The sequence below is a fragment of the Vigna unguiculata genome, chromosome 4, assembly GCF_037176805.1.
Source record: "Vigna unguiculata cultivar grain cowpea cultivar isolate G323 ecotype 2 chromosome 4, ASM3717680v1, whole genome shotgun sequence".
Classification (NCBI taxonomy): Eukaryota; Viridiplantae; Streptophyta; class Magnoliopsida; order Fabales; family Fabaceae; genus Vigna; species Vigna unguiculata.
Genome location: NC_140795.1, coordinates 5887583 through 5959671, shown reverse-complemented (window position 1 = coordinate 5959671; position 72089 = coordinate 5887583). Strand labels below are relative to the sequence as shown.

Genomic DNA, 72089 nt, shown 5'->3' with positions numbered 1-72089 from the left:
AATGGAATAGAAACAATGGTTATGTTGGTCCTTTTCGGTGAATAGTAATGAAGGAAAAAACCCAAGGACGTTCCTCGCTTTGGACCTTGAGAAGTATTACTTCGGCAGTTTCTTTAGTCTTCAAGCTTCTTAATTTTTATATATGTTGAGATGTGATACGGCTTCTACTTTAATGTCTTTAATTTTTAATGTGTTTTTAGCTGATAAGTGGTAATTTCCATACTCCGACAATAAGAAAACATGAAAAATAACACTGGAAAATTCACTTATATTGATTGATAGTTACATTTAATTGCCATTATGGATTACCTTCATTTATCATCCTGTATTTAGCTGCTTCCTTGAATAAAGGACTACAGTATTGCACTGTAACTAATCTCTCCTCCTTTGTCATTCTGAACTACAACAAGCTCTGTTTGTGTTTGGTAAGATAGTCTTGCTTCCATTTTGTCAAACTGCATTGGTTACTAGGAGGTGGCTTCCTTCTTCCTCCCTTCCTTCCTGCTAGTGCATTATAGACATCCATTCATACGTCCTGATTTTTTTTTTTTGTTTTTGCAACTTCGAGCATTCTTAATCCAAGAAAATGGCGGAAGAGTGAAGTGGTAGCACTCTAATCCCTATTTATATAAATAAGGGTGATATACAAATTCAGTACATGAGACTTACATTGAAATTCAATTGGGATTTGTGCCTTGGAGTTGAAACATAGAAGGATATACTTAGTGTAATGTTTAATGAAGAGATATCAAAGGAAAAAAAAGAGATATACACCTGGTCTTCTTTGATTTGGAAAAGGCATCTGATTGAGTGCCAGGAGAGATTTTTTGGAAGTCTTAGACAAGAAAGGAGTTTGTATTGAGTATTAATGAGCAATCAAGGTCATTTATGATGTTGGGGGGTCACTACTAGGCTGATAGGACTAGTGGATTTTCCTATAGACATAGGCTACATCAATTGTAAATTTGATCTCTTTATCATATTCTAGAACTTCCATAATTTTTACATCCTAGTGCCAATGCCTAGATGTGTGCTTTTTGACTGTAGACAATATATGTTGGTTAGAGAATCAGTGAAGAAAATAAATGGGAAGTTAAAGGTGTGAACTGAAGCTTTGGAAGATCATGGATTTTGCTTAAGTGGAAGTAAGATAGAGTATATAAAATGTATGTTTGGTTAGAGACAAAACAACCAGGGGCCACAATGTATATGTTAGCACAAGTCACATGATTAAAGTATCTGGGTTTCATTATGAAGGATGATGGAGACTTAAATGGAAACCTAAATCATAGGAGATTTTAGTGGGTTTAGAAAAGGGGGAGGAGTGCATGTTTTTTGTAATAAAAAAGTAGCACTCAAGTTTTTAGAAAACTTTACCACATTGCCATAAGTGTTGTGATGCTATACGGAACTGAATTTTGGACATTATAAAGCCAACACAAGAATAATCTTAATTGAGTTGAAATGAGAGTGTTGCATAGTGAGTCAGCTTAATAGACAATATGTGAATAGGGATGAATGCCTTTCGCAAAATGTTGAGATAGGACTTATTATATATAGAAAGGGCAGTATTGTCTTGCCATACATGGTTTGGGTTTGGTTGGAGCAGAAATACAGAAGCCTAAGTAAGAAGAGTTAGATTAAGTGGTGGGTAGTACTGTTGTCAGAGACAAGAAGGAGAATATAGGTAAAAGAATTACAATCTAGATCAAGAATTTATATTTTGACGTAATTTATGACTAATCATCATGGCACCGTTTGATTCATGTTGCCAGTTTCACTTGATGGGAAAAGGCTCTGTTGTTTATATGCAACCCTATATTCTTGTTCCACTTCGTGCTTACTGTTTCCCTATTAAAGTCTGTATGTTTACTGCATGAACCCAAGTTCCGAGACTTATTTGAATGGGATACTTAATTCTTTATTATTTAATCAATCTCCTCCCTTTTTAACAATTTTTTTCCCTTTGAAATCCAGGCAGCAGTGTTTTTCTGATGCATCAACTAGGCGACCAGCTGATTTGTTATCTTCATTTTCCACTATCAAAACTGTCATGAACAACTTATATGATGGGCTAGCTGAAGTTATGCTCATCCTTCTTAAAAGTACAGATACTCGTGAAAGAGTACTTGAGTATCTTGCGGAGGTCATCAATATAAATGCATCCAGGGCTCATATACAGGTAACTTTCTTTCTTATCGGCAAGATAGATTGTGTTCAATTGGTTGGTTCTTATTTTGTTTCATTTTTTGTCTGCATTCCTTGTCATTATATTCATGCTAAAGTTTACAATTTTTTAACTTGTACCTGCTCTTTTGTTGCAAGTCCATTTTTTTTCACAATATATGACCGTAATTTAATATTTTTCTTATGGAAAACAGGTTGACCCTATTACTTGTGCAAGTTCAGGCACCTTTGTAAATCTCAGTGCTGTCATGCTTCGTCTATGTGAGCCATTTCTAGATGCAAATTTAACAAAAAGGGATAAAATTGATGCAAAATATGTACATTACTCAAATCGCTTGAAGATAAGGTGAGGGCTTGTCTTGTGGATATTAAAATTCTCACGGAAGTTTTATGTATCAACCTATTGGTAACTTTTGGTCATGGTTCTATTTTAGTGGGTTGACTGCTCTTCATGCATCATCAGAAGAAGTTGCTGAATGGCTTAATAGTAAAAACCCAGCTAAGACTGGGGCAACCAATCAATATAATGATGATCAGAAACGCTTACAACAATCCCAAGAGGCCAGTAGTTCTGGTAGTAATAATGCCGGTGAGCTCTCAAATGAAAATTCTGCACGAGCTGAAAAGACGAAATATTCATTTATTTGCGAATGCTTCTTTATGACCGCAAGAGTGCTCAACTTAGGCCTTTTAAAAGCATTTTCTGACTTCAAACATTTAGTTCAGGTAATCACATGTATGTCTAGTAAAGTTGGAAGGTGTTGGTATTATTTTATGGGGTCTCACTGTTATTGCTACCTTACTGTTCATTTGGTTTGAATGATTTTTTCTAAAGTTATATAGGTATAAACGCCGTAGTCATATTGTATACAGGATATATCTAGGTGTGAAGATGCTCTATCCACACTTAAAGCAATGCAGGAGCGGGCACCTACTCCTCAGGCAGAATTGGATATAAATCGACTTGAGAAAGAAATGGAGTTGTATTCACAGGAAAAATTATGTTATGAAGCTCAGATTTTGAGGGTTGGTCCTTTTTCTTATTGCTTTGAAATTTCTTTCTTGTTATCTATTGTAGCACATGTCCATATATGAAAACAAAATATGTTGCTTCTGTGTTTGTATTGTGGGTCTTTTGGGGGAGGGGGTGTGTATGGGGTTGAGAAAATTAATTACCTTGCTTAGCTTTATTGTTTCTGTAGCAGTAGTAGTTGTAAATCTATTATTATATATAGTATATACAGATCTTAATCTGCTACCAAAGTAATCTTTTTCAATTTTACTATATCTTGTATTGTCTCCACGTGCATAGATCTGTGCTACAGTATAAATAAGACTAAATGTGTACAGTGCTGTTCACTTAAACCTTCGTTTTAAAAGGTTTCTTTAAGATCCTTCTCTCTCCATGTGCTAGTGAGTATCTTTCTAAATGCGAAACACCAATTTTCTCCTTTTCAGTCCTGTCCTTTTTCCTGTAGTTGTTTGGCTATGACTTTTCTTTTCCAGCAGTCTTGTAAAACAGTCGCTTGAATTACTTTCTAGCATATGTATTTACTGAACTCTGTCAGGGACTCTAGGGTTTTCAAATTAGTTACATCTATAACAAGCTGCACATGTTTTTTATGCTCTTTAAGGGAGAGTTTGTAGTATTCTAGAGATCTACTCTTCTGCTAAACGTTGTACTACTGGATGTACTTAGACCTATGCAATTTATATATTTGTATGGTATTGTTTATCTGTTGCTTATCACAAATGAGCTTCTTTTTCTACTTTTTTCTTACAGAAGCGTTTCTTAATTTTCTTTCGTGAAATTTGGAGAGTGGTGGAACTTATGCCCTTTTTATTCCCTAGCTTAGAAACACCTACTTCAACATGGATACAATATGACACATACACAGGGATATAGAAAATTATAAAAGTTATAAGACACAACATAGGTGTGATTTTTTATTTTTTTTTATATATAAAGGCTATCTATTTGAAAACATCTCTATGAATTATGAGATCCCAACTAGGTCGGTGCCCTAAAGCTCAACAGTCACTTGCTGTCAAGAGGGTATAACATAGGTGTAAATACAATATATAACGTTAACATAAATTACAAATTGTAAATCAGAAGATAAAATTCATGTTTTAAAATGATCATGAATCTTATAAACACATTACAATTCTAAAATTTATCCAGTTATTATTGTTTTCCTATCAGTATTAGTTAAAAAAAGAAAAAAATTATAAAGATGCAACCAAAGTTTTTGGAAGTGTCCATTTAGTGACCGACATTTGATACGCTTAACTTGATGATTACATTCTACAGATTATGTTATTCTAAATTTTAAATGTTCACTTGTATTTGATACTTGATTTGTCAAACATAAGCTGTAGACAAGTTCTTGTTACTTTTAAGTGTTCTTTCTGACTTGCAAGTTGGAATTTAAATATTCCGATTTTTAATTATTTGCTTCACATTTTTTCTTAGGATAACACACTTATTCAAAATGCACTGTCCTTCTACCGCTTGATGATTGTTTGGTTGGTTGGCTTGGTGGGTGGTTTCAAGATGCCTCTACCACCAACTTGCCCTATGGAATTTGCTACCATGCCTGAACATTTTGTGGAAGATGCCATGGAACTTCTAATATTTGCTTCCCGGATTCCAAAGGCCTTAGATGGAGTTGTGCTGGTAGACTTCACCTCACAAGTGATTTTCTTGGATTAATTCTTTCTCCCAAATTCTTCTTATGCAAGATAATGAGAATATTTATTGTTCTGCAGGATGAATTTATGAATTTTATAATTATGTTCATGGCCAGCCCTGAATTTATTAAAAACCCTTACCTGAGAGCAAAGATGGTTGAAGTTCTGAACTGCTGGATGCCTCGTAGGAGGTAACTAGTGTCTTTCTTTTTGTGTAAAACTGGAAAATTTGCTTATCATCATCATTATATTGTGAAAATTTGTTTAGTCTTTAAGCTATAATTGAGTACATTTGTTCTTCCTGTGCTATTCCCTTTCTATCCCCTTTCTACAGTGGCTCATCTGCAACAGCCACTCTATTTGAAGGCCATCAACTCTCTCTTGAGTATCTTGTGAGGAATCTTCTTAAACTTTATGTTGACATTGAGTTCACTGGTTCTCACACACAGGTTAGTCTGCATTTTAAGACTGTTGGTCGCATGGCCAACCTATTTTTCCCCCTAATGCTTTCAATTTCTAGATTAAGTTAAAGAGAATAAAGTCAAGTTGTTTGGAAATCTCACCTCTCTTCTTGATTGTGTTGAAACTCAAGCTTGATTGTAAAAATGGGGACTATGTTAGTGTTTCTGTTTTTACTTTGTGATGACTTAAGATTGATAAATAATTATATTTCATTGAAATCCTATGCATGTGATTGATTAGCCAGTGAGAGAAACTTCTGAGTTGTATTTCAAACTGCACCAATTTTTCATATGATTAATATTATGTCCCTGCTAATATTTTCTATATTATTGATATATTGATATCTAATATGTGTTAAATATCATGGATTTCAGTATTTAATCATTATCCTTTTGGGGTTGTTTAATGCAAGTTCGTGCTGATTATTATAATTGTCACTTGTCCATTACAGTTCTATGACAAGTTTAACATCCGCCACAATATTGCGGAACTCCTCGAATACCTGTGGCAAGTCCCTAGTCATCGAAATGCTTGGAGACAGGTAATGAATGAAAGATACTTGAATATTTTTATGTCTCACACCATGCTCAACTTATCTAGTTTGTTCTGTATCTAATATTCTTCCAGATTGCTAAGGAGGAGGAAAAGGGTGTCTATCTGAATTTCTTGAACTTTCTGGTCAATGATAGTATTTATCTTCTTGATGAAAGTTTGAAAAAAATTCTTGAGCTAAAAGAATTGGAGGCTGAGATGTCAAATACGGTTGAGTGGGAGCAAAGACCAGTTCAAGAGAGGCAGGAGAGGACCCGGTTATTCCATTCTCAAGAAAATGTCTGTTGACTTTTTGTTTAAATATATAAATTTTGTATTCCTTATTTATCTAACCATTTTAATGCTGGATACTTTTATAGATTATTCGAATAGATATGAAGTTGGCAAACGAAGATGTCAGCATGCTTGCATTTACTTCAGAACAGATTACTGCTCCGTTCCTACTTCCTGAGATGGTATTTTTTCTCTTTTTCAAACCATGGCTGGTTATGAGTCTCATCATGTCATAAAATAGTTTGTGGCCTAACTGTGATGTCCCTTTAAAATTTCTACTTGCAAATTTAATCTTATTTTCCCACCTTTTTGAAGGTTGAAAGAGTAGCTAGCATGCTCAATTACTTCCTGCTGCAATTGGTTGGTCCGCAAAGAAAATCACTCAGTCTGAAGGATCCTGAGAAATATGAATTTCGTCCAAAGCATTTACTAAAACAGGTTGGCATCAATTATATTTCAAAATCATTTGAATGAGTTTTTTAGTGGTGAGTAATTATGACAGGAAGGATGCTATGCTATCCTTTGTAATCTGTAAGACTTACTCTAGCATTCTTTCAGTAGGATGGATTCTAAAAGTGTTATATTTACATCTTCATTACACTGAGAAATTTGAAGAACTTCAATTTTGGACCACCAATGATACAGTTTTGACTTTTGTGCTGGTGATGTGAAAAGCCCGCTTAAAATGACTTGGAGATATAAAATCATTCTCTTCCCTTATCCACAGCTTAAGTTTTTGTGGAGATTTGGTTCTTCGTACTGTAATTTCAATATTCCAGTGGTTAGTAGTTCTCTTAAGATGCATAGCAGCTTAAGCTTGGCGTCCAATAGTCCCATTCTTCATAACTCAACAATCATTTTGGTTCTCTAAGGATGGAAGTGTTATTCTTTGGTCCTTCAACAATTAATACATTAAATTAATTCTTCATTGTCAATTTTGAAAGCAAATTGCTCTTTAAACTTTATTTGATGTCAAATAATGGACATTTGACAGTGACAAATATATTGGTACTAAACTTGATTTTTCAAAGCAAACTACTAACTCCAGTGTATATTTATTTGCAGATTGTGCACATATACGTTCATCTGGCTAGAGGCGACACGAATTCCATCTTCCCATCTGTCATCTCAAGGGATGGTCGATCATACAATGATCAGGCAAGTTTGTGGGACTTTTGATATATTGCATATTTTATCAAGATTTTCTTTTTTTGTCTGTGTATTCCCATTCCCATAAGCTAATTTAAACGGACTGGTATTTCGCTGCAGTTGTTTAGTGCTGCAGCCGATGTCCTGCACAGAATAGGTGAGGACGGAAGAATAATACAGGAATTTATTCAACTTGGTGCTAAAGCTAAAGTTGCTGCTTCGGAGGCCATGGATGCTGAAGCTACTCTAGGAGAAATACCGGAGGAATTCCTTGATCCAATTCAAGTGGGTTTTCAACTTCTTTCTGTCTGTTAAACATGTTTTTTTTTCCTTTTTTTTTCTGACACATCATACATGTTGTGCATTGCAGTACACTTTGATGAAGGATCCAGTAATTTTGCCTTCTTCAAGGACCACGGTTGATCGTCCTGTCATTCAGAGGCATCTTCTTAGTGACAGTGTAAGTGTTTGTTGATGTTGAGATAGAGAAAGTGGTTCCTCCATTGGTTTATGGTTTTCCGTTTGATTGTTTTTGCAGACTGACCCATTCAATCGATCTCATCTTACTGCGGATATGTTGATTCCCAATGTTGAGCTAAAAGCAAGAATTGAGGAGTTTGTGAGGTCTCAAGAAATGAAAAAACATGAAGGGCTAAGCCTACAGCGTAACAAGGACACAATTCAGACTACAAATGGGGAAATGTTGATTGATTAGGAAAATATCTCCAATCAATATGGATTTGTGCCTTGCACAATAAAGTTAACTGTTGAACTTTAATTTCATCGTATTCAATCTTTTTTGGAAAATATGAAGCTGCTATTAGAATTTGAAGCTGTAAAGATATTTGGAAGGGTTAATGTAAAGTAGTCATCCAATTGAATACCACTATATATATCTATAGCTTATTCTATACTTACACGGAGGTAGAAAGTAAGATATTCTCAAACCTTCCAAAATTTTTAGTTTTATTAAATTTAGTCTCAAACTATAAAAGTGTTATTTTAAGAGAAAATCAAGTTGCTGTCATTTCAATTCTTAATGTTACAAATTGACATTCATTCATTGTGGAAATCATAATTATAAAGACTACTCAAAACACAAACGGTATCGCAGGTTCACATTTTTTAAATATTTATTATGACATGAATACGTTTATTTAAAAAATAAAATTATTAAATAATATTTAATAGAAAATAATTTTCTTAAACTAATTATTTGTGACATCCAAATTTAATAAAATAATTCTAATAAATAAAACATTACATAATTCTAATATAAAATAGAGCCATATAATAAAGTATATAGGAATTAATTTGTTACCGTTATTCAAATACCAAAGAAAAAACAAATATTGAAAGGAAAATCAAAGGTATAACACAATGTGTAACTAAACATCTAAACTAGACAGCAACATCACCATCATCTGAGTAATATATCATAAAATTACGTCTAGCTCATACCATATACATGTTCTCACACCAGATCTAGATGTTATCTCAAAGCATTATCATCTCATGTCATTCATGTGAAATATTGTCCTACATACCACATTACTCATGAACCTCATCATACATTATTCATGCAACCAAATCATGTGAAATATTGTCCTTCATACATATAAACAACCAAATCAGAGAAGAGAGCAAACAACAAAACATATTCATGCATCTCATCTGTCTCGCTTGAGCGACAAAAGCCTCTCGCTTAAGCTAGACATTCATTCTCGCTTAGGCGAGAGCTCGATCAGTGGCTCAGTGAGCTTTCTGCAAATTCTCGCTTAAACGGAACCTTATCTCCTGAGCAAGAATGTTCTTCGCTCAAAATTGAAGCTCCTCGCCTGAGTGATAACTCGAGCAAAGGCATAAGTGAGTTTCTGCTACTCTCGCTTAGGCGAGAGCTGCTCGTTTGGGTGAGATTGACAAGTTTCTCATTGCTCACACATGCAACCCAGAAATTTTAGTTCAAACAAACATGCAATCAATTCCATATCACACAAACACCAATCCAGTACATTCCAACACACAATCTCAAGAAAAAAATAGAAAATCATTTTAAAAGTCTGAGTTCTAGCTTCCCTTACCTTAGACAGAGATTAACTCAGCAAAACAAGCTTCAACAGTATAGCACCACAACACCACTACCATTTAAGGAGGTTTCTCACTGTTCACACATGCAACCAGAAATTTTAGTTCAAACAAACATGCAATCAATTCCTTATCACACAAACACCAATCTAGTACATTCCAACACACAATCTCAAGAAAAAACCAAGAAAATCATTTTAAAAGTCTTTGAGTTCTAGCTTCCCTTACCTTAGACAGAGATTAACTCAGCAAAACAAGCTTCAACAGTATAGCACCACAACACCACTACCATTTAAGGAGGTTTCTCACTGCTCACACATGCAACCCAGAAATTTTAGTTCAAACAAACATGCAATCAATTCCATATCACATAAACACTGATCCAATACATTCCAACACACAATCTCAAGCAAAAACCAAGAAAATCATTTTAAAAGTTTGAGTTCTAGCTTCCCTTACCTTAGAGAGAGATTAACTCAGCAATAAAAGCTTCAACAGTAGAATAACACAACACCACTACCATTTAAGGAGGTTTCTCACTGCTCACACATGCAACCCAGAAATTTTAGTTCAAACAAACATGCAATCAATTCCATATCACATAAACACCAATCCAATACATTCCAACACACAATCTCAAGCAAAAATCAAGAAAATCATTTTAAAAGTCTGAGTTCTAGCTTCCCTTACCTTAGACAGAGATTAACTCAGCAAAAAAGCTTCAACAGTAGAACAACACAACACCACTACCATTTAAGGAGCTGACAACCAAGAACAAGAAAGAAACTGTTAGGCCATGACCACAAACAAAATCAGATCAAAACTTCAGAACACAAACGAAACAGAAAAGAGATGGAGGTTTTGTTTAGCTTACATGGAGGAAGAGAACGTAGTTCAAGTCCTAACAGAACTTCTGTTTCAAAAAAGGGGAGAAAAAAGTGTGAACTATTTTGACCTCAGGAGATAAGATGAAAGGCAGAAAGGTTTTCTAAGGAAACTAGTGACTAGCCTTGGGTCCTTTTTGTCATCTGACCCAAAAGTTTAAAACATAAGAAAATGGGCTTTACATTATTAACATTATTAAGTGTAGAGAGAAAAATTGATGAAACTGCGTTCTCTATTTAGAAGCCTCGAGGAAGTTGAGTAAAATATATTACTCTAATTTCTATGATTCTTTCTTTTTTCCCGAGAACCTTAATTTATTTGTATGGATCGAATGATAACTTTAATATATATATATATATATATATATATATATATATATATATATATATATATATATATATATATATATATATATATAAAAGGTACTCCGAAAAAAGTCGTTATTTCAACTTTGATTATTTCACTCTCTTTTTTTTGTTATATTGTTCGTTATTTAGAAAACGAAAAATGTTAGCCTAATTTTCAACTTTGATTCTTTCACTATCTTTTTTTAATTTTTTTTTATATTGTTCGTCATTTGGAAAACGAAAAATGTTCAAACTTCATAAAGTAAATTAAACTGGTCAGATCCGGAGAAAACAAAAAACACATACCAGGTTTTAATTAATTTAGAATTGTAAGAAAAGAAATTGAGTTTATAATATTCCTGTGCATGTGTTCAATATTACTATGATCTTTGATTATTAGTTTTTAATTAATAACTATAAGTATAAATATCTTTGATTCCCTGTACCAAACACAGCTTGAAGCAAAATACCAAGAAAACCCTGCATGAACTGCGAAGTGCAAAAAATAACACAGAAACACCATCACAATTTTCAACCTTGACGTGATCACGGTCACAGATGAAAAATTCTAGCTCACTGGAAACAATTTTCGCAATGTACATATAGGTTTAATTTCTTTCGCAGCCAAATTTCGTCTCTGTGAGCAACAACAGATAACAATTTCTTTCAGTCTTAATTTGATCGGTTTTTGAAAAATTGAAGAAATTTGACCTGGTAGTAAGCGCTCAATCCAACAAACTCTTCATTTCTAAGTAAATTAACCCCCAAAATATAACTGTAGTATGCTACAAAATATATAGACAAATAAAAAAAAGAAGGTTCTCTAATTTCTTTATCATAAGTTGTGCATTGAGAGCAATGAAAGATGAAGTGCAGAGTGTCATGTAGAAAGGGAAGTTTTTGATACGACATGAAAAGAGATTCCATTTTGTTGAAGCCTTTCTTGGAGATCAGTTGCACCAAATACAATCCCAGGAGTGTAAACTCCTCCCTTTGGTAGATTCTTTCTTTGGGTGTGAAGAATAAGAGCACACTGAACCAGAATTATAGGAGTGGTCACATAACCCATTTCAGGTCCCATTACTCTTGTAATAATTTCCATGTCAGCTTTCTTCTGTCCCTCTCCCTCATTGCTGAAACCATGTCCTACAAACCACATCTTAAATGAAGCACTAGCAATCTCCTCTTCAGAAGGTCCATTCTTGCTGAACCCTCCAAAGGTGAAGATTGAAGGATATTTCAACAGAAGCCATCTTCCTAAAGAGAATCTTCCCAAAACACCAATGAATATTCCAATCATAATGAATCCGAACATGTGCAACAAAGATTTTGAGCCCAGTTTCACACCGAAATGAGCTGGCTTCACCGATGACCAGAAGGTTTTCCTTTTCTCAACCATCTCTTCACTCTCATCCAACCCAGGAAGTCCATCAGGGGATTCAGTTAGAGTTGAAAGAGTTCTTCCAACAAGAGTTGCATCTGCTGAAGGTAGTGTTACACCCCACAGGCCAATTTTCTTCTGGTGTTCTATTATTTCTCCCTTAGGAGGTGGCCCAGGAATCTGCAACCATGCATCATGGGTAAGAAAAGTTGGCAAATTACAGACGATAATGTTAGCATAGACCCATGTTTTAGGTTCATTTACTTGTGACTTTTAGGGTTAACTTTGTATGTGTATATATCACATTTCTTGTAACATTTTATACAGAATCAATAATACACAATTCCTTTTTTTTATATATTTATTTGTTTTCTAGATGGTATAGAGTCTGGTTTTAAGATTGGGCAGCTAGTTTTAAGATTATAAACGCGATTTGAAGGGTATATATCCTAGAAGATATACTCTAGGATTAGTGTTCTATGTCAAAAACAATACAAAGTTCCATAAACATGATTACATTAAGTTAATCACACTTTAGATGATGATAGATAATTGATTTTTTAAAAGAAATTAATATATTTTAACAATCAACAACCAGCACAAGTAATTCAATGATGATAATAACATGATGCCCAGTGAAAGAGATTGTGTGAGGAATGAAGACCAGATATCTCAAACATCTCGAGGGTTCCCAAAACTGTTGTATATTGCTGGTTGCAGGTAAACATTGTTGTTTGAGTTCTGCGAACTCTGATTAGTGTCTTTTTAGCTCTATGAAGTGTAGAAATTAAAAAAACAAAAAAAACTTTCCAATCATATCAAAATTCGTGATTAGGTGATATGAATTAGTGAGTTCAATAATTGTCAGTGTAAGAGTTTACACCGTCAAGCAAGGGTAACTCTTATTCCATGAGCTTTGATTAATGGTTTATTTTTAGACAAGTTTCTCCATAAGCTAAAATTAAATTACACAAGTTAAAAGTACGAAAATAGAAACTTCTACAAGAGATCTTTTACATTAAGCATAACCCAATTTAACTTGTGGAGAAACTCATTTTACTTTCTCTCTCCTATAAGGTGCTTATGAAAAAATTTGTCCAAACAGACAAAAATTCTAGAACTCAACAAACATGTATGATTGTTAGTGACAGAGATCACACTGGTACATGAGTTATTCATTTTTTTTTATTTTCAACAGGTAAAACTAATCTAACACTATATTCCTACTCCAAAACCCAACAAACAAGAATGAAAAACACAAAATCGAATTAAATTCAAGTGAACCTCAACTCTCTCTTCAAGATTGGGTCATCAGGTATCATCATAACACTGAAGAACTCAACTTCTAAGACTCAAAAAATCTTGTCACATAATACATACGAAAACTTGTGATTGGAAGACAGTGTAAAAGGGAAATCTCTACATGAATTATTTATTCTCTGTAATCTAGTTCAATCCTCCTCTTCCTCTTCCACCATGGAATTCAATTCTTCTGCAGGTATGATTTTCACTGAACAAATCTCAGATGCTAAAACTAATCTAATGGTCTATTGCTACTCAGAATCCCATCAAACAAGAAAAAAAGAATGCACATGAAATTGAATAAAGTTCAAGTGAAACAAACCTCTCCAATCAAAATTTGTGCTCACAATTCTATCACTTTATATCATATCATACCTTAGGTTTTACTCTGTTGACTCTACTTTGTTCAATCTCATTCAAATCCTTAACAGCCATAACCGCAGACTCAAACGTTCCAAAATTCCCAACGATCCTCCTCTCCGACTCCAAGCTCAGGTACGCCTCCACCCTGTTGGGCCGGGCCGGGCCCACCCACTGCCTAGAATGGAACAAAAACCCCATCTCCGCCGGCACCGAGTCAAACCCACAAGCCGAAACCACCAAAGCTCCGTTCTTTACAGCCTGCGCGTGGTGTTCACGCTCCATTCGCTCCATGAACTCGGTCTCGCCGGTGATGTCGAGGTAGTCGCAGCCGGCGGCTACACACGCGGCGACGACGGGCGCCCCGTGGCGGCGGAAGGGGCCGACGCAGTTGAGGAGGATGCGCGCGCGGTCGCAAAGCGCCCGGAGGGAGGCGGCGTCGGCGGTGTCGGCGGCGAGGATGGGGATGGGAGGTGGCGGATTGGGCCTGGCGGCCCAGTTGAGAGTTTGGGCCAATTTGGAGGTGTCGCGGCCTGCTATGGCGATGGAGTTGAAATTGGTGAGGAATTTTAGGGCTTCTTTGAGAACATGCTTGCCGGTGAAACCAGAGGCTCCGAGGATTACGATGTCGAACTCTGAGGTTGGTGTTGTCACTGCCATGTCTTTTTCTTTCTCACTTTTCACTTCTTCACTTCTTCACATTAACACATGAACAACAAACACACACTTCATGCATGTAATTTCCGAAGATTCATAATTGAAGTGATTTTTTTGGGAATGAATTAAAGTATTCTTTTTAAGATTGGGTTTTGTTTCTTTAATTCACCTGTTTCGTACAATTGAATATGAAAATGATTAATTATCATATCTAAATATGTGATTTTCATTCAACCGTCAGTTTCCAAGACTCGAATCTTTCACCGACTTTCTTTCTCTTTTTAAGATGTACGGTTAATAATCTTAATTTTTTAAAAATCAATAAGATAATTTTGTTTAATGTTTAGTACATTTAATCTGATTCTAAGAGACACATGTAAAGTAATCAATTGATCATAAGAACTAAGACTGCAGTATCACTTATTACTAATTACATTATTACTAGTCATTTACTAAACATCTTAAAAACATACATACATATATATATATATATATATATATATATATATATATATATATATATATATATATATATATATTTATACTTTTCCAGAAATAAATTTTTCAAAATAAAAATTTTCATCTCTTAAAGAAAAATTACTCTTCGATCTATCATATAATTAAGTTTCTAACAGAAGTATTATCTACTCATGCATAATAAAATATCATTATCCTTAAGATTATTACAATTAAAAATAATAAAAAACGATAAGTTAATATATCTTTTACAAGTAAAAAAATACATTTTCAAAGTCAAATACTCATAATTACACATTTTCACATTACATTCATCAGTTAATTAATATAATTCAATCAAAACATTAATCATAATTAGCATTAACTCTATTTCTAAAATACTAATACTTTCAATTAGACTCACATCTTTTATATATATATATATATATATATATATATATATATATATATATATATATATATATATATATATATATATATATTCACAAAGAATTGCATTATAAAAATTAAATTATCTTTATATGATATGATATATTATTTACAATATAATATAATTCTTTTTCATACCACATTTTAGATCATAAAAGATCTTATATATTCACTCACAAAGAGTTGCATTCCAAAAATTAAGTTATCTTTATATGATATAATATATTATTTACAATATAATACAATTATTTTTCATACCACACTTTAGATTATAGAGATCTTATATATCCACTCACAAAGAGTTGCATTCAAAAAATTAAGTTATATTTATATGATATGATATATTATTTACAATATAATACAATTCTTTTTCATACCACACTTTAGATCGTAGAGATCTTCACAGAGTGTAAGTCCAATATAGTCAAAATAATTTTATAAAGAATTTTTATTCAATACACATCCTATCCATACATAATTGAACAAGCTAAATACATTTGTGCCAGGATGTTAGGACATACCCGTACCTTATCCGCTGCATAAATATTTGTCACGCACACATTTTTTATATCTGTGCAGATATTCGTTATGTGGGTACCTACATATTTTTTTAATATAAATTAAACTATATGTACTAAAATTGTCATCATAAAAAATATAAATTATTGTTATCATAAAGTACCATTACAAGAAAATTCTTAAATAATACTAATTTTAGTTATCAAAAATATGTTAGAGACCAATTTTCTAATTGAAGAACAATATAGAGACCAATTAGTTTGGTAGCCAAAACCTGGTTGCTAATGTTAGTGATCAATTTAGAAACCACTTATTTTGGTAGCCAAAATCTTGGTAGTTAATGTTAATGACCAATTTATAAACCAATTCATAATAAAAACTATTCTAATTATCAATTTAGAAACCAATTATAATTTTTTGAAATTATTTTAGTTGTTAATAATTTTTAGTTTTTAAATTAGTATCTAAATTGGTCATTATATACTGACCAATTTTTTTTTGTTACTAAAATTGGTCATTATTAAAAAAATTTCTTATAGTGTATTACGACTTTATAAATTAAACATTTCATTGATAAGTATCGATGAAGTATCTTAACGTATCGGATACGGATACAAATACGTGTCAAACACAGATACATGACCTAAGTTGAAGTGTCGGTGCATCATAGGTTACGATACTTTTTAATTAAATGAAAAATAAATATTTTATTTTAAATTATTGACATTATTTTATTTTATTTTTTTACTTTGAATATATTTACACTAAAAGGATATATTTTATAGTAAAATAACCCTAGAGATAAAAAATACAAACCACCTCTTAAAACACCTTATCAAAAGATTTAAGAAAGATAATAAAAAGCACTCAATCACCTTCATTAACACACCACAAATTGGTTAGAGCCGTCAAAGTGGGTCAGAACCTGTGGGCCAACCCGACTCACCATGGGTTTGGGCCGAGTTGGGTTAAATTTTTTTACAAATGTCAGTACGGTCAATTTTTGACTTGGCCCACCAAGAACTCAGTCACCCGGGTTGAGGTGCCTACCTAGAAAAAAAAAGGGTTGAAGACACATCTATTAAGGAAAAGAATGGAGCATAACACAACATGCCAACTCATGAATATTGTTATCGTAACAGAATATTGTTACGTCCAGCTAAATTGTTCACTGAGGGAGTGTAATCTCACTAATATAAATTACCACACAACATTGACTTCCTTTAGTAGTAGTTAGACACGTTGACACAATGATCCCTCCTAGCCCTAACCCTTTCTATTTTTCTTCCCCATACTCAAATAGGATCCCACTGCAATCACTTTTGAAGCTTTATTATCCCATGGTGAACCTAGAAACACCGACGACCCCTCGAAAAAATAAGGGTTGAAGTGTCTCTGCGAAAAAAAAAATGAGGGTTAAGGTGCCTCCCCGCAAAAAGTATTAGGGTTGAAGTGTCTTTCCGAAAAAAACAAAAATTAAATTTGAGGTGTCTTAAAAAAAGGTTTAGGTGTTTCCCCGCAAAAAAGGTAGGGGTTGAGTTGTCTTTTCTAACAAGAATAATGGTTGAGATGTCTCCCAACAAAAAAGTAAGGCTTAAGATGTCTTCCTGCAAAAAAATAAAGATTAAGATGTCTCCCTTCAAAAAATTAAGGGTCGAGGTGTCTCCTCGATGTTGAGGTATCTCCTCGAAAAAAAAAAAAACTAAGGGTTAAGGTGTTTCCCCGTAAAAAAGATAAGGGTTGAGGTGTCTCCCCTAAAAAAATAAGGGTTGAGATGTATCGTCACATAAAAAATAAGGGTTGAGGTGTCTCCCAAAAAAAAAAGGTTAAGGTGTCTCCCTGCCGAAAGATAGGGGTTGAGATGTCTCCCCCCAACAAATAAGTATTGAGGTATCTCCCAGGAAAAAAAATAAAGGTTAAGTTGTCTCTCCTAACAAAAATAGCAGTTAAGGCGTCTCCCTTAAAAAAAATAAGGGTTGAAATGTATCCCCTAAAAAAATTAATAAGGGTTGAGGTGTGGTCTCCCTATTAGGTTTGGTAACTAGGGGAGTTCATGCATTCTCACAACAATCCAAATTAAGTTGTTGATTCAGGTAGCTTTAGACTTCCCTATGATTTCGCTATTTGAATCGAGCTTATGTTTTCGACAAAAGTGACATATATGCAATAAGTATCTTTTGTTGACGAGAGAAGATCAAAAATAGATTTTTCCAAGGGAAGCGCGGATAGCTTAAAGCTTTCCATAAATATGCTATTATAAGGAAGACATATGACCATTCATACAAAAAAGGAGAGGAGCCAAATATGATAGCGTCTTCATGTCAAAGTCTATCAAACAAGTGAAACACCCACACATCTTCACGTTGATTACTGGTTACAAGATCCTACGAGTTAAAATTGGTAAAATAGTTTCATAATTGGAGTCACCAGAATTGTGGTTGGCTGAATTCAATTGAAGTGTCTCTAAAATATATAAGCATAAGGTAGAAAAGGGGGTGATTAAGGTAATACCCATGTAAGTCTTTAAGTCAAGTGGTTGAAACTCATAGTCAATGAGGTCAGAGGTATTGATGACTGTGCCTAATAGCAATAAATGGTCACAAAACTTTTGTTCTTCTTTGTCTAGTTCGATTAGGGCACAAGCTTACTGAGCATGGGGAGACTAGGTCCAATATAAAGGAAAACTCTCCAAAAGGTCAGGGTTTGTGGTGGAGGCGTGGATTTTCATAAATTTACTTTTAAAATGCTTATAAGAATAGGCAAAAAGGCCAATAAGGGGACGACCAGTGGCACTAGTTAAGAAATCCTAGGACGATCTCGTGGACAACTTAAACTCAAAAAAGTAGAAAAACAAGTTTGAAGTAGCCACGATGCCCAAGTGGGTGCATAAAATGTATAAAGACCTGACAAAGGTCCAATTATTTGAGTGCAGTTTGGCAGGAGAAACATTCATCAAAGTGAGTATTTCCTTTTTCAAAGTTGTCTAAGAGGAAAGCGTAGGCCTAATTTTGATACGACAATATTATAGATGAAGTAAAAAGGAGATTATTGTTCTTGTTATTTATAAGGTAGGCTCTTCTGAATCACAAGGATCTACAATTACTTCTTTTTCTTTTCCAAATTTTTTAAAGGCTTGAGTCTGGCGTAGAGCACGAATGTGGGCACAGGTGGTATATACAGAGGTCTCTCTTAGAACATGTAGCCTAGCCCAATGGTACATAGCACGGTAGTCCATGGGTAACAAGGGCAAATAGACAGAACAAAGCGGAAATCAAAGTAGGAATAACAAGTGAAAGGAAAGGAAAAGAGAAAACGATACATGGGTTCGTGGAGTGAAAAGGGGAAAGCAGTAGGAAGGCAAGGGTAAGCCTTTGAAGTGGAAGAGGGAAAGTTCAAAGGGAAGCAAAAAAAGACACTTCTTTAAATGGCATTAAATGTTGTTGAACACTTATGAAGTTGAAGGGACGTAGGGACATACAAGAGTAGGCAGGAAATGTTGCGATTGTATGTTAGTCTTCTTGTTCAAAGGTTAAGGCCTTTTTTGAAAGCAATGCTTGAGGGGTAGGAAGGAAGAAAAAAGTTAAAGGAAGTTTCAAGTGTTAAATATCTGACCCATTTAACATCATCATGGGCTCAAATGAAGCCATTACGACCCAATGTGAGAAGTAGGAGCTGGATTAAACAAGACTCACGCTTCTTAAAGCTAAGGCTTGGGGGTTGTGTGGTGATAGGTCCAATATTCGACCACTGATAAGATAGTGGGGCGATCTAATCATGAATGAGACCTGGGCTAAATTAGCAAGCCTCACACTTCTTGAAGTTAAGGCTTAGGGGGCTGTGTGGTGGTAGGTCCAGTAACCAATCTGATTAGAGATAGGTCCAATAGTCTACCACTGATAGGAAGGATAGGACAGTTGGGGTGACTTTAAGGCTATTTATGGCTAGTAATGATATGTATAAATTTAGACTTTTCAAAATAATAAATGATATTATTCTGAAACATGATTGGAAATATTTTTAAAGGATTAAAATATTTATTTTTACCATCCATAATTATATTATTTGTTCCTAAATTTTTTTAATAATTGACCAATTAATTTTATCAACTATTTTTATTTTTCTAATTATGAATGGATTGTTATTAATGCCATAAGTTTTGAAATCTTTTAAATATATACAATTATAATTAATAATTATATGATTAATTTCAATTTTTTTTGCAAATAAGTTGATTTTATTAATTATTTTAAATTTTTTTAATTATGAATGGAATTTTTATTGGTAATTGATAATACTATTATAATTTTTATTATTATTTGAATAAATAAATATCTTTATTTTAAATCATTCATTAAATTAATTATTAGTCAACAAATTTTGAATTAATATTTATTGAAAGTATTTTATATTTTATTATGTTAAAGTAATAATTATTTTATTTTAAAACATAATTAAAATATTTTTAAAGGATTAAGACATTTATTTTTTATGATTCATAATTATATGATTTGTTTCTAATTTGTTTTAATAACTGATTAATTAATTTTATTAATTTTTTTATTTTTTAATTATGAATGGATTTTTTTTATTCCATACATTTGGAAACATTTTAGATTTATATGTTGCAACTAATAATTATATGATTAATTTTTAAATATTTTTTATAAGTTAATTAATTTCATTAATTATTTTAAATTATTTTAACTATGAATGTAATATTTTTTAGTAATTGATAATACTATTATAATTGCTATTATTTTTGTTATTATTAGTTGAATTAATAAATATTTTTATTTTAAATTAGTTCTTTAATTATTAGTCAACAAAAATTTTGAATTATTATTTATTGAAAATATTTATTATATTTTATCATTTAAAAGTAATAATTATTTTATTTTGAAACATGGTTGAGAATATTTTTAAAGGATTAAAAGATTTATTTTTACATTTCATAATATATGATTTGTTTCTAATTTCTTTTTTCAATAATTGACCAATTAATTTTACTAATTGCTTTTAATTTTTTAATTATGAATGGATTGTTTTTTATTCCATATATTTTGGAATCTTTTAAACTTATACAATTATAACTAATAATTATATAATTAATTTTCAAAGATTTTTTATAAACTATTTGATTTCATTAATTATTTTAAATTTCTTTAATTATGAATGAAGGTTTTGATTGCTGATCGATAATATTATTATAATAATTATTATTTTTGTTATTATTATTTGAATCAATAAATATATTTTATTTTAAATTATTCCTTTAATTATTATACAACGAATTAAATTTTGAATTAATATTAATTAAAATAGTTATTATATTTTATTAATTTTATTTAAAAGGTTAATTCAATATTAGTTTAGTTTTAATGATAGTGATATTAGTAGTATTAGTATCCCTATTAATATTATTATTATTATTATTATTATTATTATTATTAATTTGTAAAAATAATTGTAATTCTTTGAAGAATGGATAAATAATTATATTATAAATGGTAAATTAAGAATGAGTAAGTGTGGATACAATAAGAGAAAATTTTCTTTATATATAGTTTTTGTTTATAATATTTTAAATGTAACTTCATTTTTTATAATTTCATATGACTAATTATTTTTAAATATTTTTTTAAGTTATTTGTATTTATTGGTGTTTTTATTGACAAATTTTAAGCAGAACCTCCATTTGATCATGCATTTATTTTGTACAGATTCATAATGCACAACATATTTACATTTTACTTTTAATCATGAGGGTAAATACGCGTCATATTTTATCATTTTAATATATATATATATATATATATATATATATATATATATATAACTCAAAAGTTTAATTTTAAATTTTAATTATACAACAATATTTTTTGTTATATGTAATTAATGATATATTATTATTATTAGTATTAATATGATTATTATTAATGGATATTTATTATTGCTTTTAGTATTTGTATTATTATGATTAGTATTAATGAATATTTATTATTGTTATTAGTATTGGTATTATTGTTAGTATTAATATAATTAGTATTAATGAATATTTAATGTTGTTATTAGTATTGATATTATTATTAGTATTAATATGATTAATATTAATAAATATTTATTATTGTCATTATTATTGGTATCATTATTATTAATATTAATATTATTTTGTATTATTATTATTTTGTATTATTATTATTGTTTTGCATAGAATCTTTAATGCGTATTATGTTTACATTTTAATTTAGTAATACACATTTCGTGTTACTCTAGCTTTGTTAATAGAAATTACATGTAACAATATATTGCATTATATATTTGGTTTATAAGATTTCAAGTTTAATTTTAATTTTTCCTGATTTCATATTGTTAATTTTTTAAAATATTATTTTAATTTGTTTGTATGTATTTTTATTAACAAATTTTAAACTCAAATTCAATTATATTGTATCGGGATCTATAATACACAATATCCTTACATAATAATAATAATAATAATAATAATAATAATAATAATAATTATTATTATTATTATTATTAGTATTATTATTATTATTAGTATTAGTAGTAGTACTGATATAATGCACAATATGTTAGTATTATTATCATTAGTATTGATATTAAAATTATTATTAGCGTAAAATAATATTATTTATTTTCAATTAATTTGTTACAAAATATACCAGTGATTAATTATTTAACTTCTTAATACTATTATTATTATTATTATTATTATTTATTATGGAATTCATAATTTACAATATACTTACACTATTATATTAATATTATATTAATGTCAATCACAATATGTCTACGATGCTCTATTATTATTATTATTATTATTATTATTATTATTATTATTAGTAATAGTATTATTATTAATATTACTCGTATTAACAAATATTAATATTATTTTAATGTTATCGTTATTTTATTATTATTATAATTATTGGTCCTGTACGATATTCATAATATATAATACGTCTATATTTTATTTTAAAAATATTTACTTCATGTTATTCTAACTTTTTTTTTTATTGAAGATTACACATCACACTATCTTGTAATATATATATATATATATATATATATATATATATATATATATATATATATATATATATAAAAAGGATTTTCTTTTTAGGGTTCACATTTTAAAATTTTAATTTTATCATTTAAAATACAATTATTTATTAAATTTTTTAAAATTGACCATTATTTTAACAAGCTTTTTATAAAATTGTCTATCTCTATTTTTCTATTTATTAATAGTTATTCTCTCATCTTTTTTGATATATTTTACTTTATTTTTAATAAATATAGTTTTATTTTATATATTAACTTAATAAATATAGTTTTATTATCATGCATGTTTAAAAAATTCGTAAACACAAACGTGACAATGCCTGTGTTTTTGCTATTATATATATATATATATATATATATATATATTACTATTATTGTTTTAGCACACAATAATAATTAATTAAAAATATTATAAAAAATTAAAATTGTTATGAATTAATGATTGTCGATTGATTTGATACATTTACTCATATGATTCATTACATTACTTTTTATGTGAATATTTGTATTAACTAAGTAGTTGATTTGTTTCCTCTATGGATTACATGTTGTATCTATAAATAGGTCTCTTGCTATCAATAATAATACACAGATGAGTTGCTCCCTATTCTCTCATTCTTTTATTCTCTATTATTTCTTCTCTTCTCTATTATCTCTGTTATTCTCTTTATTATTCGCTTTATTACATAACACGTTATCAGCATGATGCTCCAACCAATCGAGGACTAGTGGAAACTTTTTCTCTCTAACGATAGTGCTCTGTGTGTCTCAATCCAGGCTCTTTCTAATTCTTTCTCAAATTATAATTTTACCTTATTTTTTTCCTCTTGTGATAAGAATTGTTTAACTTTATCAATTTTCATCTCCGTCTTATTATTTTTATTTTTATTATGATAGTGATTATTATTATTATTATTTTGATGATTATTATTATTATTATTAATATTATTATTTTATGTGCTAGTTCCAAACACGTGAAACGTTGCAAAATTTGGATTTGTGACCCTTGATATTACAAGGAAAAATTCCTTATATTGGATTTTAAATGAATGTTGAAATATATTTAGATGCAATGGATATTGGGATACCATTAAATAAATAAATAAAGCATTTAAAGAATTAATTTGCTCATGACAAAAATATTGTGAAAAGAGATTTCACAAATATTATGAATTTATTTCATGCCTATGTATGGCTGGTTGGACAAAACAATAAAGCTTTTGATGAAAAATCATGAAATCCGCCTAATCTGATCCATTCCCAGAAGTGAATGCGGCAATAAATATTATGAATTTATCTCATGCCTTTGTATGGCTGAACAAAACAATGAGCTTTTGATATAAAATCAAGAAACCTGTCCAAATTGGTTCTGCTCCATTCTCATAAGTGAATGCAGCAATATTTGATTTATATTTTCATGATCGTGATCGTGATATTGATTATGGACATGGTTATAAAGAAAATTTCAAAGACACATTTTGTCACCAAAAGTGGCACAATAATGTGCAAAAGGGAAAAAGAAAATGTGAAAATATTGACAAAAAGATGAAAGTATATATTATCATTACGGTGGTAAAGGTCATTTGAGTTGTACTTATTGTACAACAAAACATCTTACAAATAATGAGAAGAACATAGAAACACACTTTGTTTATGAAGATGGTGATTTTGATTATTGCCATATGGATGCTACTCATCTTAATATTATTATTTTCTTTGCTAAAGCAAATGGAAGCATTGATCACCTCATTGATTATGAGAGTGTTAAAAAAAATCTCATATTGATATTTACAGTTATATGAAAAAATGAATGTTTGCACTAGTACCAAAAGATATGTGTCTTATTGATAGTGCAACAACTTATACAATTCTCAAGAGTAATAAATTTTTCTTTTGTTTGATAATGCGAGACATCAATGTTAGTATTATTTATAGCACTACAAATATATTTGAAGACTGTAGAAGAGCTATTATACTTCTACCAAGAAGTTAAATAGAAACTTATTAAGTTTCAATTATATTTGTCTAAATGAATATTATATTGAGACAAACAATGAAAAAAAATATGAAATATCTTTATATCTCTATGATTGAGTTGAAAAAGAAAATGTATTGGAGAAATTATCAACATTCTCTTATAGTTTGTATTACAAGTTTATTAGTACAATTGAAATGCATGTTATGGTAAACTAGAAGTTTACAAATCAAAATGATTGCCTTGTTTGACATGATCCATTATTATGATGCAAAAAAAAGGGTTGAAAAACTCATGGGGACACGTTTGAAGCGTGGTAGACCTATTGGTTCCAAAGATAAAAACTCTTGAATGGGAAAGGGAGCTAAAATGCAAGATGACCTAATCGAAAAGGTGGAAATCCCAAAAGATTCATTTGACATAATTAATTATTCGGTTCCATTAGAACCTCAGGTACCTGAAATTATTGAAAATGATGAGATCTCAATAAGTTATGTCATAAATCATATAATATGAAACCAAAATGAAGTTAACATTGTCGAAACTTTTACTTATAACATAGCGATGAATGTTATAAATGACAATGAGGATCAATAAGCAATAATCATTGAAGATTGTCGGCAAAGAAAAAATTGGCCAAAATGAAAATATGCAAAGAAGCATAATTATATTTGCTTTCTAAACGAAAGGTTTTTGGACGTATAGTTCGCACACCTGAAGTTGTGAAATTCGTTGGGTACATATGAGTTTTTGCGCAAAAATTCAAATTAAGAATGATGAAATTGTTAGATACAAAACACAATTGGTTGCTCAAGGTTGTTCACAAAACTTTGTATTGATTTGTGAAAAAACATATTCACTAGTATTGGATACAACAACATTACAATATTCAATTATCCTAGTTGCACAACAAGGTTTGCATTTACATCTAAAGAGAATCATATTTATATGAAAATCCCTAAAGGATTTTATTTGCCCAACAAGACAAATTTTAAAGAGGGTTATTCAATAAAATTGAACACCCTCTTTTATTGATTAAAGCAATCAGGATGTGTGTGGCATAACCGTCTTATTGAGTACTTATTAAAAGAAGGATATAGAAATGATCCTATTTGTTCTTGTACTTATATGAAAAGATCCAAAAATGAATTTGTCATAATTATTGTTTATGTAGATGACATAAACACCGTTAGAACTCCTAATGAGCTCACAAAGGCAATTGATTACTCAAAGAAATAATTTGAGATGAATGATCTTTGAAAGGCAAAGTCTTATTTGAAATTAGAAATTGAGTATTTAAATAAAGGTGTTTTTATACGTCAAGAGACTTATATAATTAAGGTGCTTAAAATGTTCTAAATGGACAAGTCATGTCCATTATGCATTCCAATAGTTGTGAGGTCGTTAGATGTTGATAAAGACTTTTCTTAGACCTCAAGAAAATAATGAAGATCTTCTTGGTCCAGAAGCACCATATCTTAGTGTCAAAGAAACACTAATGTATCTTGCTAATTATACTCGATCTAATATTGCATTTGTTGTAAATTTGTTAAGCAAGATATAGTTCTTCAACTACAAGAAGAAAATGGTTTGGAGTAAAACATATACTTCATTACTTTAAGGGTACTACGAATATGAGCTTATTCCATCCAAATGATTCAGATTCAGACCAATGGGTTATGTATATGCATGTTATTTTTCATATTCTCACAATGTCACAATGGTTGATCACAAACAAGATGTTTGTTCACATGTGGTAGCACAATGGTTTCATGAAGGTATATGAAACAAACCATAGTAGCAACATCGTCTAATCATACATAATTACGCGGAAAGTTGTGAATATGTTTGGTTAAGGTCTATAATTCAACATGTGCAAGAAACTTGTTACTATTTCCGACAAAGATGGAATCAACAACCATATATGAAGACAATAGTGTATTGTTCAGTTGAAAGGATGATATAGATATCCAAAAATTCATTCATGTGAAAATATGACAAGTCTATTTATGAAGTTTTTGCCAAGAAGAACTTTTGACCAAATGATTCATAAGTTCGGACTCAATCACCTTAATGATGTAAGTTTACATGAGGGGGAGAAATAGAATATGTGATGAACAATATTATATTAAATAATACAGAATGTTGTACTCTTTTTCCTTCACTAGGTTTTTTATCCCAAAGGGTTTTTCTAGTAAGGTTTTAACGAGACACATTCTTTTATCAATGGACACTCAAGGGGGAGTGTTATGAATTAATGATTGTCCATTGATTTGATACATTTACTCATATGATTGATGCTCATATGATTCATTACTTTTATGTAAATATTTGTATTAACTAAGTTGATTTGTTTCCTTTATGGATTATAAGTCAGTAATCACGATTAGGGGATCATTAGGCCATGATTAAGGAGCCCTAATTACAGGCCCACGCTGGAAACTATAAATAGGACCTAGAGGTAGGTTGGTAAGAATCTTAAATTCACATTTATTACAACAGTTACACTTATCGACCGATCGGTCCCCAAACTGACTTAAGCATCAGAGTCTTTTAGATAGGTACACCGATCGTCTGTTCAACCGATCGAACAAGGAAGAAAATTGCGTGGAGTGTAAGTTTCAGCAAATTGCTTGGAGAGAAAGTAATGAGGAGAAAAGAGTAAAATTTGAGTGGTATTAGTAGGTGCTTGGTCCCTACACCTGAAACATTTTGGCGCCCACCGTGGGGCCGAGCAGTCGCCTACAGACCTTATACCCTTATGGTGACCACAAGAAATCGAACAAGCAACGCAGACAGAGGAAAGATGGCACACGATCAAGCTGACACGAGAGAGATGATTAGGGCGATACAACAGAGGATGGATGAGATGCAGAGAAACTACGAAGCGTAGATGCACGTTCTACGAGAGGAGAACGCCGCCCTTCGGCGAAAAGACGAAGCCTTCCCCTCAACCCCCACTGTGCCCGATCCGCTCTGACTGAGTAGGGTGCAGTAGCATCGGGAATTCGAACGGGTGAAGAGCCGACTCCCTATCACGGGACCAGAACAATCGCAGCCTGCACGGGTGGAGAGGATGCAAGCATCAAGGGGGAATGCTTCCCACACGATGGCCGAGAGTTTCGGGGCCAACGAGGGGGGTCATCTTTCCAGGCAACCGATCCATGCCTCGGGGAATTTTCCCTTCACTCAATTCATACTGAAAACCCCCCTGCCCAAGAGATGGAAGATGCCGACCTTCGACAAGTACGACGGCATGACAAACCCCGACAATCACATGCTGGTGTTCACCCACCAGATGATGCTCCATGCGGTGAGCGACCTGATCTGGTGTCGCGTGTTCTCAACCTTCCTAACAGGAGAGGCATTGGAGTGGTTCTCCAAGCTGTCGACCAACAACATCGACTTCTTCGCCACTCTGAAAGCTAGGTTCAGCACGCAGTTTGCCCCCCTAAGGCCGGCCATACTGACGGTGGACAACTTGGTCAACATCCACCAGGAGGATGGAGAGTCGCTGAGGAGTTACCTCGATCGGTAGAATCGCATGTCGATCAAGATAAAAGACCTCAGCGATGAGATAGCTCGGCACCACTTCTCGTACGGTCTGCAGCCGGGCGTGTTCGCAGATAAGATAAGCCGCAACTCATTTGCTTGATTGGGTGAGAGAGGTAGGAGTGTGAACTTCTTGCCTTGGAAGGAGAAAGCATAGGTGTTAGCATGGCCATCATAAAAGACTTTTCTATCAAATTGCCATGGCCTACCTAACAAAATATGAGTTTCTTCCATAGGCACAACATCACATAACACCTCATCTTTAAAATTTCTAATTGAAAAGTTAATGAGGACTTGTTGAGTTACTTTAATGTCTTCTTTCTTAAGCCATGATAGCTTGTAGGGCTTGGCATGAGGGATAGTTTTCAAGCCAAGCTTGTCCACAACCCTTGTGCTAGCCACATTTACACAACTTCCATTATCTATGAGGAGGGGACATAGTTTGTCTTTGATATGACACCTTGAATGAAAAAGGTTTTGTCTTTGAGAAGGGTCAAGTTCCTTGGAAACTTGTCTTAGTTGGTGCCTTATCATTAACAATCCACCTTCAATGGGTTTAATCCTTTCACTTGAAGAAGATGTGTGGGAAGAAGTACTTTTGGGGGAAGGGGGAGAAGAATGTTCACTCTCTACTTCTTTTTTAAGGTTTAAGGCCATGGTTCTTTTGGTGGGACAATTTGAAGCTATGTGCCCATATCCCAAACACTTAAAACATTTTATAGAACTTGTCCTTGTACCTTGAGAAGAATTAGGAGTTTCATTAGAAGGCCTAGACGAATTAGTCCTAGGAGGTGGGTCTTTGGAACTCTTGAGTGGTGATTTATCATGTTTTCTTTCTTTATCTTTCCAAGTACTAGAATAGTAGTCATTGTATGAACCACTCCTCTTGGCCTCTTTTTTCTTTTGCAATTGAGTTTCAACTTTGATGGCCAAATGTAAAACTTTATGAAGAGAGGAGTACTCATATAACTCTACTAAATCTTGTATGTCCCTCCCTAACCCACTCACAAATCTAGCTACCTTTTCCTCTTCACTTTCAAATTGGAGTCTTACTTTTAGAAGCATAGACTCCATTAACTTGTAATATTCATCCACACACATGGACCCTTGTTGAAGCCTTTGGAGCTTCAAAAGAGTCTCCCTCCTATAGTAAGAAGGAACAAATCTAGCGCGCATCAAATTTTTAAGGTCCCTCCAAGAAGTCGCGAGTGACTCTTGGTTAATATTGTCCATACATAATTGATGCCACCAAGTCATGGCATAATCCTCAAACTCTAAGACTACCAAATCTACTTGCTTTTGATCACTAACTACATGAATGGTAAAAATTTGGTCCACTTTTTGTTCCCACTCAATGTAGATGTTTGGGTCATTTTCTCCTTTGAACTTAGGAATCTTTGGAGTTTGCTTCTCTTGTGATGGGTTGCGCCTAGAATGCCATTTTTTCCTAGCCTCTCTTTCTTGCTTTTTAGCTTCAAGCCTTTGAATGTGCTCTTGGATTCTTAGGTCACTTTGCTCCTTGTCCTTTCTCAATTGTTCAAAGGCCTCCTTCCTAGACAACTCCAAATCCCGAAGCAATCTCATCAATGTATTATTTTTGTTTGGAGTAGGTGCATTTGATGAACTTGCCATGATTCCTACAACAAAACACTCAAAGCCAAAACAAAATAAATGAATTAGGTGTTAGACAACTTGAAAACCAAGACCAATTCCAACCCAAAATGTAACCCAAGTGTTTAGATCACTCTCCCAAAGTAACAAGGTAAGGCTACACTCAAAACTCCTCCAAAGGAGTGAAGCAAACACTTTTAAAAACTTGTTCAAAACCTTTCAAATGCAAGACAAGTGATTGGCCACAACATCCCAAGAGTTTCAAGAAAAGAAAACTACTAAGACAAAACAAAGAACACCTAGTGACAAACAAGAAAAGCACAAAAACAAGAAAAGCTAAACTCTAAAGAAGAAAAGTTTGAGACAAAACTTTTAACAAGACTAAAACAAGAAAAAAAAACACATTTTAAAGACTCTATGGAAAGCACTTAACAAACATCTTCAAGTCTTAAATCATGCATACACCAAGAAAGATCATAACCAAGTTAAAGCATGGAACTAATTAGCCAATATCACCCAATTCTCAAGTATGAAAAACTAGTAGCATAACACCTAGTGAAAAACACACTTTTAGTTCACCAAGGAGCAAGATTGCTCTCGGTTTTTAGGCAAATATTGGTGCAAAATTTTCTTCTTTCCACAACTAGTTTCATAAAATGGTGAGAAAGAGTTTTAGGTGGCTTGGACACTTAGTTCCTCAAGTTTTAGGCCAAAATCAATTTCATGGAGCATACATCAAGCAAGACAAAGTGAATGCAAGATTCAAATACTTGGAAAAACAAGAATAAGAAAACTTCAAGTTAACATATGACTCAAGCAAAAGTTAGGCACATTTAAAGACTCAACATGACATACACAAGACACAAACATGTAGCTATCATGCATTTAAACTCATAGATTTGAGGCTCAAAGACTAAGCATCCAAAGACATGTTATCCAACCACATTTAGGAGCTTAAAGAGGTGCAAAAACCGTAGCCAAACTGCCACAAAAGAACCTGAAAACGCTGATTCACGTATTCTTGGCAGATCTGACCTTTGCTCACTAATTTGATCATAACTTTCTCCACAGAACTCCAAATGCGTCGGTTCTTTTTTTCTAGAAACTAGACTCAAGGAGCTTTCTTTTGACACCAAAAACGTAATTTTTGGACCGCTGAGCTGGTGCAGTTTAATATTTTAAAATCGTGAACAGTTTCTGCCAGCACTGTTTTTATGTGGACCATTCAAAGATAGCTACACAAGACAAGGTTAGAACATGAAAACACCATATTCAAGATAACCTAGGCTCTAGATACCAAATGATGAAGGATTAACTTGTTTCTTTTTAACATTATTGAATATGGTGTGAGTTGATTAAGAAAGCTAAGTGAAATCCCCACTGGACATTAAGATAGCATGCTATCTAGATGTGAAGGTTCCTTTCACAAAGCTCAAGAGAAGAAGATGATGGATTGATTCAAACAAAAAGGAAATGGAAAGCACATAAACCATAGAAAACCAAGAACAATTAAAGGAAGAAGAAAACATAAAATGGAAAGGAAAGAAATGGTAAAAATGTGAGAAGCACGCCACTACAAGGCTAGGCTAGAAGCCATGACAACCTTGAAGATGAGTGGATGTGTGCCGCCACTTGCTATGCAAGATAAGGCTTAAAAGTATTCACTCCCTAAGGAGGAAACTCTCACAAATGGTTGAGACACAAGAGTGTTTTTACTTCAAAATGTTCAATCCTTTTACATGTCTAGGAGCACCCTTATATAGAAGAGTTTAGGGGCCTCTAAGCAAATAAAAGATACCTAAGGATGTCTCTACAAAAACCTAACCCTAGCTTCTAGAAGCTAGGTCAAATAAGTTTACAAAAATGAGAGACAAAAGAGCCAACTATGTGTGTGCAAGGCTAATTTCGTTCTAGCACAAAAAGAGACAAAGAATGTGTCTCATATGTCTCCAAAAAGTGGCCAAAGTGTGCTAAAAACAAAGGAGACCAAAGGTACATAGGTACACTTGCTTCATTGCTTTTACTTTATGCTTTATGCCTTTGCTTTACTCTCTCCTCCACATCATTTATGCTCCCCAATCACCATGCGCCACCTAGCATTGCTTTCTTACTTTTAATTAACCTACAAAGCAAATAAACATAGATTAGCATGTTGGCTTTAAGTCAAGTCAACTATAGTCAACAAGTCCAACCTAGTCAAAGGTCAACAAGTCAACTAAAGTTGATTCAACTAAGTCAACTTAGGGAATCAAAAATAACAAACACAAATGAAAGGGATGAAGGATTAGTGAACTTCCTTTCTAAACATGCTTAGTCTTCTTAAGCATGTGCCTTCATCCTTGGTTGGGGTCAATCCTTCATCAAGAGATGAGGGAACGAGCGGCCAAGTTTATTCAGATAGAAGATATACAGGAGTTTAGGGTGAAAAAGAGAGAGAAGGAAGATGCAGCTTCGCACAAAAACGCCCCCTGACCGAGCAAATCACTGTTCAGCCCAGCGAGAGGAAAACGCCCAAGTTCACAATGTATACCCCCTTGGTCGTCCCTCAGGCAAAAATCTTGTAGGAGGCCTTCAGCACTGACACACTTCCAGCTCCCAGAAAAAAACCTCCACCCCCCGATGTCAATGGCAACAAGTACTGTCAATACCATCGAACGATCGACCACACCACGAAAGAATGCCACACGCTCCGAGATAAGATAGAGGAGTTGATCCGCCCTGGACACTCAGGCGGGCTGCAGCCTCATCCGCCGAGTCCTCGGCCCTGTGTCGAGTCTTTGCCTGAGCCATGAACTCAGCATTGGACATCGTCATGCGAGCCATGATATATGCAAACAAGCAAAAAATTTAGATAAGTTAATAGCGACCCCTAAGACGATCGGGAAGATCAGAACAACTAACCATAAATCGCCCCAAGTAAGTTTGGGGAGCGGAGACATTTGATCAGCGACCTCGGTGGGATCTTGTCGGGAAGAGTTTTGAGAACGGCAAGATTGGCCCGCTCGGCAGGGGTCAACCGGTCCTCCGCTTAAAGATCGACTGGCGGGGGCATCTGTGTCCAGTAAAGGGGGAACTTCGATCGATCCTCCTCATCAAAAATAAACTTCCTGCCCCGACCGGGGATTGAGACCTTGAAAAAACCGGTCTTAAAACCCTTGTACGAGGCAAGGTAAATGCTGAACAAGCTTTTGTTCACCCCTAGGAACGAGACCCAACCTTTGGAAGCAGTGGGTCGGGTCTTGTAGAAGTGCAGGAATAACGGCATGGTGGCAGTCAGACTGACCACTCAGCAAAGAACGTCAAAGGCCTGCATCGACGCCCAGGCGTTCGGATGTATCTGCGTGGGGGCGCACCTGATCTCCCGCAGCACCACCATTTGCCAGTCAGCAAACGGCACGATCAGACCCAAGTCATGGAAGAAGCAAGCGTAGACATAGAAAAAATCCACCTTCGCTCCCCCCTTGCCATGGCACACCCTTTCATTGCCCGCGCAGACCTTTACCCGAAGGAACCCGTCTTCAACCTCGTCTCCAAAGATCTTGGTCCGCTCCACCAGATCCCCAAGGTCATTTCCTCATCGAAACCTTATTTCATGGGTACGTGGCTCATAGGGTGCCCAGTCATACCCCTGCACGATCGGCAAGTTAGCTTCCTCCCCCTCGTCGGCGACATCAATGTTGATCACATCCCCACTCTCCTCTGGAGCGTTGGTTTGCTCCACCGCCAAGTCGACCGGCTCCTCGGTCGGACTACCGTTATTGTTATGTACATGAGAGCTCGTTGAAGATGACCCCCCACCGAGCGATGTTCCTACCTCGGACGAACTAAACAGGGCGGAGACCGACTTGCTGCCCCCAGAGACTTTGACTGCCCCACCGAAGGATTCGTCTAAGCTCGACCTGCTAGAAGCCATTATTACCTGTAAAAATAGAAAGACGATCGGTGAATCGGGTGGAAAGAGAGAAGAAAGCGTGAAAATAACGACAGCCACACACGTCTATTTATAGAAAGGTCCCAAGGACACGTGGCAGCACCAGAGCCAAACGATCACACGACGATCAACGGCCCAGACATCGCGACGCTTCACCTCCTACCTGACAGGCACGACCCACGAAGCAAAACAATTGTCAGAGAAACCCTTCGGCCCATCGACATAGCGGTCTTTGTGAACCTTCTCGCTTCACCTTCGCCATCGCTCAAGGCTGGGAGGGCTTGTGTACTGTATAGACCATCAGACCATCGACATTGCAAGCCCACTGGTCCATCGAATAAGGCTGGGAGGGCTTGCATACTAAACAGACCATCGGTCGATCGGCCACATAAATGAAACAACCCATAAAGGGGAACATCGGTCGATCGACCACACAGATGAAACAACCCATAAAGGAGAACATCGATCGATCGACCACACAGATGAAATACAACCCATAAAGGGGAACATCAGTCGATTGGCCACATAGATGAAACGTGGACCTATAAAAGGGACCATCGGTCAATCGGTCGCACAGATTAAATGCGTTTCATTACTTAAGGCTGTTAAACCAAAGGTAACCCGCCTGGCCAAGCGACCATCGGTCGATCGGTCAAACAGAAAACCTGGACCAGTCAGCGGTATTAATTAAAATTAAACAAGTTAGTAATCACGTTTAGGGGATCATTGGGCCGTGATTAAGGAGCCCTAATTACAGGCCCACGCCGGAAACTATAAATAGGACCTAGAGGTAGGTTGGTGAGAATCTTAAATTCGCATTTATTATAACAATTACACTTATCGACCGATCGGTCCCCAAACTGACTTAAGCATCAGAGCCTTTTAGACAGGTACACCGATCGTCTGTTCAACCGATCGAACAAGGAAGAAGATTGTGTGGAGTGTAAGTTTTAGAAAATTGCTTGGAGAGAAAGTAACGAGGAGAAAAGAGTAAAATTAGAGTGGTATTAGTAGGTGCTTGGTTCCTACATCCAAAACACATAGTAACATAGATCATCACAATGTAATTTGTTTAATCTATATTAAATTAATTCCAACAAGTATCTATCTTATAAAACTTATTTCAATGTCGAAAAAAGATTTAACATTTTTTGTAAATTGATGGTTCAAAGATGGATTGAGATAACTTGTATGTAAAGTTATGAGCTTTAATAGAATACAATATATTTTATTTCATTAAAACATATTCTAATATATTTAAATATTATTCTAATCAATTAAAATTGCGAGATCGTAAGATTTAGATTAAAATATGTCTTTGGTTTTTATTTTAGTAGAAAAATATCGATTTTATCCCTTTATTTTTATTTGTTCGATTTGATTTCTATTTTGAAAAATTTGACATAATCAAATTCTTTTCATTAGTAGCGTGCTAACACTTTTAAAGATGTGTCAAGTGTTATTTTGTGGTTTCTTTTGTATGTTTTAAAATTATTTATTTATTTTATTAAAATATTTTAAAAAATTAAATGTTTGCCATGTTTCAAGCTGACATCATGTCATGTGTAGGGATGTCAACGGGACGTGTATGGTACGGGTAGTAGCTCCCCCGTACCCTACCCGCTAGATAAATATTTGTCCCATACCCGTATCCATATCCGTCGGGTATCCATTATGCAGGTACCCGTTTATTTTTTTCATATCCGCGGATATTCACGGGTACCCGCGGGTATTTACAAAATTATTTAAAAAATAATTTAATCATAAATTCAAATATAAAAATAAAATACATCACTGTCATAAATTTTAAATAAAGTTCAAACAAACTCAAGTCCATACAAGTCCAAATAATTATAAAAATAAATATAAAATGACGTTCAAACACAATGAAAATTCTTTAATCAGTGTTTTGATTAACAAACCCACTTTCTTTCTCCAATTGATTCCTGAAAAATAATCAAATAATAAACCTCAACTACCATATGCCAAGTATTCTTATTTTGATTCCATCATTTGACAATATAGGGTTTGATGTATATGCCCAATTTCAAAGAAGGGAAATAGAATAATGTCAAGGAGTGTGTTTGAAAGAAGACAATGTACCAATACTTGAAGCTGGAAGAACCAAGACAGAAGACAAGACAAGATGTGCAACTTATATATATATATATATATATATATATATATAAGGGTATTTTTTTGAATTAAAGTTTAGCAAGTATGTGTATCCACGGTATGGATACTATAATACCCGTATCTGCCCCGTTAACATGCGGGTATCAAAAATACCTGTACCCGCGGGTAGCGGATATCCATTTTTAATATTCATTTCCTATCCATTACGGATTTTATCCACGGATATGCAAATACAAATATTTTTGACATCTCTAATTATGTGATAGTGACACTGTGATGTGGCAGTATCACGTGATATTATTACGCCACATGTTATTTTCTTATTTTCAATCCCTATATTTTTTATTTTATTACAAGTTAATTTTAACTTTTGAAAAAAAATAAATTATTTCTTTCCAAATTAAAACTAAATTTAATTTTTGTATAAATGGTGTACCGTTACATTTATTAAAATTGATATTATGCATGTTAGTTCCCACCGATTCATTATCAACAAGCCAAATTAAAAACGGATAGGTCACATCGCTGGTCAAATTAGAAAATTAGGAAGTCATGCCTTAACCACCACTACCTACATAAACATAATTACATAATTTACCTAATGGAAAAAATCTATTTCACTCTTTCATTAATAAGTTGACCAAAGTTCCAAAGATCATTATGAATAATTTATAAAATAAGCCAAACCATATTGAAAAAAATAAAACCAGCTAATTTTGACTCGTTCTATTTAGCTCAAACTTAAAATAAAGTTATTTTGAATTGACCCAATAATTCCAATTTTAAAATGTAAATAATATATATATATATATATATATATATATTTATATATTAGAAAGTGTATATTAAATTATTATTTGTGTTTTAAATTGGGTGTCTATCTTTCTTAATCGGGTAACTATAGGTTTCATAAATATACTATTCAATTTATGATCGTTTTAAATAGAGTAATGATACTTGACATTCTACATTTATTTTACAACATATCGTAAGAATAAAGCAATTATAAAAAAAAAAAGTGAATTTTTGTAAAGGAGACGAAAAAGTAAAAGACAATGTTAAATGAATGTTTATGAATGTTAAATGATAATTCTTTTATTTAATTTGTGGGTCGAACTAGAATCGATAAAAGTAATATTTAAAAAATATATAATTATATTTAAAATATTTATTAAGAAAGAAATCATATAGTTGTCAGATTTTGAACTCTATAAAAATAAACACTAATTCCCAATTTGTTTCTATATTTACCCTAAAAAAGCCAATTTTTGCCAACAGCAATGTTGTAACGTCAGTGTTTGGTATGGTCTTTGGTGTGTTCTCTCATCGCCACCTACTACGTTTCAGGAGTCCACACAATCAAATACTTCTTTGTTCAATTCCCACCCACCAAACCTTTTCCAATGCTTCAATCCTCTCTTTCTTAAATCCTTCTCTTTTTCTCTTTTTGTCAACTTTCCATAACCACAATTCACTTTCTCTTTGCTTTTCTTTCTTTCTCTCCAATGGAGTCCAAGCTCCTCAGAATCACCCACTTCCCTCCTTCCACACCCACATGCGTTTTTCATCCCACACCTCGCAGGGCTTCGATTTCCTTCAACCCCACTTCGGATTTTCTTCCAAAGACCAATCTTTCTTTCCGCCCACGCGCTGCTTCCATTGAGTAAGAGACGTTAAATCATCTGCATTCACGTGGGGTTTCGTTTTTAATCTGAAAGTTTCGATTTTTTTCATTTGGGTGTTTCTAATTGAAATTGTGTTTAGAATTCATGATCAAGGTTTGGGATTCAATGGGACTTGGGGGGATCAGCAAAGAGGAAAGTGCATGATGATGGAATTGGGTTCCTTGTATGTTCTTGATCAGTCACGTCAATGGTCTTTTTTTTTTTTTCTAATTTTAAGGTTTGCTAAGAAGGGGATTCAAACACTTTTTTTATATTATTACTTAAGGTTGTAATTTTTTGACTAAATTTTATATTCTTAATACTGTTTATGCTTTCCTCTTCATTGAATATTTTATGAATATATTATGCATGGATAGTGGGATTTTTTTTCATTCTACAGTAACTAAAAATATTACATGTATAACTTTCATGATGCATAGACATAAAATTGATATCTATACTTTTTTATGAGTTCGTATTTTATACTTTAATAATGGTGAATTTTTATTCTTCTTTTGTTATGCTTTCAATTTTGATTGGTTGTCAAGAGGGGATGCTGAGGTTGCAAGTGGTGTCTTCCCCCATCAATTTTTTTCTCTTTTTTATATTTTGTTTAGTCATGTTTTAAATTTACCCTATTTCTTCTGTGTAGATCAGTGCCAACAAAGAAAAGAATTGATGAGAGTGAATATCTGACCCTTGATCAGATAAGGCATTCTCTAATTCGTCTAGAGGATAGCATCATCTTCAGTCTCTTGGAGCGATCCCAATACTGTTACAATGAAGATACATATGATCCTGATGCCTTCTCCATGGATGAATTTCATGGATCATTGGTGGAGTACATGTTGAGGGAAACTGAGAAGCTTCATGCCAAGGTCTGAACCTACTCTAAGCTTATTTTTTATAATCTAACTGAATGTTGCTCAGGATGTGCATCACAAAAAAATCTGTATTGAATTTCTTCTACCAAAAGCATCCAACCTATCACTACCAATTTTAACAGTCACAAAAATCTACCCTTTTGCTCAATTGATAAGCTATTTTAATTGTTTCTTCCAATCATATTGTCCCCAAATTTTATTTCATTAATGGTTTGTAAATTCATGCCTACTTTGTTCTGTGTGCATCCAAACTTTCATCTGCAAATCCAACTGCAATAAATCTTGTCTCTCATTTTCAAAATATTGATTACACTGACTGAGTTTCCATTCCACTGAAGGTGGGCAGGTACAAGAGCCCCGATGAGCATCCATTCTTTCCTGAAGGCCTACCTGAACCAATGTTACCACCATTGCAGTACCCTCAGGTACGGAATATTCCATAGCAGTAATCAAGTTTGTACTGTTAAGATTTTCTGTTTGCTGCCAAGTTTATTATGTTCACTTGCACTGAACTACACTTTCAGGTAGATGGAATAACAATGTGTAGAACTCTTTGAATTCATCCTTTCCAAGTCCATTCGTATCACTAGTAGTGATATTAGCTGTGTAGGCACAAAGATGACATGTCAATTACTCGATTCATGCTTTTTATAGAATTTTAAAACTGATCGAAACTGACTTATAAAAGGTTAATTGTAAAGAAACAGTTCCTTATATAGAAGTATAATATCTGTAAGATGTGTTCCTTTTTTATGAACTGAAATGACAGTTTTCTCTAATCAATAATGATGAAATTGAAACATTGTAGTTACATGAAAAGGGAAAAAGTGTACACCAAGTTGAGAAATGTCCATTCTATAGTTCAACCCAACACGTTTGTGCAGTAAAGTTAATTGTAAAACAAGTGGAAGGAAAGTCAATTAGCTATTAACTGTTTAATTCTTTCTGTGCTTCTTATGTGTTTAATGAATGTCAGCTTTGAAATACTATGTGGACCATGTCCATGTACCAAAATAAATTGGTGCTGTATAATGTGTTAATTGCTTCTTCTCTGAATTTGTGTCATGTATGAATAGGTGTTGCACCCTATTGCCGAGTCAATTAATATAAACGATAAAGTATGGAGCTTGTACTTTAGAGTTCTCATCCCTCAAATAGTTAAGCAAGGAGATGATGGTAACTCTGGATCTAGTGCTGTTTGTGATGTAACATGCTTGCAGGTACACTTTATTAGTTTCCTTTTAGTTGAGTTCATATCTAAGTTCAAATGGTTTCCAGGGGTTGCACAACATTGTATTTTCATTTATTTTACTTAGCATTCAGTTCTATTATATATGAATCTATCTCTACCATCATTCATATCTTTTTTATTTACTTTTTGTATTTAACCTTCTAGTACATGGGCGCCTTCTGGGCTGTGTAAATCCCAATTGATTTGATATTTTTGAAAAATTTTCACTGTAATGAAGAAAAAGCAGACCCTCATTAAAATAAGCTAGTGAATTATTTGGAGGAAATTATTATAGCATGCAAGTTTCTTTCTAAAAAATTCATCAATTTCACTGCCTCAATTTTAGTAAGTTGAGATTGTATGACAATTTCTGTCTCTTATATTGATGGAAACTTGTGATTTGTTGTGACTGCAGGTTCTTTCAAAAAGAATTCATTATGGAAAGTTTGTAGCCGAGGCAAAATATCAAGCTTCTCCTGATGCATATAAGCCTGCCATTTTAGCTCAGGTACAATACAATTTGTGTTACTTAGTCATTGGTTATAGGAATTCATACTATCAAATGTAAATCTGCTTCACAATGGAAACATTTTATACAATTAGTGATAAACAAAATCATGCTAATTTTTGTGTCACAAGTTTTTTTTTGTTCATGTATAATAAATCTGTTTGGTTTCTGGTAAGTGGTACTGATTTTGATGGAAATCTGCTTCAAAGTGGAAACATTTCATTATAGTAGTCATAAACTTCTGGTGCTAATTTTCATGTCATAAGTTTTTTGTGTCATGTATAACAACAAATCTGTTTGGTTTCTGGTAAATAGTACTACCTTCTATCTCATTTATAAGTATAAAAAAGTCTAAGTTCATACAAGCTAAGAAAATCAGTTAGTTTCATTAAATTTTACTAATTTTCTGATATTCTTAAAATTTCCTTTTCTTAATCTGGCAGGACAAAATTGTACACATGATAATAATACAACCGAATGTTAGGAAAAGTATCAGTAAATAGAGTAAAAACAGTTTGAATTTGCTTCTATTTGAGAGGAAAAAAAGTTATTTGGGTTAAGAATGTTTTTGGTCCTCCAAGTTTCAGTGAAATTTGGAATTAGTCCATCTTCGAAACTTTATACCAATTTAGTCCTTTATCCTTAGAAATGCGTGGATTTAGTCCTTCTTACCAAATTTTGTTAATATTTGAGTTAACATTGAAGCGAAAATCTGTCAAACGGTGTAAACAATTCAAATACTATCATGAAATGCGCTTGAAACCTTAGATAAACTTAACACAATTGGGTTAAAATGACTAAATTCAAGTTATTTTTTGGTTATAAAACAAAACAGAAGGAGTACTGATTTTGTTGGACATGCTTACAAGTTTCAAGTGTTTACAACCTTAGTATATTACTAAGTGGCAATTTTCAAGTTGTTTTCATTTTTCTGTTCACATAATGAACTTGTATTATCTTGGTGATTTTTCAGGACAAAGAAAAATTGATGGAAATTCTTACATATCCTGAAGTAGAAGAGGCAATAAAGAGAAGAGTTGACATGAAGACCAAGACTTATGGGCAAGAAGTGATCATAAATTTGAAGGAACAGAGAACTGAACCAGTCTACAAAATAAATCCAAGTTTGGTTGCTGATCTTTATAGTGATTGGATCATGCCTCTGACAAAAGAAGTTCAAGTTGCTTATTTGTTGAGAAGGTTGGACTGAACATAACAAGTACATTTTCAATCACATTGTTCATAGGGTATTATATTTTCTAGGAAGTGATACTCTTAATGGGTAATTTTTCTTTAATCATCCCTACAAACTTTAGCTATTGTAATTATAACATGAGGAATTTGATTTTGGATTCTTATATAATAATTGATGCTATAGTTTATGTTGTTTTTTCTTATCTTAGTTATATTATGGTGAAAGAAAGAGAAAAATTAAATGCTTTATGTTTCAATTATATATTTTTCTTGAGAGATGACAGTTTCCCTGTTCTTGTTTTTGTGGACTTTTCTAAACATCAAATTTTCTGCCTACTATATGTCTAACATTGGAAAAAGAAAATATAAATGATGTTTTTCTTTTGTTCAATTTGAGAGAAGATCAAAGGGAAAGAGGAAAATAAAAAAGAGAAATTTCTTAAAATGAGAAGTGCAACATTTTTTCACTCTAACTCGAATTTATTTACTTTTCTTTAAATGATTTCGTTGTTACCAAGACACCCTGAAGTTTGAAGGTGGTTAAATGATCCAACTAATGTGAATTACTCTTTTTTTCACAATGGTCCAACTATGAATTTATTAAAATTTAGTATAGTTTATTTGTGTTTAGGTTCTCATTCTCATTTGCAAGAAATGAGAGTAATTTTTTTTTCATTAAAAGATAATAAACTTTTAACTATTTTTATTTATTCAATAATAGGTTTTTCAATATCTTGATTTTTTAAGTTAGTATAATTTTTATTATATAATTGCAAGGCATTGTCAAATAGAGAAACTCTTAAGAGACTAATAAAATTTAATTCAATTAATTAAGTTCTTGATATGTGTGTGAGGGTAATATATTCTCTAAACTTAACATTTCAACACACCTTTATGCATCTTAGTTTAACTATGCCAAATGTGGATTTCCAATAAAGAAATGGGCCTTGCTTCTTGCACTCTATCAAATTTCTCCATGCACCCCCAATCAAAGTTTTCAAAAAATTCCACAATAGGATTGGATGATTGTCTTTCGATTTTTTTTTTGTTCAGAATTGATTTAGTGTATTCAGAAAAATAAAATCCGGAATGATGGGTGTAGAGAGAAATTTGAAGGGGGGTGCACGTTAGCCACAATCTAAAGTAATTTGAGCTTAGCTTTCTTGGGCTTTTCTTTTCCTTCAGAGCACTTAATTACTTTTTGCACCTCTACCTTCTTACACTTCCATATCTCCATAGGTTGTGTTAAAAGTAAAAGAAAAGTTTAATTAATTTTCATTAAGATTTTTTTTGTACTACCTCTTAAAAAAATAAAACTAATAATTTACATACTTTTCATTTCAAGATTTTTTGTCTCAAGCATTTATGTGTGTACCTCTCAATCCAAGAACATAGATACTCTTGGCTCTACTAAGGAATCAAAGGACAAAAATATCTTTCATGATTGTTGCAAGCATGATCTAACATCATAATTATCAAATTCAAATTGTTCACCAACTTCAATCAATATTGCACCAAAAAGATGTAGCTAAGAAGAAACTCTTAAACAAATTGATAACCTTTAATTCAAACTCCACCAAAATCAAACAATAAAATAAGATCAATTATGATCCCACCACATGGATGAAAATTAGGTCTTGGGAGAAGAAATTGATTGGCCCATGAATCAAACATCATCATACTATCTATGTCTATTGTGTATTTTTTTTTATCAAAGAGTATAAGCATGGAGAATCTATCATTTCTTTTTAAACCTATCTCATCACAAACCAATATGATATGAGTGACATGGTTGCTAGATTTTTACAAAAACCTAATTTAGTAGACGTAGTTATGATGACTTGTAATTGATTGATGGTGTCATAAGTTAATATCATATTAATTCTAATTACATGATTTATTTATTTAGTTGTTTCACAAATTTCACAACTATAGTGATTAAAAGTCACCTAAACTAAAAATTTGTAACCTAACCTAACCCAGTTGAAAATAATGTTGGAAGTCCCACATCGATTAGAGATAAGGCGCTCACTTCTAACAAATTAGCGAGATTTTTTGGACATTCTATTTCATCCGCTATTGGATCGTTAACGGTTAGAAGTTTCACATCGATTAGAGATATAAGATGCTCACTTGTAACAAATAAAAGTTTGACAAAACTCACAAGTCATGTATAATAATATTATAATTTGATTACTTTTGCATGTTATGAAATTTCAAATCATGTATACCTCAAGTGTTTAGTTTCCATGTGGAATACAGCAAATTTCTAAACAGATTCAGCAAGAAAGCTTCGTGTGTGTGTATATATATAAAAAAAATTAAAATTTAAGAAATAGGTATGAGACAGCAAAGTTTGCATGTCGTATTAATGTAGTTGTTGTGTTGTGATATGGTGATTTTAGGAAAAGCAGGACCACATTCATGGCTAAAGAAGAAAAAGTGTTAATGTGTGGATGTTGGTATCAACTAACACATGCAACAAGAGAAATAAATAACAAATACAAGATAAGGATTGTAATATAATATAATATTTTTTTATCCAGGTGTCAAATTCATACACGTTCATTTGTTTATTATAATTACTTGTTCATTCAATATATTTTATAAATATTTTTTCTTTCCGATGTTTGAAATATGTATTTTCAAATAAAATCGTGATAGTCGAAATGAGTAATATTTTAAATACGGTACTAAAATAAATGTTTGAAGAAAAACTATTTTTTAACCAATTTTGGATATAACATTTTAGTAATAGAAGAGTAATATATAAAAGTAATTTTTAATAAAAAAACATTTAACCTGTAGTTATTTTTAAGTAACTGAAACTCCTATATATTAATGTTGTTTAATTGTCTTAGAGTGTATTTTTTTAAATGATACCCGTTTGGATAACGAGTGAATTTTTTTTTTTTATTGCAGACCCGTTTTTATTCTACGTTGTTAGCATAATATAAGATAAAGTGATAACAAAATACAAATGTTGAGTTTGTATTTTACCTCTCTTACTTTTTTTCAAACCTTAAATTTATTATATTTTATTTTTATTATTCTCATGTGTATTTATTTAAATAATTCCAAAGTCATCCCTTAACAACGAGGTTTTAATTAGTATAATCAATTACTTGGTCACAAGTGTATTCCTTAATAATATGAATTTAATCACCTAAAATATCTAAATATATTCCTAACATTTAAAATGATTAAGTGATTTCATTCAAATTCAAATTCGATTTATATAAAAGTTTTTATTATGAATGGCAACAGGTCGAGTTGGGTCTGTAACAAAAAAATTCACCTGTTACCCGAACAAGTCTCCATTTAAAAATACTTGTAGGTATTTTAAACTCGTGGGTACCCGTGGATACCAACAAATATTTAAAAAATGTATTTTATAAATATTTAAAATTAAATTTAAATAAAATAACAAAAAAATGTAAAATAAATATAAATTTAATTTAATATAATAAAATATAAATTTAATTTTAATTTTAATTAAATTTAACTTAATTAAATATATTTTTTATTTTATTTTTTTACGGGTAACGGGTATGTACTGATAGTGTGATACATACACCCAACGCGTTTATAAGCAAATATTAAAATACCGCTACCCGTATCACAAATAATAAATATTCGCGGATATCAACTATCTATCACAGATTTTATCCGCAGATACCAGAAGATAAGGTCAGTGATGAAATAATTTCAAGCATTTGAATATAAAATTTAAACCATTAATATATATAATAATAATAATAATAAGAATATAAAGAGTTTTATATTTTGCATTCAAAGTTGAAGATTAGTTACTTTTGGCAGTGAGGGCAATCGCTTCTCAGAAAAAAAAAAAGAAAAAGAAAAAAACAGAGAAGAAGTAGAACTTCAATCTCCTCTCTTTCTTTATTTAGTGGTTATCGTGCATTTTATAATATTTCTTTATATCCTTAAATTTTTCTAAGCATAACACTAAATCGTTTAGTCAAAGAAGAATTATTCATCTTAAAGAAAGGCAAGCGGAAATTGTGGAAACAATTCAACACTTTATTGTTCTATGACTTTGTTATTTTTAGTACATTTTTGTTGTACCATTTTTAATTTAGTTAAGTGAAAAGCTAATAATACTTTTCTTCTTCTCCAAATTTTGTTGATTGAACATGGATGACTCAACAACACGCCTTACTTCAACTACATCTTATTTATTTATTTCTATATATATATATATATATATATATATATATATATATATATATATATATAAATGATATAACAACAATCCTATCATAATCAAACAAAAGGTATAATTAAACTTGTTATTTAGATAGTTATTATAACAATCCTACCATAATCACAATAAAATTAAAAAATAAAGTTTCACATCAAATAAAAATAATAAAATTATACGCGATATAAAATAAAAAATCCATAAATCTTTTTTATGAAAAATACAGACCCATCAATTTTTTTTCATAGTTTAATAACTTATAAGGATTAAATATATTTCTTGCAAATAATGAATCATTTAGTTTTGTTTTAACTTTAATTTTGTTGAGTTAGTTTTGATGTTTCTAATTTTAAGTTTCTAATAACTTCTGTGTGTATTTGATAATAGGTTGATATGCATATAACATGGCTAGAAATAAGAATATTAAATGTATTATATTATTTGAGTTGGTTTATAGTCAGAAGCAAATTATTACAAAGTGGCTTGAAAATTTCAACTAAAGTGCAAGTTGACTTATCGTTTCATTTAAATTGTATAAGTTTTTTTTTAATATATTTTTATTATATACAATATATTTCATTTTTTTTCATTATTTCATTAATATTGTATATTTAAAATATGAATTTTTATATTTATTTTATATTTTTTATGATATACTTATTTGTGTAATTTACTTTTATATTTTTTATGAGATACTTTTGTTGATTTTTGTTCTCATTCTTTAAAATTTCTATAATGGAATTATAGGAATGCAAAACCATTACTTATACGTAATAAACTGAACCTAATAATATGTAAGTCTTACTCCCAATAATCATTTTAAAAGATATATCTAACTTAACTCTAATAAGTTGAGAGTGTATCATATATCTAACCTACAACACAGTTTTAATAAATTTAAAAAGAAATTAAAAATAAAACTTACATTTTAAAATATGATTCTATAATAACACTATCCATATCCTGATATTTATTTTAAATAATTACTTCTTCAAAACCCTGGGAAGTAAAAACCCCATTTTTACGTAGAAGATACCTTAAAAGCTGTACAATTTGCAGCGTGTATCGTGATAACAAAATCAGTGGTAGATCTAGAAAGCAACAACAACCCTAGAAAATTGAGATTAAATAACGAAAAAAGACAACTTTCACACAACAGATGCTATTAAAAAAAGCCCCAAAAGAACCAAAAGAAGTCCTTAAAAGGCCAAAAGAACAGAACATTGTGACAGAGTGTTCCAGAGTTTGTTGAACTGTGAAGAGAAGAGAAGAGAAGAGAAGAGGGTAACTGCTAGCAAGTGATGATGGAGGATAGGATGAAGAAGAGGGTGTTTTCTCCACCCATTGTGCTTCTCTTTCTAGCTTTCTCACTTCTTCTATTGCTTCCAGAAGCTTCTGCTACAAAGTTTACCGTTGGAGATAACAAGTTTTGGAACCCCAATATTAACTACACTGAATGGGCTAAAGGAAAACATTTTTACCTAGGAGATTGGCTCTGTAAGTTCCCTTTCTCTGTTTATCTATTAATGTGTTTTTTCTCTGTGAATGGACTTTTGTTTCCGTGATGGGTGTTGTGTTGCTGCAGTGTCTCTGTGAACCGGATCTGATTTAGTACGAGGATTGGATGAAATAGATAAAGTTGTTATCTTTTTTTGTTTTCATCGCTGAATTTTCTGTCTTTTGAAGCAAGAGGGTGCACATTTGATAGTTTCAATTTCAGATCTTTTGGTTTTCTTTTCTGTCTTTAGTTAACATTTGGGTCTTTCGTTGAAGCCATGTTGGGTGGATAAGAACAGTGAAAGAATTTGGATGGTATTGTAGAAGAACTGGGAATTGTTGTGTGTATGTATGAACTGTAAAAGTTGTGTTTTTAGGGGAATGGTGTTGGAGTTTTTCTCCACTCTCCCTGTCTCGTTTCATTTAGATTTCTTAATTGATATTTTCTGTCTACAGGGAGTGTTAATAAGAAATAGGGTTTTGAATTTGGATCCCTTTTTGTGCTTTTGTTGACTTGGTCTGCATTTCCAAATCCTTAGTTAACATCTCTATTCTGTTGCTTGTTCGTGTATTTCATTCTTTCAGTGAAAGTGAAACCTTAAATTCCTCATGTTTGTGCTGTCAAATTTTTCATGGTTACTTTTGGTGTGAATGTAAGTTAATTTGTGGTTTTCATTGTTGTTGCATCTTCTGTCCCCTGGTGTTGAACAAAAATGTGAATGGTTGAACAAAAATGTGGAATATCAATCAAGCAATTGAAATGTGAAAAAGTATAGAGAATTGCAGGTCATGTTTGACCTTTAAACAATTTTTCGCTGTGGCAGGATGCATTCTATGCTGCCATATTCTGCGTATTATAGCATCTTGTTCAAGTTTATGAGTTCACTAATTGACCCAAATGAACCACAAGTTTAAGCTGAATATTCCCATCAATTAACATCACAGAAAAAATGAAGTGAAGTAAAGTTAAAAGAATGACTTCATAAGTACATGCTTGAAGTGTAAAACATACTTTTGAAGAACACTCTATGTATCTTGTAGTCTCAAAGTACTTTTACAATGAGGCTAAGGGTAATCCAAACATGGTAATAGCATAGGTATTCATTATGGTTGGAGATCTTTTATCGACTAGAGATAAGACAAGTTTGCAGTATATAAGTGGGTGCAAACCTCACATTGATTTTGTAGGGTTGAGTTAGGCTTAAAGTCCATCTCTTAACAATTATCTTTTCTATCTCGTGAGTTTTCTAGTCTAGTTTTGATTTGTACTCTTATTATCTTTTCATACCTCAATTTTGGTTATAGAACACACAAAACAGCTGTTAGTAGTAGCAATAAACAAACTTGTGTGGTGTTTGTGTGCATATTTTGAGTTCCAAACCAAGATTTTATGGAATGCAATGTTTCCTAGTTCATATATTCATGCTAACCATGTCTGTTTTGCAGATTTTGTCTACGACAGGAACCAAGCTAACGTGCTGGAAGTGAACAAGACCGATTATGAGACTTGTAACTCTGATCATCCACTCCAAAACTGGACAAGGGGTGCAGGAAGAGATGTGGTTCCTCTAAACGTAACCAAAACCTACTACATCATCAGTGGCAAAGGCTTCTGCTTCAGTGGCATGAAGATAGCTGTTCATGTTGAAAAGCTACCACCTCCGCCAAAAGCCGCCCCTATAAAATCCGGCGCGCCGACACTCTTCTCCACCGGCCACATTCTCCTCACGCCGGCCATTTTTGCCGTCGGAGCAGCTTGGGATGCATTCATTCATTTCTGGTAGTGAACACCACACACCACCATTGAACAACACCATTGGATAAGTGTTAATGTTGTGTTAGTTGATTTTATTTTTTTGTTGAAAGGCAATTGTTGCTTGCATTGCATGGTGATAGTAGTTGTTGGTTGGCCTCAAATGGGTCAAACAAAAGGGTGATTTTCAGCAAGTTAGGTAGTGTCTGTGTTTGATTTTCAAAATGTGTTGTGTTTCTGCATGATTATGGTCAGAAATATGACACAAACTGGTTTAAATTAATTTGATTTATTGGAGAATTCAAGTGCGGGAATTGCGGGAATCTGTATCATGATTTAGGATTGGTAGGACCTTCTGCATGTGCTTGCAGCATCATCACTTCATTTTACTTTTCTTCAATGTTTTCATATGTCTTAAACTGAAATCCCAAATTAATACGTATTTAGAAGACCCTTTTCATATAATTAAGAAATTTTAAGTTTTTTTGCCATTTAGATGTCAGATTAGACTTTATTGTCAAACATACAGATACAGTTCATATCTGACTTTACTTGAACAGAACCATATTATGACTAAAATTCATGTGATCTGCAAAAGGAAGAAGAAAAGTGTCATAATCTAAATCTATTACCAACAATTTGACTTGACTATTGTATCTACTTGTTGATTAAAACTTTGCTTCATTCTTCTACATTTTCTGTTCTGTGAAGCAAAACAAAGTCATTGCAGAATATCATAAAGTTCTACCATTAGAGTAGATAGCAGAACAAAGCAAATTTCTTAAGCTTGGAATTAATGGTTCAGTTTTTAACTTAAACTTCGTTTGAAGAGACAAAATTCATTTCGGTGATCTTTTGTCTCGAAAAAGTTAATCCTTTTTTATTGGCTGAGACATGTTCTTGGGGCGCACACACAAAGTCGTTGCAAAATGGTCCCTCAAAATTTCAGTTAATCATTTTTTTATGAACAGAAGGATTCAAACTAACAATGTAAGTATATAGTGTTATTCAAATTTCCACTATATATACATTATACGGTTACAACATTGAAATTAATTGAGAATAGTCAAACAATACATAATTATAGTAATTTAGAAAATTGTTACTAGTTATTTTGTTCTTTGAACATTCAACTTAATTATAATATCTATTTTCATCCAAATTAAACCATAATGTATTTAAATTCAATTTTATATCGTTTATATTAAAAATATCTTACTTACATTATGTATGCTGATTTCTTATATATACACACACGAAGAATGAAGATTAATTTTCTCCCTTCTTTTATTCTATGATTGAAATTACACTGTTTATTTTTCATATTTGTTTATTTCAGCAAATGAAGAAATGAACGATAACTTCAACCAATTTTTATTTAGCAAGCATACTTTCCAGTAAAAGCTAATTTACAAAGAAAATATTCATATCATAATATATAAAAAAAAAATCTCTTTTAATTTATATTATTTATTCCGTTGTATTATATAATGTTGTTTGAACCGTGTGAATATGTTGTTGTAAACTTTTTAACACGTACATTAATTCATAGATAAAAAAAATGAATATTATTTTTTAAGAAATTAATTATTTCGACATGTTTTTAGCTTTACACTTTTCATTCTTTTGTTAGGTTGTGTAAGTGAAATGTAATTGAAAATTTCCCTTTATTTCATGACGCGTGTCATTGGATTCTACAAACTGATCATAAATAAAATAAATTTTGCAATCCTACTAAAATTAAGGACAAAAATTATTTTTTAAATTTAAGTTGACAATGTAATTATTTTTAATGCGTTTTAATATATAAATTGATGAGTAAAAAGTAATCGATATTATATATCGTTAACAATATTTCTCAAGAACTATTAAAATTTGGACTGTATAAATTGATGGAATCTTATTAAAAAATATTGATAAATATAAATTATTCGAATCGTTAAAATATAAATTAATTTCGATATAGATTAATTTTAGTCTAAGAATGTGGAAGTTTAAATGTAAAATTATTAACATAAACAATAAAATAATAAAATTATTTTAATCTATTGAAGGTATAAGATCGATGATAGTTTTTATTATAATTCTAGTCATCGTAGTACATTTATAAGCAAGTATGATGAATTAAAGAAACAAGAAATGTATAGTTTGAAATTTCAATTGATAGGTTATGATATATTTATTGATTGTAATTCTCTTAAATTCATTTTAATTTCATATTTAATTGATAATTTAAAAGGATTGTTATTTGACACTCGCTTAATGCTTTTAATTTTGTCATATTACTGAATTCATTAAAAACTCAATTGGTAATGTTATAAATTGTAGTGATTGAATTTCCATTTATCAGTTTACATAATTAAGCAATTGAATTTTTTTTAATAAAATATCAAATTATAATAATCCAGATTGATTATAATCAATGTTATCATATTTATTAAGTTATTTTATAAATTTAATTTAAGAGAATAAATTTTAATTTTAATGTTTTTAATTTAATTATTCTAATAAATAACTCCTTTAACATTTAGGTTAAAAAATAGTTAAGATAAAGAATAATTATATTAGAGTTACACTAAAAAATTATATATATATATATATATATATATATATATATATATATATATATTACACATGAAGCTAATCTCTTATAAACATGCAATAAGATAAAATAATACGAAGGTATTTTAATTAAAATCAAAGTAAATGATATTCATGACAATTTATATTCAAAATTGAAAACATCACAAATAATTATTTACATAAATTAAAATAATAATGAATTAAAAACGATACTTAATTGTGAAAATATATTAAGAAGTTATATCAATACTTTTATTTGTAATAAAATTAAAATGAACTTAAATAATACAAAATTAACATGATATTAAAACTGGTTAACTCAAACATAATTTGGTAAAGAAAGGTGGATACAACAAAACTAATTTATAAAAGTACACAAATCTACATGACACTTCATTATTGCATATTCTAATACATGACTCATAATTTTCTTAAATAAATTTTCTCGAATTATTTAATTCTATTTCATTTATCGAATGCACCATTACAATAAGATAATTATAACTAATACGGTTTTCATGATTTCACCATTCAATTTGGTAATATTGTTATACATTTTTATAATCCAGATCAAGGCCTAAAGTGATTCTTAAAGTACCCCAATTACAGGGAAGGCAACCTAAAGTCCTGATTATGGATTGACCTGTATAAATGCAAAGACCTAAAAGTAGATTTCTCTAGATTGCACTTTGTTTTAATTTCACATTATCACTGACTTGAAAAGAATAACATTTTCAATAACCTAATTTGCTCTCTTACCTTCTTCATCCATGCTTCACATCAGGATAACTAAGACAGCATTCATTATTCAACTATATAATGTAAACTTTGTCATACATACAAGAAATTAATTCGATATTCTCGTTAAAAACTTATCACAGCAGTCATTGTAAACACTAATCAACTAGACATTTTCTCAACACAAATCATTGTAAACAGAAATATCCACTCTTCTCTAGGGAGCTAAAACAATTATTAGGACAATAAACCCCACATGAATTTCACCAAGTGAAAAAGACCTAAAGTCCTGATTATGGAATGACCCGTATAATTGCAAAGAGCTAAAGTATTGATTATGGAATGACCTGTAAATATGCAAAGACCTAAAGTAGATTTCTCTAGATGCACTCTTTCAATTTCACATTATTGAACACTTTCAATAACCTAATTTGCTCCCTTAACTTATGATTCACATTAACTAAGATAACATTGTACCCTAACATAACATCTGTCACATTATACAACTATATAATGTAAACTTTGTCATACATACAAGAAATTAGTTCACTATTCTAGTTAAAAGGCTTATCACAGCAGTCATTATAAACACTAACAACATAACATTTTCTGAACTCAATTTCTGAGGCTATCAAAAAGGAACTTACATAACAGGAAGAGTGTTGGTGTTTAGCCAGAACCAGAATCAAGAACTGGAAGCCTGCAATGCAAGCTAATGGATTTATCAGTCTCGCGAGTGCCTGGAATGAAGAACTGAAATATGACTGTGAGGCAACTGCCCTGTGGACCAATCCCGTAGAAAGCACAATCTGGTCTGGCCAAGTGACACTGGAGGCTCTTGGCGAAGTGCTTCACACTCACTTGCACAGATTGTCCATCTCCTCTTGAAATGGACCTTGAAGATCGTGTCTGAGCACTGAGATTTTGATCTTCAGAAGGGGCATTTGTTTGCTCTCCAATCACCGCCAGTTTCCGAAACTCAGCACCCAGACTGATCAGTGTGGTCGAAACCTGCACGCTCAAATCCCCATGCTTACTTATGAACACATTCACAACATCTCCCACCTGCTTCATCCGATCCACCAAGTTCAACAATTGATTCGAATCAGGCACCTGCATGGATGTCGAAATTAAATGAGTGAAAAAGACTCAAATTTACACTGATTCATCTTCTCTTACACACAAACACGACTACACAGTCTCTCTGATCACAACTCAATAGGAGATTCATTCACACATTACTACTGCAATGTAACTTGCTAAAGAAAATCTCTCTCTACCAATTCAAACTAGTCTCCTCTTATCTTTACAAATAAATTAGATTCTCTTCACCGCACAATAATTTTAATTTCAAAATAACTTCCTATATCATGGCAATTTGACCGCAACAATCAGCATTTGTCTGCAATTTTCTCCAATATCAAAAAACACGATTAAACTGTAGATATGAACCTGAACGAGTGTTGGAGGGAGATTCTGCGCCGAATCGAGCGCGCTCTGAAGCTCGGTAACCTGCGCCCGCGACAAGGGTTTGGAGATGGGAATGTCTTGAATCACGGCGGACTTATAGCCACGCGTTTCGAGCGTGAGGAAGGGCATGGACTGGGTGGAGTTCGGGGAGAGTTTCTTGACGAGCTTGATCTCGAGGCGCGTGGCGGTGGAGGAGGAGGCGGAGTACTCGGAGGCGATGGCGACGGCGCTGCGGAGGGCGCGGAGGAGGAGGGAGAGGTCGACGGCGAAGGCGATGCGGTCGTCGTTGTTGCTGGAGATGCGGTAGTCGTGGAAGAGCGCCTCCTTGCGGAACTGCGCGACGGAGTGGACGCCGTCGCCGTTGAGGAGGTTGTGGAGGAAGAGCGCGTGGTCGCGCGTGAGGTAGAGGTGGCAGGATTTTCCGGTTTTCTCGAGGGCGGGGAGGAACCGCCTCTCGAGGAGGTTGACGCCGTTGTCGGTGACGAAGGCCTTGAATTTCATGGCGGAAACGATTTCAATGGAGAAATTGAAAAGTTGGGTGAATGAACGAAGACAGTGAAGAACTTTGCGTTTGTTTTTGGTGGGAAAATTGATTCAATTCAGCGGTTTATTTTTTGAGGAAAACAAAATGGGAATGGAGAGAACTCATTGAAAATGGGGTTTAGAAGGTTGCTCAGAAAACCGGACCGGTCAGTCTGTTTGATCAAACCGGGTTGAGTTAGTATTACATTACATCCCTCAAAGAAAAATAAACCTTATTTATTGTTACAGTAACTAATTTGAAAAGTTGTATAAATACTAGCATTAGATTTGATAATTTTCTTTGTGTGAAATGCTTTAATTTTAGATATTATTTTTGAATTTATTTATTGATCTCAAAAGATATTCAATTTAAAGTATTTATTGGCTTTACTAATTAATAATTTTGACTAAAAAACCTTATTTTTTAACAACTTTTCTTTTATATGAAACACTCAAATCAATGGTATAAATACTTATGGTGAACTAACTATAGTGTTTTTCAGGTATTCTAAACACTATGATTCCATGGGTGGTAGATGAAATTTAACTAATATCCAAACTATTTCACTTCAAATTGGAAAGTTGACTTTTCACTACATGGTTACATGTATGATATCATGACTCTTTATCGACGATTTGTGCATAACATGGACTACAAGCAAGAACGAGCTAAGGTAGCTAGCTGCAAAGTTCATACAACTAAAAGAGATGAGAGAAAATAAAAACAATATCAGAGTCGAGACCATGTTAGTTAAAAAACAAAAGAATCAAGCGAGATTTTGTACAAACAGGGTGGGTTCCACCAAAGAGAGTCTAAGCCTCTCCGATTCTCACGTTACACACTTTTAAATGGCTTGAGATCTTGTGTCCTAAAAGAGGCATTACAAGTAGATTTTATGCCACCACTTAGAAAATCATAAACACTACTAAATGTTGCCATGAAGAAACATTGTACGTTCCACCATAATTAGGAGCACACCACTGATGAGTGTGCAACCCTCAAAGACAAGATGGAAGAATTCATCCAAGCTAGTCATCTCTCAAACACTTTGTGAAAAGAAATGATGTTGGCAGCTCACGAGGCAGGTCCAAAAGGCATGAAGAAAGGAGGGAAGGTCGTTGAGATTAAGATAGTAAAGATAAAAACAAGGAGGATCCAACACCACACGAAGAAAGACGTTCAGATGCTAGGCCCCTAGTTAGGGAACCATAAATACCATATCGGAAGGATTCGCTCGAAGAGGAGCATTATCTTCGACCATGAAGAAGCACTTCAGAGCGGTGTAGTATGTCAATGTAAGACCCGAGAAAATTAAATAGTTAAGTAAATAATTATTTAATAAATATGGGTAAAGGAAGCCTTTAAGGCATTTAATGCAGAGGGTTATGACATGGAAAAGTATTAGCTTAAGTGGTTGAGAGTACTTGATTGTATGATAGGACTTGGGTTTGAGTCCTAAGTATGTCAATTTTGTGTGTTATTTTAAATGTGTACAATTATTTTATTGATATATTTGAGTGTGAAATGTGATAATGAAATCCTAAAATATTGGGGATTATCACAAATGTGATTTGGTTGTGAAATTATACTTAATTAAAAGCCTTTTTCGTTTTTTTATTAAGGTTAAAATATCTTTTTGGTCCCAATTTTCGTCAAGTTTTTTCAAATAAGTCCTAATTTTGGTTTTGTGTTCAAATAGATCCCAATTTTCGTCAATTATGTTCAATTGGGTCCTTTTTTGCTAACACCGTTTAAATCATTAACGACCATGAACAGTGACTGCCACGTGTCATTTCGTGGTTTTTTTGAATTTTTTTTTTTATTTTTATTTTTTATTTTTAATTTTATTTTTAATTTATTTTTAATTTTTTTTAAAATGTACACGTGTCAACCCAGAAGTGTGCCACGTGTCACTTTGTGTTTTTTTGAATTTTTTATTTTATTTTTTTGAATTTTTTTTGAATTATTTTTTAAATGTCCACGTGTCAAAGTCAATATTCTATATTCAATTTGGTCCCTCTATTTGTTATTTTTGTTCAATTAGGTCTTAATTTTTGTTAAGATTAACCAATTTGGTCCTATAGAAGATGTGACTAAATTTAATTTTTATATCAAAGTTATAATGATGTGAATTTTAATATATTATATAAAGATATTTAATAAAAAATATGAATTTTAATATAAAAATTAAATTTGGTTTTAATTTGGAGAGGGATCAAATTGGTTAATGTTAACAAAAATTGGAACCTAATTGAACAAAAATAACAAATATAGGGACCAAATTGAATTTAGAATATTGACTTTGACACGTGGCAGGCTACTGGGTTGACACGTGGACATTTAAAAAAAATTAATTTTTTTTTAAAATTCAAAAAAATCACGAAGTGACACGTGGCACACTCCTAAGTTGACACGTGTACATTTAAAAAAAATTAACAAAATTTAATAAAAAATTTAAAAAAAAATAAAAAAAAAATTCAAAAAAACCACAAAATGACACGTGGCAGTCACTGTTCATGCCGTTAATGATTTAAACGGTGTTAGCAAAAAAGGACTCAATTGAACATAATTGACGAAAATTGGGACCTATTTGAACACAAAACCAAAATTAGGACTTATTTGAAAAAACTTGACGAAAATTGGGACCAAAAAGGTATTTTAACCTTTTATTAACCATAATTAAGAACCATATAAAAAGGGAAATTTGGGTAATTAGAAGGGTTTTAGTGAAGTCTGAAATCTAGAGTGAAAAGGTAGCACGAGTTTGGGGTGCCAAGGGGAGTCAAAGAGAACCAAGAAATATGAGTTTTGGAGAGCAAAGGGGAATTATTGGTGGTAGTGCAAAGTTAAGGTTAAAAGACCCAATTGAGCAAGAAATTTCAGGTTAGGGGAGTTCTCTTGCTTGTTTTATGATTGTGAATTTCGTATACTTTGAAATGCATGTATAAACTGTGTTTGATCATGAATTTTCGTGCTTCTTTTGGTATGAATCAATGGTGAAATTGTTGCTATGTGGTTGGGTCAATTTGTTATGCATTGTATGGGAATTTTGGGGAAATTGCGGTACTGTTGGTGTTAAGGGTCTGTTTTCGCAATTGGAGTGACTAATTTGATGTTCAAATGATGCACAAAATGTTGAATCCTGTGGTGTATTGCTGGACATAGTTGAATGGGGTTTTGAGTTTTTGGGTAAAGGTTTTTGCGTGTATGACAGGGAGAGTATTTGCTATTATCGCTCGAGCTAAATAGGCTCGCCTAGGCGAGAATAGCAGAAACGAAATTTTGGGTTATGTTTGCACATCTCGCTAGCAGGGTTAGAGCTAGGAATTTTTACTATTTATTTTATGGTTTTATGGAAACTTGTAATAACTTTTGGTTTAATTTCCTTTGAGTATTGTCGCATTGAATATTGAATTTTGTTTTCCCGCGTTTGGGATAATTAATGATTCGACGATTAAGCTTCTTTTATATTGTTACATTTTAATTAAAGTAATTTTTTTTAGGATGTTACATTTGGTATTAAAGCAAATGTTTTGAATTTTTGGGGAATTTGGGGAGTGAGCTAATAGTTTATTGTCTGTGAACTGTGTTATGTATTTTAGTGATTGTTGGTAACTAGTAGTCCTTATTTTAATTCCAGCTGTCTAATGTTAACAGCTGAACAATGTGGCGTGCACATGCTATGGCAAACCGGAGACGTAGGAATACCGTAGGTGCTGATGAGATTGCTAATGCGATCCATAGGATGGTGGACTCTATGCAACCAGTGGCAACACAACCTAGAGCGATGATTCCTCCGGTGAAACCTGTGACGATGGAGGATTTCATGCGTCATAAGCCAGCCAAATTTACTGGGAAGGCTACCCCAGATGAGGCAGACGCGTGGTTACGCGAGTGCGAGAAGATCTTTCGGGTGATAGAATGCACAAAGGCGCAGAAACTCACATTCGCCACCTTTCTGTTAGTGATTGAGGCCGAGTATTGGTGGATGGGGATGCAACAACAGATGCAGACCCAGGAGGAGGAGGTGTCATGGACCAACTTCAGGAGGAGGTTCCTGGAGAAGTACTTTCCTGACAGCGCTAAACATGAGCGCGAGGCAGAATTTCTCACACTACAACAGGGGAGCTTGTCTGTGCAAGCATATGTGGAGAGGTTTGAATACCTATCTAAGTTCTACTCACAGACCGTCACCGAGGAGTGGCGCTGCGGGAAGTTTGAGGGCGGCTTGAAACATGAGTTGCGAAGCATTATAGTGCCTTTGAGGGTCAGAGAGTTTCCCGTTTTGGTCGAGCAGGCCAAAAGCCTGGAACAATTAGAGATGGGGCCCAGTCGGGTTAGTCGACCTTAGAGGAGCAGTGTAGAGGGCAGAAATCAGAAGAAGCCCTATAGTCAACCTACATCGTCCCCGCAGAAGTTGAGATGTTATAATTGTGGAGGAAAGCATCTGAGGAGAGATTGCACTTAACCAACGAGCAGTGGAAGCAACAGTGTTGGCACTCGTAAGTGCTATCCATGTGATTAGCCGGGGCATTTTTCTAACAAGTGTTCGAATAAGAAGTCCACCCCCGGATCACGATCTCAACCACCTTCCTCTGATAGGCCGAGAGCGGCAGGCCGGGTTTTCGCCATGACCAGCACTAAGGCCTCCCGGTCAGGTAATCTCATTCTAGATTATTGTTTTTTGTATGGTAACAGTGTGTTAGTGCTGTTTGACTCAGGAGCTTCACACTCCTTCATATCCCACGACTGCGTGAAGAAACTGGGATTGTCGACTTGCGACTCTGGGGTGCGAGGTGATCGTCTCGACACCAGCATCTGGGTAGGTTGCAACTAATTCTGCCTGTGTTGGGTGCTCGTTGGAGGTAGAGGGCAGACGATTCAAGGTGAACCTCATATGCTTGCCTTTGGAGGGTTTGGACGTGATATTAGGAATTGACTGGTTGTCAAACAATCACATAGTCTTTGATTGTGGACAACACAGGGTGGTGTTCCCAGAGTCAAAGGGAATTGAGTTGATCTCCTCTCACAGAGCCTTGAAGGAAATGGAAGATGGAGCTACTTGTTTCATGATAGTGGCTCAAGGAGAAAAGAAGAGCACAGAGGAAAAGATCAGAAGTATACCAGTGGTGGACGAGTATGTCGACGTATTTCCTGATAAAATACCCGAATTGCCACCAAGTAGGGATATAGATTTCTCTATTGATCTAATCCCTAGAGCGGGTCCAGTGTCGGCCGCTCCTTATAGAATGGCACCAGCGGAGTTGGCAGAGCTGAAAAAGCAGATCGAGAATCTGCTAGAGAAGAAGTTTATCAGACCTAGTGCGTCACCATGGGAGCTCCTGTGTTACTAGTGAAAAAGAAGGATGGGAGTTCTCGGTTATGTGTAGGTTATCAGCAATTGAATAAACTGACGATAAAGAACAAATACCCACTGTCGATGATTGATGATTTGCTTGATCAACTAAGAGGGACATGTATGTTCTCCAAAATTGACTTGAGGTCTGGATACCATCAGATCTTGGTCAAACCGGAAGATGTCCAGAAGACAGCATTCAGGTCAAGGTATGGACATTACGAGTATATAGTAATGCCATTTGGAGTGACTAATGCTCCAACAATCTTTATGGATTATATGAATCAGATTTTTCAGCCCTATTTGGATAAGTTTGTGGTGGTGTTCATCGATGATATTCTCATCTACTCCAAGAACAAGGAGGAACATGCAGATCATCTTAGAGTAGTATTGGCAGTACTCAAAGAACATCAGCTCTATGGTAAGCTGTCTAAATGTGAGTTTTAGTTAGAAGAGGTATAGTTTATGGGGCATGTTATTTCAACACATGGTATTGCGGTAGATCTAAGCAAAATTGATACGGTGTTGAAATGGGAAAGACCACAGACTGTGATTGAGGTACGAAGCTTCTTGGGTTTGGCTGGGTACTACAAGAGGTTTGTGGAAGGATTTTCTAAAATGGTGAGTCCTTTGACCCAACTTACCAGAAAAGACCAACCATTCTCATGGACAGAGAAATGTGAGGAATGCTTTGAGGAGATGAAGAAGAGATTGACGACAGCTCCGGTGCTAGCTATACCAGACACAAGTAAGAAATTTGAGGTGTATTATGATGCATCCTATCATGGGTTGGGTTGCGTACTGATGCAGGAGAAGAGACTAGTAGCCTATGCTTCTAGGCAGTTAAAGGTGCACAAGAAGAACTATCTTACCCATAATTTAGAGTTGGCCGCATTAGTGTTTGCTCTTAAGACATGGAGACACTACTTATATGGCTCCCAGTTCCAGGTTTTCAGTGACCATAAAAGTTTGAAATACCTATTCGATTAGAAGGAGTTGAATATGAGACAACGACGATGGATATAGTACCTCAAGGACTATGATTTTGAGTTGCTTTACCACCCTGGTAAAGCAAATGTTGTTTCAGACGCCTTGAGTCGGAAAAGGATGCATATATCGGCCATGATGGTGAATGAGCTAGAATTGATTGAGAAGCTTAGAGATATGAATCTGGGTATACAATTGAGTGAAGATTCCATCAGATGCAGTGTTCTAACATTGACCAGTGATGTATTAGAGACCATCCGAGAGCAACAAAAGAGCGATGCTGAGCTGCAACAGTTTGTGAGTTGGATAGGGACTGAGAAAGGGAAGGATTACAGGATGGGGTCAGATGGTATCTTACGATTCAGAGATAGATTCTGTGTACCAGGGAATTGGAGACTGAGGAAACAGATCATGGAAGAAAGGCATAAAAGTCGTCTTAGCATCTACCCAGGTATGACTTAGATGTATCAAGATTTGAAACAGTCCTTCTGGTGGAATGGTATGAAAACCGATATTATCGACTTCGTAGCATCGTGTTTGGTATGCCAAAAGGCCAAGATTGAACATCAGCAACCAGGGGGTACACTAGAGTCGTTGGACATCCCTCAGTGGAAATTGGATAATATTGTCATGGACTTCGTGACTCATTTGCCGAGGTCTGTTAAAGGGCATGACTCAATCTAGGTAATAGTGGACAGTTTGACAAAGTGTGTTCATTTCCTCGCTATTAATCAGAAGTGATCGTTGGATAAATTGGCCGAGTTGTATGTGCGAGAAGTGGTTAGGTTGCATGATGTGCCTGCTAGCATAGTATCAGACAGAGACCCGATATTCACATCTCGCTTTTGGCAGTCTCTACAGGCAGCATTGGGGACCCAGGTGAGGATGAGTTCTGCATATCATCCACAGACTAATGGGCAGTCGGAGCGTACGATCCAGTCCATGGAGGATCTCTTAAGGGCTTGTGTGCTGGATCATATGGGAAATTGGAGTGAGATGCTTCCATTGGTGGAATTCACGTACAACAATAGTTATCACTCCAGTATAGGTATGGCACCTTATGAGGCGTTGTATGGGCGACGGTGTACGACACCGTTGTGTTGGAATCAGGATGGAGAATCTTTGGTGTTGGGTCCCGAGTTTCTACAGCAGACTTCTAAGAAGGTTAGGGCAATTCAGGAGAGAATGAGGGCTACTTAGAGTAGACAAAAATCATACGCAGATAAGAGGAGGCGACCTCTAGAGTTCGAGGCTGGGGATCATATATTCATCAGGGTGACACCGACAACAGGTATCGGAAGGGCCATCAAATCAAGGAAGTTAACTCCGAGGTTTGTTGGGCCTTATCAGATTTTGAGGAGAATTGGCGCTGCAGCTTATGAGATCACCCTGCCACCACACTTGGTGAATCTGCATAATGTATTTCATGTCTCTCAGTTGAGGAAATACATAACAGATCCATCTCACATGCGGAGTCAGACGATATCCAGATCAGGGAGGATTTGACTGTGAACACTGGACCGGTGCAGATTCTAGACTCGCAAGTGAAGAAGCTGCGAGGGAAAGAGATCAAAACCGTGAAAGTGCTTTGGGAGATTACTCAGGAGATGACTTGGGAGATGGAAGATCGCATGAGGCAATCCTATTCGCACTTGTTTCCTGGTAAGTCCTATTTTCGAGGATGAAAATCTTTAAAGGTAGGGGGAATGTAAGACCCGAGAAAATTAAATAGTTAAGTAAATAATTATTTAATAAATGCGGGTAAAGAAATCCTTTAAGGAATTTAATGCAGAAGGTTATGACGTGGAAAACTACTAGCTCAAGTGGTTAAGAGTACTTGATTGTGTGATAGGACTTGAGTTCGAGTCCTAAGTATGTCAATTTTGTGTGTTATTTTAAATGTGTACAATTATTTTATTGATATATTTGAGTGTGAAATGTGATAATGAAATCCTAAAATATTGAGGATTATCACAAATGTGATTTGGTTGAATTGGTTGTGCAATTGCCTTGAACTCTTGGGCAGCCAAGGGAGGGGAAAGACAACAACCCATAATGAGATATGAAAGACAATTATACTTAATTAAAAGCCTTTTTCGTTTTTTTATTAACCATAATTAAGAACCATATAAAAAGGGAAATTTGGGTAATTAGAAGGGTTTTAGTGAAGTCTGAAATCTAGAGTGAAAGGGCAGCACGAGTTTGGGGTGCCAAGGGGAGTCAAAGAGAACCAAGAAATCTGAGTTTTTGAGAGCAAAGGGGAATTATTCGTGGTAGTGCAAAGTTAAGGTTAAAAGACCCAATTGAGCAAGAAATTTCAGGTTAGGGGAGTTCTCTTGCTTGTTTTATGATTGTGAATTTTTTATACTTTGAAATGCATGTATAAACTGTGTTTGATCATGAATTTTCGTGCTTCTTCTGGTATGAATCAGTGGTGAAATTGTTTCTATGTGGTTGGGTCAATTTGTTATGCATTGTATGGGAATTTTGGGGAAATTGCGGTACTGTTGGTGTTAAGGGTCTGTTTTTGCAATTGGAGTGACTAATTTGATGTTCAAATGATGCACAAAATGTTGAATCCTGTGGTGTATTGTTGGACATAGTTGAATGGGGTTTTGGGTTTTTGGGTAAAGGTTTTTGCGTGTATGACAGGGAGAGTATTTGCTATTATCGCTCGAGCTAAATAGGCTCGCCTAGGCAAGAATAGCAGAAACAAAATTTTGGGTTATGTTTGCACATCTCGCTCGCTTAGGTGAGAAATCGCGTAGAGGGGAGGTTGTGCTCGAGGGACTCGCTCAGGCGAGGAGCTCATGGTTTGAGCGACAGAGTACCTCGCTCAAGTGAGAGGTACTTGCCTGAGCGAGAAATTGCAACTGAGGAGTGTGTGTTCTGATGTCTTGTCGCCTAGGCGAGTGATGTTGTTTTGAGCGAAGGGAGATCTCGCCCAGGCGGGGCCAGCTCGCTTAAGCGAGCCTTCGCACATTAACCCTGGCAGCACGCTCGCTCAGGCGAGGAAGCTTAGCTTAAGCGAGACAGGCCTGGTCGCTTAAGCTAAGGCTTCTAGCCCAAGCGAGTTTAGTGCAGTTTGTGTGTAATGTTTGTACTCTTTGATGAAAACGTGGATCAGAAGATGCTGTGCCATGAGCGGGTAGGTTCATGGATGGTGGATAACATGTGATGGTATGAGCGGGGAGGTTCATACTCAATTACTCTCCTGTGGGGATACGAGCGAGCTAGGTTCGTATGTTTCGTGCTCACAGTTGAGAGATGTTGCGTGCGGGGAGGTACGTAGCTTGAGGATCACATGTGTTGGACTATGGGCGGGTAGGTCCGTAGAATAGGACTACGAGCGAGGAGGTTTGTAGAGGCAGGACCACAAGCGGGCAGGTTCGTATGAGCATCATGAAATCCTGAGTCCATGGCTAACCTTGTTGTATGTTAGAGGTTGAAAAGCCTTCGGGTGTGTTGTGAATGTAACCAAGGTCTAAATATGATAATAAGTTTGGGTGTTTTATATTATTTAATTTATGTGATTTCTTATATTATTGAACTCACCCTTTCTGGTTGTGTTTGGCGATGATCGTGTAACTCGTTACACGGGAGGAGATGATAATACAGATGATGCTGATGGTGCCTGGACTGCGGAGTGAGGGCTAACAGGGTTAGAGCTAGGGATTTTTACTATTTATTTTATGGTTTTATGGAAACTTGTAATAACTTTTGGTTTAATTTCCTTTGAGTATTGTCACATTGAATATTGAATTTTGTTTTCCTGCGTTTCGGATAATTAATGATGCAACGATTAAGCTTCTTTTATATTGTTACATTTTAATTAAAGTAATTTTTTTTTAGGATGTTACAGTCAACGCAGTGTTCAAAGTCCCTAAAAGGAAAAGGATGCCTTATATGACCTTCACAGGTGTTGAAAAAGATAACCCATGATCACCATGGTATAAATTTAGAGCTTTACAGTAAAAAAATGTATTTCTTTGGTTGTTGTCGTCCTAAAGATATAATTGGATTTATCCTAATATTTTATGAGCTAGGTCAAAACATTATATAAGAGTCCTGATGTACAAATATTTTAAAATATAAACAAATGTTCTACAAAATATATATATATATATATATATATATATATATATATATATAATGCATTTAATAAATAACAATTTTAAAATAATGTACTGGTTTTTTTTCTTTAGGTTGTTCCTTTTATTAATATAAAATAAATTTTTTACTTAATATATTTATAATTAATTACATATCGGTATGTAAAATAAGGTTTACACCCAATTATATATATTGTGATTTGACATTATCTCTAGTCGATTTGGAACTTTTAACACCCTTCTCTCATGTCGAGGTATATACGAATATGTCTCGTGCGTGAAACATTAATGAGTGGTCTGATAGCGGCCTGATAGTTGATGGAACAATAGACCCAACAAATAATAAATCTCGCTAAGATAAACTCTAGCCTATGGCTTTGATACCATGATAAGAAGTGGATTTTAAGCCTAATTCAACCTCAAAATTGGCTTGTAATGTGAGATTTTCACCCTCTTACATATTGTGAATTTACCTTAACTCTAATTGATGTAGTACATCTAACACAAAAACATAAAGTAATGTTTATTGTAATATTTAATATAAATTTATGTGAGATGACACACACACACACACACGCACACACACTCACACACACACGCACACTCAAAATAAGTGATCAATAAGTGAATAAGAACTAAAATTTGTAATTATTTCTTTTTCATTAAGCCCTTGATTCTTTTATATTCTTTAACTCATCAATAAGTGAATAAGAACTAAAATTTGTAATTATTTCTTTTTCATTGAAAATAACAATTCCTTCAAATTCTTTAACTTATCAGTAATTGAATAAGAACTAAAATTTGTAATTATTTATTTTTCAATGAAAATAACAATATTGTGGACAAGAAATTCATTTTTAATTTTATTCTGCAGTATACCTATATTTTTTTTAAGTTTAGGACTAAAGAATAATTTATCACAAACTAATAAAAAATTGAGAGAGACGTACATACTAAAAGAAAAATCTGTGATAATCAAACCACGATTAAAAACCGATTATGAAAAGATAAATAATACATTACTTTTCGTTCTACACTCATAAAAAAATGAATATACAAAAGACTCATGAGATGAAAAATAATGTTCACTATTAAACTAATATTTCACTATCAGTAAGAGAGAGTTACATTTTTTTCTTCATTGAAAAAGAATATGAGAAATGAGAGCAAGATAATGAGAGAGAAAATAAAAATTATCTTAATAATTTTTGTATTCTTTATTGTACATTTAATTTGATTTATGTTTTATTATTTATTTAAATATTGTGTTTTATAAAAGAAAAAAAAATACTTAATTAAATTATCATCAATTTCCAATATTCCTAATATATATTACATATAATTTAAAAAAAGAAAAAAAAATTGGGAAGTCATGACCACTCGTGCCTCTTTATAGTCTATTCATACCTATCAGAGCTCTCGAAATAAAGAATAACAGTTATATAAAATTTGGATTGTAGGACGACTTATTATGACAATTATAATACACTCATATAATAAGTTTAATAGTGACAATTTTATAATAAAATATAAGATCTTATGTAAAATACATCTTGAAAACAATATTAATGACTCCATTAATGATGAAAATGGATGAAAACAATATTATTAGAGATCTTAACCCTCACTGAATAAGCACACATGATTTTAATTTCAATAGTGTAAAAAATCTAAAACACTTATATAATATAATTATGCACTTGGACTCATAAATACTCTAATACAATCGAAATAAAAACACCTACCACTACAGAACATCTAACACCAGCGAATCACACCACAAAATGATTTCCAAAACCTTTACCACACGAAAAAGAGAAAAGTCGTGTCATAGAAGTTTAAGGAAAAATAAACACAATACCTTAATATTAAATAGATTTACGTACGACTCTTTTGATCCAATGTGAAACTCAATATTTATGCATACGAGTCTATTATAAATGTCAAAATTTACATCAAATATTAAAATCTTTAATGTAAAATAATTACACTGACTTATAAAAATGTCATATATGTTTTTTCATATTTTTATTTTGTAATCCTACATAAAAATATGTGAGATGACTAGTCTTATGTCATTATTAAAATTGTCAACATCACCTATAGGAAAACAATATGCAAATAAAAAAGTAATAAACAAAAGTATCATTGATTCTCTCAACATTAAAATCATTATGATTGCAAAAAATTATAATTTGTTAAAATATTTAAAAGTGCAAAGTTTACTTTATTGTTTAATGTAATAAAATAATGTTCATGCCTTTTAATGTAACAAGTTAATCCCATTACTTTAAATTTTGACAAAAGGTGAAGGGACTGTTGCTTTAAAAAATTTGAAGCAGTAAAAGTATAAAAAGTTTAATTAACTGAATATTAAGTGACAGAAACTAAATAGTAATAAAAATATTTTCTTATTAAAATATCAAAATAAGCAAAACGTTACACCGGATTTAAAGTGGAAGCATCCTTAATTATGGCCTGATTGCACAACCATCATGGTTAGTATTAATTTGGCAGTTATTACGAACTTTAATTGCATTAAAAGACAAGATTGAGTGTGTTAATTAATCCTTAACACTCAATTCCATGAAGAGAAAAAGACAAAACAAAAACAAAAACCATGGGATCCTACATTGTCCCAACAATGCACCAATAACATTTGTTGATTCCAAACGCCTTTACTTTACGTTTCAGTGTCACTGAGGCTGTTCTTCTTCTTATGCACCATTTCATAACACTTTAAAAAGTGTCACTATCTATGCTCCTCTTTATACAACTGCTTCATTCATCTCATTTCCCCCACACTATTTAAGACACATTTATGTTTGTGATGAAGAGAACAAACTCTAGTTAAGAGTTGTAGAGATTTTCTTAACCGGATAATCTATCTATCTATATATCTATCTATCTGTTTATCTGCGTGTTGTTTGTACGATCGAACAATGACGATACGGAAGGATGTGACAGTGGCGGCAGCGACGGTGGCGAGTGTGGTGGTGATGGGGTGGTTGTCGTTGGTGGTGATGGGAAATCCGATGCTTCATAAGGTGGGAGGCTCCAAAGGTTGGATCAATCATGATGTCAACTACACTCAATGGTCTGCTCAACAACATGTCTATGTTGGAGATTGGCTTTGTAAGTTCATACATATATACCTTTTTATGTTTCTTAATTTGATTCCAAGAAAAAAAATGATATAATTAACATTTCATCTATTTTTTGTTCTATCTTTATTTTTCTTCTCTAAACCATAATCATGATTTGTTTCTCTTTAGGGTTTCGTCACAATAGGGTTTGAGATTGATCAATTTTCATATATGGAGTCATAATATTCAGAAACATTTATGTTTTTACATGATTATGTGCGAATGAGAGAAGATTATTAGTCAAAATCACATATATAAAAAAAAAATCATTAGATTATTCTAAAAACATTATGTTTTTTTTTTTCTTATTTTACAAACTATATATGATATAATGTTGTTGGCTCTCTAAGAACTTTTCAATTGGATCTTCTAATATTTACAAATGTCATGTGGTTTTTGTGATGAAAAATACATTATTATATGGTGAGTTGGAGTATTGAATAAGCATTCTATTCATATTTACAAAAGAGAGTATAAAAAGAAAGCATAGTACTCTTTTACCCTTTAGTTAAATTCATAAACTTTGCCATAATTATGTGGCAATTAAACGTGATAATTAATTCTTGAGCTTGGAATGGAATATTTGGGTATTTGGAAGAGATTAACCTTAAGTAATAGTATTGAAAGTAAATATAGTAAATATGGTAAAAAGAAAAAGTTAAAGGCATAGTCAAGAGAAGCATAAGATCACATTAGAAAAGAAAAAGAAGAAGAATCTTCCTTTCAAAACGTTGAGAATGGAAGCTTTAACTCAAAATCACACATTGATATAAATATCGGACAAAAAAAATTGTAATAGCCAATTGAAAGCTTCATAAAACTAAAGGTACTTTAAATTTTGGATAAGGATATATATATATATATATATATATATATATATATATATATATATATATATATATATATATATATATATATATATATATATATATATATATATTGTTTTTTGTTTTGATAAATAGAAAAAATAATACAAGAATCATACCATTATATGACATGTGAATGGACTGAAATACAACATGTTAATTGGTTTTTTAATTTAACCTCTTTCAGCATAGAGAATGTGAATAAATTTAAATGTGTTTTTGTGTATAAATTTGTTTTGATCTCATAAATCTAAATTTTTTTTTTTGATCTCATAAATTTAAAATTTCTTTATTCAGCTATATAATTAAAAAAAAAATTCCTTTTAGTTTATGAGTTCCAAATATATAGCTATAATTAATTTAACCTAATAATTAATTACAAATCAATTTCTCGATAACTTGTTTTCATTTTGCCTTCTTATCATCAAACTTCCTACATTACTTTTCCTTTTGAGTACCAAATTTAACTCAAAATAATATCCATTTATTAAATTTTGGTAACTGTAGAAGACATTTAGGCAGGGGAGATATTTTTTTCTCTTTAAATCACATATACTAAAAAGATAATTTTTAATATGAAAATTAAAGGCAAATTTAACTAAAATTAAGGTTATGATTTTTTTTAATTTTCACTCTGATTTATCTTTAGAATATGTATCTAGCAAGCTCCCTGAAAATTTGGATTAGCTAATGGTTTTTTGTTTTTCTATTGTACTTTTAAGATACTGATTTTGATATTTTGTAATGTATTATTTTTTTAAAATGTCAAAATTAGAAATTTGGATTATTTTATGACTTTTTTACTGTTGTTTCTCTATTATCCTCTTACAAAAATATCAAAGTTAGAAATTTGGATTATTTTATGGTTTTTTTAGTGTTGTTCCTATAATATACTTTTCAGATACTCATCAGGTTTTAATATATCAAAATCAGTATATTTTGAATATACATCACATAAAAAAAAATCTGGACTACTCGTCACCCTAAACTTGTTAAAAAAATAAGACCTAATTAACTAAAACCATTGTGTTAGTATTTGTATGTTTAAATAAAATTATATAAAATGGAACATCATCATTAAGATAATTGTGATCAACTAATTAAAATTATATACCTTAAAAATAAAGCATACCAAACTTTAAAGACAGAAAATTCAGATAAACATTATTAGGAAAATATCTTTTGACTACTAAATTTTGACAACTTTTTCTTATAATCTTAGGTGTTATGTTCTAAGTAGTTTTTCATTTTTTATTTTTCTCATTTTCAATCTTCCAAAATCACTTAAAAAATGACACATCATGTTATTAGATAAAGTTGTCGAAATTTAATAGTCAAACTATCATTGTCTATATCAATATATCTTCACATATAGTTCTTGGTGTTGGAATATGGAATATATATACACGACATGCATAAGTGATTGTCTTATTTTGTTCTTACAAATATATATCTGCTAATGCAATGAATTTCATGCGAAGTGTTCAAGTTTGACAAAAGATACTTCAATGTTCTGGAGGTGAACGAGACAAGCTACGAGAATTGCATAGACAGAGACTTCATAAGCAACGTGACAAGAGGTGGTCGTGATGTGGTGCAGATGACAGAGGCAAGGACCTATTACTACCTCTCAGGTGGAGGCTACTGTTTCCATGGCATGAAAGTTGCTGTCAATGTTCAACAACTTCCTGCAATGGCACCAGCACCATCATCCATGGCGGTGTCTTCTTCTCTTTTGCCCTCACTCATGTGTTCCTGCATTTGGACCATTCTGGTTAATGTGCTTTGTTTTCTCAACTTGGTTTTCATCGATGGATTTTAGGTACTGGTACGAGAATTTGGTTTCTCTGAGCTATAACGGAGGACAACACAAAACAACTCGGTAGAAAATCGAAATATTCGATGATAACATTGGGAAGAAGCATTGATATGGTTGTTTGTTATTGAAAGGTTGTGTTGATGGTTAGATGTTAGGTTTTTAGGGTTTGTGCATGTTGCATTCTAACTAGCCCACAGGGATGCTTTTGGTCATGGTGAAGAAAAAACCTTGTTCATCTTCTATATGCTCTGATTTTATCTTATAACTTTTGTTACTCTTTTTTATGATTAAAAGTATATATGTAAACATTTTTAAAATCTTGAAACTGTTTTAATTTGAGATGTTTAGATTTCACTATTCTAATTCTTTTTAGTCTAGTTTTATTAATTCAATTGGTTCTAACATTTTCTTTTTCTGTTTTTGTTATAATTATGATGGATAGAAAAATTGGAAGTTAAGTTTATTTTGATCCGGATTTTGTTGTTATTAGTAAAGTGAATTGAAAATCTTGACTTGTTTTATTAAGTTGTTTGTCAAGGATTTTGATTTGACCCTTGTTTAGTTCTTTTTTTGGTGAAAGTAATCAACTTGAGGTGGATTTTTTTTTTTTTCAACTGGCCTAGTAAATGACTGATTTCTAATCTAAATCAGAGTGTATTGATTTAAGATTCTACAATTAAGATAAAATTGAAGTGAATATTGTTTATACTGTGAACTAATTTTAAAAATATATTTAACTCACTTAATTCTTTTTTATTGTAGATTTCAATCATGAAATTATATATATATTTTTCAATAATTAAACTTTTTTTTTGTATTTTTATATAATTACATATGAAGATTAAACGATAGAAAAGAAAAAATGGAGAATATTAAGATGGATTAAAGTGGAAAAATTGAAAATGTAAATTGTAAAATGTAAAATTACAACAAACTAAATTATCAAAGGTAAAATTGATAAAGGAAATTTACAAAAATTGTGACCGAAATTGAACCAATCATAAATTGAATTTGTCATTTTTCTTATTGGTTAATTTGAATTCTAACCATAATATGTCACATTCCTTTTACATATATAAATAGTCTATTTATATTTTTCCCTTATTTTTGTAAATAATAAATGCTTCAAAACTGCCTATGATATGTCAATTATGTCTACCAAATCCATATTTTGCAACAATTATCATATGCTAACTTCCTATCTCTCATTGTTCATCCTTTCGATCATGTATCTATATAGCGAACATCTTTCTTAATGCACCTTTTGCATTCTCGATCTTTCTTTTTTCACTTCAACTCCTATATTGACTTTTCTTTCGATTTCCCTTCCTCTAATATCTTGTGTCACCTCCTTCTCTTATAGCCTTGTTCTTACCATCCTCATCTTACTTACCTCATTATTTTATGTCTTTACCTCTATCCCCTCCTTTATGCCTTAATTTTGATACCCTCAACATTAAATATCAACTTCTTCCTTTAAAAA

At 32.8% G+C, this 72089-nt stretch overlaps 7 protein-coding genes and 1 long non-coding RNA gene across 9 annotated transcripts in view; 5 read left to right on the top strand and 3 right to left on the bottom strand.

Annotated features, from left to right (window-relative positions):
- LOC114181516 (U-box domain-containing protein) overlaps positions 1-8206 on the top strand; it is a 9496-nt gene extending 1290 nt beyond the window's left edge. The window contains exons 2-16 of the mRNA XM_028067988.2: positions 1978-2182; positions 2382-2533; positions 2622-2913; positions 3061-3213; positions 4664-4867; positions 4960-5072; positions 5216-5330; positions 5795-5884; positions 5971-6174; positions 6255-6350; positions 6484-6606; positions 7234-7326; positions 7438-7602; positions 7688-7777; positions 7856-8206. Of these exons, the coding sequence (XP_027923789.1) occupies positions 1978-2182; positions 2382-2533; positions 2622-2913; positions 3061-3213; positions 4664-4867; positions 4960-5072; positions 5216-5330; positions 5795-5884; positions 5971-6174; positions 6255-6350; positions 6484-6606; positions 7234-7326; positions 7438-7602; positions 7688-7777; positions 7856-8032 (2272 nt within the window). The 3' untranslated portion in view covers positions 8033-8206. The remainder of the gene's footprint in view (positions 1-1977; positions 2183-2381; positions 2534-2621; positions 2914-3060; positions 3214-4663; positions 4868-4959; positions 5073-5215; positions 5331-5794; positions 5885-5970; positions 6175-6254; positions 6351-6483; positions 6607-7233; positions 7327-7437; positions 7603-7687; positions 7778-7855) is intronic.
- LOC114180234 (uncharacterized) lies at positions 7332-10488 on the bottom strand. 2 transcript variants are annotated; one of them, XR_003603646.2, is made up of 5 exons: positions 10277-10488; positions 10093-10163; positions 9862-9941; positions 9631-9710; positions 7332-9478 (listed from the first exon to the last, which is right to left on the bottom strand). It is a non-coding gene; the product is annotated as an uncharacterized LOC114180234 (long non-coding RNA). The 2 variants fall into 2 exon arrangements; XR_014994522.1 differs by lacking the exon at positions 9631-9710.
- Positions 10489-11352: 864 nt separating this feature from the next.
- Positions 11353-14503, bottom strand: LOC114182421 (putative mitochondrial saccharopine dehydrogenase-like oxidoreductase At5g39410). The gene is made up of 2 exons (XM_028069289.2): positions 13693-14503; positions 11353-12195 (listed from the first exon to the last, which is right to left on the bottom strand). Exons 1-2 carry the CDS (start codon positions 14335-14337, stop codon positions 11515-11517), a joined length of 1326 nt encoding a protein of 441 aa, XP_027925090.1. The 5' UTR covers positions 14338-14503; the 3' UTR covers positions 11353-11514.
- A 22825-nt stretch (positions 14504-37328) lies between these two features.
- Positions 37329-41734, top strand: CM1 (chorismate mutase 1). Its single transcript, XM_028067245.2, has 6 exons — positions 37329-37713; positions 38367-38592; positions 38937-39023; positions 39675-39818; positions 40245-40337; positions 41311-41734. The coding sequence occupies exons 1-6, from the start codon at positions 37556-37558 to the stop codon at positions 41545-41547; spliced, it is 945 nt and encodes a 314-aa protein (XP_027923046.1). The 5' UTR covers positions 37329-37555; the 3' UTR covers positions 41548-41734.
- Positions 41735-46848: 5114 nt separating this feature from the next.
- LOC114180356 (early nodulin-like protein 17) lies at positions 46849-49329 on the top strand. Its single transcript, XM_028066659.2, has 2 exons — positions 46849-47253; positions 48700-49329. The coding sequence occupies exons 1-2, from the start codon at positions 47058-47060 to the stop codon at positions 49035-49037; spliced, it is 534 nt and encodes a 177-aa protein (XP_027922460.1). The 5' UTR covers positions 46849-47057; the 3' UTR covers positions 49038-49329.
- A 3454-nt stretch (positions 49330-52783) lies between these two features.
- On the bottom strand, positions 52784-54464 carry LOC114181551 (Hus1-like protein). Its single transcript, XM_028068031.2, has 2 exons — positions 53780-54464; positions 52784-53440 (listed from the first exon to the last, which is right to left on the bottom strand). Exons 1-2 carry the CDS (start codon positions 54296-54298, stop codon positions 52997-52999), a joined length of 963 nt encoding a protein of 320 aa, XP_027923832.1. The 5' UTR covers positions 54299-54464; the 3' UTR covers positions 52784-52996.
- A 3844-nt stretch (positions 54465-58308) lies between these two features.
- LOC114182065 (uncharacterized) lies at positions 58309-59674 on the top strand. Its single transcript, XM_028068814.2, has 4 exons — positions 58309-58656; positions 58846-58978; positions 59042-59142; positions 59186-59674. The coding sequence occupies exons 1-4, from the start codon at positions 58309-58311 to the stop codon at positions 59672-59674; spliced, it is 1071 nt and encodes a 356-aa protein (XP_027924615.2).
- A 7821-nt stretch (positions 59675-67495) lies between these two features.
- On the top strand, positions 67496-70960 carry LOC114182616 (early nodulin-like protein 20). The gene is made up of 2 exons (XM_028069514.2): positions 67496-67910; positions 70269-70960. The coding sequence occupies exons 1-2, from the start codon at positions 67718-67720 to the stop codon at positions 70607-70609; spliced, it is 534 nt and encodes a 177-aa protein (XP_027925315.1). The 5' UTR covers positions 67496-67717; the 3' UTR covers positions 70610-70960.
- The last annotated feature ends 1129 nt before the right edge of the window (positions 70961-72089 follow it).

Bases quoted from the DNA above. Each gene is read 5' to 3' on its own strand.
- LOC114182065 (XM_028068814.2), top strand. From the start codon at position 58,309: ATGGGGATGCAACAACAGATGCAGACCCAGGAGGAGGAGGTGTCATGG. The intron at 58,979-59,041 runs GTAATCTCATTC...TGTTTGACTCAG, and splicing joins CACTAAGGCCTCCCGGTCAG to GAGCTTCACACTCCTTCATA. The intron at 59,143-59,185 runs GTAGGTTGCAAC...TGCTCGTTGGAG, and splicing joins GTCTCGACACCAGCATCTGG to GTAGAGGGCAGACGATTCAA.
- LOC114182616 (XM_028069514.2), top strand. From the start codon at position 67,718: ATGACGATACGGAAGGATGTGACAGTGGCGGCAGCGACGGTGGCGAGT. The intron at 67,911-70,268 runs GTAAGTTCATAC...TTTCATGCGAAG, and splicing joins CTATGTTGGAGATTGGCTTT to TGTTCAAGTTTGACAAAAGA.
- LOC114180356 (XM_028066659.2), top strand. From the start codon at position 47,058: ATGATGGAGGATAGGATGAAGAAGAGGGTGTTTTCTCCACCCATTGTG. The intron at 47,254-48,699 runs GTAAGTTCCCTT...TCTGTTTTGCAG, and splicing joins TTACCTAGGAGATTGGCTCT to ATTTTGTCTACGACAGGAAC.
- CM1 (XM_028067245.2), top strand. From the start codon at position 37,556: ATGGAGTCCAAGCTCCTCAGAATCACCCACTTCCCTCCTTCCACACCC. The intron at 38,593-38,936 runs GTCTGAACCTAC...ATTCCACTGAAG, and splicing joins CTGAGAAGCTTCATGCCAAG to GTGGGCAGGTACAAGAGCCC. The intron at 39,024-39,674 runs GTACGGAATATT...ATGTATGAATAG, and splicing joins CACCATTGCAGTACCCTCAG to GTGTTGCACCCTATTGCCGA.
- LOC114182421 (XM_028069289.2), bottom strand. From the start codon at position 14,337: ATGGCAGTGACAACACCAACCTCAGAGTTCGACATCGTAATCCTCGGA. The intron at 12,196-13,692 runs GTATGATATGAT...GCATGGTTGCAG, and splicing joins TCAACAGAGTAAAACCTAAG to ATTCCTGGGCCACCTCCTAA.
- LOC114181551 (XM_028068031.2), bottom strand. From the start codon at position 54,298: ATGAAATTCAAGGCCTTCGTCACCGACAACGGCGTCAACCTCCTCGAG. The intron at 53,441-53,779 runs GTTCATATCTAC...ACATCCATGCAG, and splicing joins TCCCTCCAACACTCGTTCAG to GTGCCTGATTCGAATCAATT.